Source organism: Salvia miltiorrhiza, chromosome 6 (assembly GCF_028751815.1).
Source record: "Salvia miltiorrhiza cultivar Shanhuang (shh) chromosome 6, IMPLAD_Smil_shh, whole genome shotgun sequence".
Lineage (NCBI taxonomy): Eukaryota > Viridiplantae > Streptophyta > Magnoliopsida > Lamiales > Lamiaceae > Salvia > Salvia miltiorrhiza.
The window spans coordinates 13,042,333-13,114,421 of record NC_080392.1 but is presented as its reverse complement, the minus strand read 5'-3'; the positions used below and the strand labels follow the sequence as shown (position 1 = coordinate 13,114,421).

Genomic DNA, 72,089 nt, shown 5'->3' with positions numbered 1-72,089 from the left:
CAAAATTAATAACCAAAATAAACACCAATCGATAAATCCAATAATAAATACGAAAAATAAAGGTAATTGTCTTTAGGATTAATTGCAAATTAAATCTCAATCTTTCAGCATTTTTGCAAATTAAACTCATTTTTAAAAATATCACATAAGGTTCGAACCTTTGTTGCGATTTAATTTTTGCAATAATATTAAAAAATTGGCACGTACGAAATTCAAATTTGATTTTGAGCTTGTGAAGCTCATTATTTAGATTGTTTTCGTGTGTTATCATTTTTATCGTTAGAAACTTAGAATCAATGCAAAAGTTTAGAAGGGACGAATTCGTTGGAACATAATTATTACATCATTTTAAGAGTTATGTTTAATTAGAAAAATTGTTGAAAGTTTGAGAATTAATTTGCAACTTACCCTTTATTTTATGACATTTAACCTTATTTTTCACTTCCACCTGGATTTGAAATGTTGCAAACAAGTATTTAACCTTTAAAATTTTCAATTAAAATTCAAAACTTTCGATAATTCCAACTTTCGAATTTCATCGTTGAGCACTTGCTTCAAAAAAATACATAGGTTGGGCTTTGTCAAACTTAAGGAATGAACATTTTGACATATCAATCGATGTTTATTTTATATGAAGATAGATTTCTGAAACCCCTACAAACTTCTTGGGTGAAATCTTTGATTTCTCAAATAAAGAACTTGAACGAAGTCTGATTTATGTTAAAGCTACTTTTTTTTATCACACATCGATTTGATAATGATCTTGTCTCTAATGTATAAATTTGGCATACTCTCTCCCTCTCTCTCTTCTTATGAGGCCCAAATTCTAATAATTTTTGGGTTCCTAAAAACTTAAGCTAGTGTTTAATTTAAAAAAAAACAAACAAATGAAAAGTTAGTATTAATTTGCAACATCTTAAAACTAAGTCGAATTTGCAAAATGACAAATCAAATTAGTTCACTTTCAATTCAAGTCGACTCATTGATAGAATTGTGAAGGCCCCAAATCCCAGTCGACACGAATGTGATGACAAGTACAATAAACAGCATTCAGAAATGATTTAAAAGAATAGCAGATAATCATAAATGCATGGACCACTGCATAAATGGACATCTTTTTTTAATTTATTCTTTTTCCTTTTCTTTTTCTGTTTGGGCGTACAGAGTTGGCGTGGCCAGCCATGTAGAGGTCCAATAACAACACATCCATGTCTCTAGGAAATAGTAGTATTTAAATTGTGTACACAAGTAGAATAATTATCTTTCCAGCCAAATCCATGATATATATACAGGTAACTTTTTGGTATGATAATTATGAATACAGAAATTCATAAAACTGTTTTAGTCTGTCTGCCCTCCCGATATGATTGCTTGGCGTGCCCGCCCTTCGACACATGCTAATTATGCTCTAACCCCTTTTTAAAAGCCCCACCTTTTATTTTTACTTCTCGTTTATAAAAGATTACGGCTTACTATTTTTTATTTTCAACTTAAATGTGACTGAATTTGAAGTAAAGGATTCACATAACTGGTCTGATTTGACTTTTTATTAATACAAATAGTAAAATTAATAGAGTTGATGTCATCGAAATATACATTTTTCTATTATAGAGACAATAAAAGTAGCTATAAAAATATAAAACGAATAGTTATTTTTTGACTTGAAGTACTATGTTGTTCTTAATTCATGTGAATTAGCTTTAATATGGTAAATTCACAATCAACAAGTTTTGTTGTCGTGAATTGTGGGCAACACATAGTCAATTCATAATTGAGATACTCCGTCCCAATTCACGAATACTAAAATACAATTAGTTTATAATAAAATATGAGAATGAAAATGATTTTTTTAGGGATATTTTTATCGAAAAAGTATGAGAGAGAAATGAAGATATTCTTTTTTAAATAAAAAAATACTCTCTCTGTCCCAACAAAATTGAATCGTATTCTTTTTCGAGTCGTCCCAACGAAGTTGAGTCATTTCTATTTTTAAAATAAATTAAAGCTACTAATTATACCTTATTTTTCTTAAACACATTACTCTCTCTTTCACTTTACTTTTCACTAAACATTAGCTCCTTAAATTTCATGTCCAAAAGAAACGCCTTAACTTCGCTGAGATAGAGGGAGTATAATTAATTTTCCACCTTAAAAAGTGACCTATTGAAATTGAACATCCAAATAAGAAATATGGTCTATTGGATTGGGATGGAAGGAATAATATTTTTGCCGTGAATTATAGGCAAAATATGGTCAATTAACGATTAAACAAATTTTTAATTGTGAATAATAATAATAATAATAATAATAATAATAATAATAATAATAATAATAATAATAATAATAATAATAATAATAATAATAATAATAATGCAATTATATACTCATTTTTAATCGTATTAGCTGTATTTTTCATATTTGCAATAGCATAATGGATGTTTTATTAGTTCATTTAAGCAAAATTATGTTTGAAAATCAAGAAAAATTATTCAGCAAAGACTGGGGATGGATCAAAACACAAAATCTCTTGTACATCCGGGTGTACTCGGTACACCCGGATCGTACCCGACCCAGATCTAATCCAACTGAACTATCCTACCCGAATGTTAAGTGTTAGTGTCATTTCGCTATACTGTTAGTGTCATTTTTACAGGTAGTGTTAGTGTCAGTTTTGAAATAGTGTCATTTGTAAAATAAAATAGTGTTAATGTTATTTTCGAAATAGTGTCATTTATAAAATAAAACAGTGTTTGTGTCATTCCAAGATCGTGTTAGTGTTAGTATCATTTTAAGAAAAAATGGATCAAAATAGTTCAACTGAATCAGAATGCGAAACGGGTACAACCCGAGTGTACAGGAGACCACCTCAGATCAAAAAATGGTGGCTTGACGAAGAGTTAGGCAGGCCCGCGCAAGCCGGGCCTTTTTTTGTTTTTTTCTTTGACGAATGAACAAGCCTCATTTTAGCGATTGGACTTCTGCCTACTTCTAATTGTCTTAAATAATACTACTATAATTTTTTTGTTGAATTATATTATTCACGCTAATCATAAACTATTGTATTGTGTTTACAACACTATTTCTTTAATGTTTTGTAATTAAAACAGTCCAAAAGGTTTAATCAAACTCCCAATGAACAATGTGGTTTTACTGCTGAAAATTGGTGATGCCGTCGGATTGAATTGTGATGATGCAAGTATAAAGTTTTAAGTGCTAATATATATGACTAGCCAAATATATAAATATATATTCCTTTAAAACCACAAGTATAAAAACATATCAAAAGTAGCCATTTTAATATGAAAAGACAAATTTACCCATATGATAGTGACATAAAGTAATAGAGTTTAAAAAAAATAGAAAAACATTATTTGTTCCTCCAATATGGAGTACATAATTGGGGCAATGTAGCTAAAAAAGCGTTTTACTTAATTAACTTTAATGATAATTAAAGAAGAGATTGCAAATTGTTTCCAAAATATTATGTCCCTCACCCACTATGCGTCTTATTTATTTTTTCGGTTTTCTTCACTTTTTTTTATCCAATTTCATTTGTTAATTCCATTTAGCTATTTAAATTATTTTTACATACATATATATGTTTTTTTTTAATTATTGTTATTTTTAACAAAAGAGATAATAATATAATATAGGCAAAAAAGATACATTAACTAAAATAAAGATAATTCAATTAAAATCAAAATAATAGAGCAAACAAAACTATTTAGTCCTATAACATATCACGAAAACTGAAAGTGACGCTCATATTTGTTGATGTTTAAAAGATTTTAAAAAGGGTAATTTGTTTACTAAATTTATAGTGTATAAATGAAATAAATTTAATAAATCTTGCCACTTCAAAAAATATGTAATATCGGCAAATAGTCAATAAATTATAAAATTAATAAAAAAATTAATTTTAAAAAATCAATCAGGCGATTTAAAATTAAGAGGCATTATGTATATACATATTATTAGTATGTAATTTGTTGAAATTTGACTGATAATTACTTTAGTTGGATTTATAGTTATAATAAACAAAATAATTTTTATATCAGAACGATACATTTAAATTTAATATATAAATAACTATTTTACTACTCGTTCTCATAACAAAAATGTGTAGTAATACGTTTTAACTATTCACATATATTTTAAATATATAAATACTATAATTTGTCACAATAATTGGTTATCCATCTCAATAGAGACTCGAATATTATAGAATAAACATTAATAATACTAAAATAAGAAATAAAAAAATTAGAAAAAAAATCATCTAGGCATATTTTGCTAAACGTCTGTATCCGTCAAGAATGTATATTAATCATACCCAAATAATTTAAATAATCCACGGAGGTATGTCGATAAATGTCCGTATCCGTCTAAAATGTATATACCCGTACTCGTCCTAAATTTGATTAATGACCCAACCCGTTTAATTTTATAAATATAAATTTTATATTTATATCCATTTATATTTATATACTCATATTCATCTCAAATTCAATTAAAAAGTGATTTTTCTATTCATTGATATTTCAATATCGTATAGTAATATGGTGACTTTTTTTTCTAGACGAGTACTCTTTTTCCTTTTTAAGGGTTTTCCCACTGGATTTTCCTTAAAAAGGTTTTAATGAAGCCCTTAGCCTGCTTATTTAGTTTTTTCTTTTTCTTTTATAATAGCTCTATTTAATTAATATCGTATAGTAATATCCGTTACTTAAATAATATCATTTATTATATCGTTAATTTTACAACTTATTCGCGTCTCAAACATGTATGTAATATCCGCTAATTATTGAAACTCATCTATATTATATCTAAATAGCTAAATATAAATTATTACAATGATTAGTTATATGTGCCAATAAAACCCAAATATTACATAGTAAATATTCATAATAAATATTATAAATATTCACTAATTAGTCTTTTTCATCTATCTATATAATAATACCTGCTAACTTAAATCTGACTAAATTCTATATATCATTTTATTGAGCCTCTAAATTGTTGATTGTTGTTGTTGTGAAGTAAGTTTATTTTGATTTCGTGTACTATATATCATAGTCGTGTATGATTTCGTGTACAGTTCATGTACAAATCGTGTATGATTGCATACACAGTTTCGTGTACAAACTTGTGCACGGAAGACCGCGACCCTGACCGTGGTATGGTTCGTGTACACTTCGTATAGGGTACACGAATCATTCGTGCAGTGCAGTGGTTCATGCAATGGTTCGTGCAGTGTTTCGTGTACCCTAAGGATTCGTGTACCCTAATTTCGTGCACCGTATAGGATGATTGATTTTAGATCGATTTTTGAATTGATCGATTATTATAAGTTGATGAAAAATGAACCGATTTAGTAGTTTTTATAATCTCTAATAGAATTACTTTAAAACAACAATAAGACTTATTATTCGTATGAAAGTTAAGTTACTTCATTAATATTTATGTGCATTATCTTAGAACATTGTAAGTCTTAAATGGATCATTAATTTAATAGAGAATTCAATAAAATCGTGTTAAGTACTTTTATTTTGAGATTTGAATCATAATTCTGAAGGAAAATGTAAATATTAACATTCATATCGATGCCGAATCATTTAAAAGTATGTTATTTGATTTCGTGTCTAGTACCGTGTACAAAAGATCATAGTCGTGTACGATACCGTGCACTCTTGAACATGTTCTTCAATACACGATACAATACACGAAACATGTAAATGAGAACACGAAGTAGTACACGAAACCTGTTATTATCCATTGTTATCACTATCCACCTCGAAATATTAAAGTATGCATTATAGTAAGAACAAATCAACCAAAAAATTAGGTTTGTAACCTAAAAACATATTCGTGTACAGTCACATGTATACCTTCGTGTACTCAAGAACATATATATATATATATATATATATATATATTACATACCTTAACTAAAATGAATAAGAATATTCCAAAATCAAATATATTTTGAAAAAAAAAATCTAAAACTAACAAAAATGAATGTAAACAATTGAAAAAAGAAAAAAAAACAACAAAATGAGAAAATGAAAACAATTGAAAGACTTTCGACCTAAAAAACTATGTTTGGGGTGTTAAAACTTATTTGCGTATTGTATGTTATAATGTCGTGTATTTAATAACATTGGACTTGAGACTTTCGTGTCATAATGTAACTAAAATAAATGTATGATTCATACAATATTCGGCCCGAAGTATTAAATTATGCATTCTAATAATAACAAATCAACAAAAAATAGGTTTGAGGTATAAAAACGCGTCATGTACAGTCCGTGTATAATGTCGTATATTCAAGAACATTCGGCTTAAGAATTTCGTACCATACTGTAACTGAAATAAATGTATTATCCATACAAAATTCAACTCAAAATATTAAATTACTCATTCTAGTAACAACAAATCAACCAAAGAAATAGATTTGAGACTTAAAAATGCATTCATATATAGTTTCATGTATAATTTCGTATACTAAAAAATATGCATTTAAAAAAAATATATTTACGCACTCTAACTAAAGTGAAGCCAAATCTTCCATAATCAAATATAATTTGAAACTCTAACTCACCATTTTTTATTTTTTTTTGAAAGTTTTCTTCTTTCAAAATACAATTTTTTAAAATATCAAATTATAGATGAATGTGTATAGATTTTAATTCTAGTTAATAAACTTGATTTTAATTATGCTTACCAATCAATCTTTAGAAGAATAAATTAAAAGTAACAATTTAATTCAAAAATCAGAAAATAAAAATACAAATAGCCAAAAAAAGAAGAAAAAAGCTATCCCTATTAAATGAAAAAAATGAATAAAATGAATTCAACCTTAAAAAAAGAAATTAATGCTAAAAACTGAAAAATGAATGAATGAAACAAACGAAAATGCAAATAATAATAATAATAATAATAATAATAATAATAATAATAAATAAAGAAAACAACTCATGATTAAATAACATCAACAAAAATAAATAAAAATAAATAAATAAATAAATAAATGGCTAAGTAGAATCAGCCATGTAAAAGGAACAAAAGAGATGAATTTGTTTTTTTATTTTATTTTAATATGATAGTACTCTTATTACTTTATGTCAACATCATATAGGGTAAAATAGTATTTTCATGTCAAATTGGCTACTTTTGTTATAGTTTTATATTTGTGGCTTTATATGTTATAGTATTTATTTTATAGGCTAATTGTGCATTTCCCTCAAATTTTAATTCTTATAAAATGATCGAAGCCCAAGTTGTAAGAAGGCCCAAACATTTATTCATAAAGACTACAAATGTTACTTGTTGCTCACCAATTATCTTTTCTTCGTAGCGCAACTTTTTAGCCCGTAAAGTCAAATGGAAATTCAATCACTATCTCTTAGTAGGTGTGAGGAGATTCAAGTCTTTCCATCCAAATTTCCAAGACATTTTTTAGGGTCTAATTGAGGTCGAATTAGACAGGCTTTTTTGGTACGGCTACTTAACGAGCAAAGTTACTCGTACATTATTCGAGATTTGGCTCAAAAAATTTAGAATAAATTTTACAAAAAATGAATATGATATATTTAGGTTTGGTATTATTTGAATACATGTTATGCATACTCATCTCTTTACATAATTTAGTTGGCCAGTATATATACAAACAAGTACTGAAAGACTCAGTAAGAAAATATATTTTCTTCTCTTAATTGGTATGCATTTAAGTTTATTACATTCTTCAGCAACCTCAACACTGTCAAACCATGCTTACATAAGTCTCAAATTTGTGACAACTACCACTTTTTTAATTGCTGGGCTACCACGAATACCAGTACTTTTCAATTCAAAGCTTAAGCAATTATCACCATAAGCAAAGGGTTACCCAAAAAATGTTGTATTTAACTCTGATTCAAAATATCAGAAACTTGAGCCAAAAATGGGTCATCTGTCCAAGGTTTCCCTTGAAGACAACGAGTATCCTCATAAAATTCAGTTGTAAGCCAATAATCTGTTGGAAATATAGTTTTGGAAATATGGTTTTAAAGCCATATCTGGAAAATATTATTTAATTAAATATTTATTATTTAATTAAAATAATGATTGGATGTTAATCTACATCTCGAGTAGATCAACGTGATATACTTGAAGTCTCAAAACCGATTTCCGATGAGTGAGATATTGTATGTCAAAGTTTGGATGTTGAAGAGGGAAAATAACATTTATGCTATGTTATCCCACATTGGAAAACATAGAGATGTTTTTCATGTATAAGAATAGCAAAGCACATGGAGTTGATAAATTGACTTGTGGGCTTGCTAGTGGGCTTGATCTAAGTACTAGCCTCGCGCGCACACACACACGCGCGCCGCCGACGATCGATCGGACGGACGGACGGCCGCCGGCGGACGGGCGGGTCGGGTACGGGCCGCGGCCAAGGACTTGGATCTTGGTGCTTTGGGGTGGTGTTTGGGGCCCAAACTATTTTTTGGACCAACTCCATTGGGCTTTTAATTTTTGGCCCAACAGAATTATTTTCTTGGCCCAACAGAATTAATTCCCAAGCCCAGCCCACTTCAGCAACTCCATTGGGCTTTTAATTTTTGGCCCAACAGAATTATTTTCTTGGCCCAACAGAATTAATTCCCAAGCCCAGCCCACTTCAGCAGCAGCAGAACAAGTCACAGCAGAAGCACGCCAGTACGACTTCTGCATGGCAACTTCATTTTTGCAGCTTATTTTCTTCAATGGCTGCTGCCACCGGCCACATCTTCAACCTTCCAGTCGTAGGAGTGGAATTCAATGTATTGAATTCATACTACACCAAGAAATACTGCATTCTGCCAATCCTACACACACACCCTCTGCAAACACTTCTGCTCAGTTCTTCATCCTATTAAGTTCGCCGGAGCTCGCCGGATTGTGGTGCTACATCCGACGAGACGTAGTCGTTTTACCTTTGGGGAAGATACGCCAAACCGAAGAGCACTACCGGGGCGATAATCTTCTTGCGGGAAGAGATTCATCTCGACTCGACTTTGTTTATACGTATAATTTATTTATACAGTGTATTTCAGTTGTATCGAATTATTTGAGTTGTAATTTCTCAAATTATTTACTTTGTAATATTTCAATTATTTTGAGTTGTAATATCTCAAAATATTTATTTTGTAATATCTCGATCGTGTACCCGGTTCTAACAATCGCAAGAAGATTAATTCTCTGCCGTTGATACACGTTCGAGGAATTTGTAGTAGCTGATGAGATAAAGGGGATGGGTTGAACCCGTAAAGGATTATGATTTTGGTATTAACCATCACATGGACAAGACCAATGTAGTAGATGATACAGTGAGCCGGAAGGCCTCGTCTAAGATATGATAAGATGATGATAGAAGTGATTAAACCACCCAGCTTGAGGAAAATTGTGGTAGGAGCACGAAGGAAGGATGAGAAGTTAAGAGTAAGAATAAGGATAAGAAATTTCAAGAATTACCACGAGGAATCAAATAATGCTATCTTCTTTGAAGGGAAGATATGCATCTCCATGACAATGAACTTAAGAATAAGATAAAGCCACGGCACCCTTATACTATCACCAGGAAGTACTAAGATGTATTAAGATCTAGAAAAAAAAAAAAAATTCTAGTTAGAAGGAATAAAACAAGATGTAACCTCATTTGTTGAAATATGTCTTGCGTGCTAGCAAGTGAAGGTTTTACAACATATCATATTGTTACTTTGAGTCTTCGAGCTCATAAAGTCAAGCTTAATGTCGTGTTTGGGACAAACCGAGCCCTTAACGAACCAATGAATTTCGTTGTCGAGATGGATTTTTCGAATCCATCAGACTTAAGCAAAGGTTGTCACGAAAGGGGGCAGTGAATGCCCACATGACTCGAGATTCCATCGATGAATGAATAAAAGTTTATAACGGCATTTTAAGCTAACTGCTTACATGCTCGAAATGGTGGGTCTCCTTACAAACTGTTTAAGTTGCTTTAGGAATACTTTAGAGATATTAGTCGTTATAGTTCCGCTTAAATGACATAGAAATTACTAATAAGGTATGTTAAGGACGACTGAGCTAAACCGGGGTGAAAGCTGAGAACATGTTTTTGCCACTCATTGTGAGAGATATAATACCAGTTATCAATCGACTATCGATAGGTTGGCAAATGAGGCGTTACACGTGAGAAAATATAGATCACCACTTTGTTGGGATGAAATGACTAGATGATTGAAATCATCCGTCAAAATTTGATAGTGAATAAAATAGGGGCCATGATTGACAGAGTCATATGTTGACAAATGACAAATTGACCTATGATGTGAAAGTGGAGAGATAATTTCCATAAAAGTTTCTCCATCAAGAGAAATCATTGGACTCAATGTGAAGGGTAAACCTAAACCCCGTTTTATAGGCTCATACGAGATTGTAGAAAGGATAGGCCCAATAACTTACTGTTTGGCGTTAGCGCTAAGCTTTGAGAATGTGCGTAATGTATCCCATGTGTCGCAATTAGAGAAAAATGTTTACGATTCAAAACATATGATCCATAAGAACAACATTGTTATTAGTCAATATTTGAGTCACGAAGGAAGATCCAAATCTATCTTAGATCGGGAAGTTCAGGTACTAAGGACTAAGTCGATACCGATAGTAAGGGACCTATGAATATATCATGGTCAAGAATAGACTACGGTCTAACAAGAAAGTGAAGTACTCAGAGTTGTTTTCTGCGGTACAAATTTCGGGACGAAATTTCTTTTAAGGGGGATAGTATGTAATGACCCGACTTTTTATTAAGGATTATATACTTTTAAATTACTGATTTAAGGATTGATTATGGTAATTAGGGATCAGCATCCATTAATAAAATACGAACTTATATGAATTTGATAATTTATATATGTGATGATTTATTTTTTTATTTTCAATAGATGATGCACTCAAAATATATTTTGAGTCCATTAATTTATTGTGGAGAATTTAACACTGAAGTGTTAAATATGAATCTTTTATCGATTGTTTACTTAAGCCCATGAGTAATTTAATTTATGTTAGAGGCAAGCTCAAGTGAATTTTATGCTTCAATGAGAATTAGGCTTATATATCTTAATGTGTTTATATGAGATTAAGCACATATGGTTCTCATTCATCCACATCCCTCTCATTCTTCTATTAAACCAATCACCAATACGTTCACAATTTTCTTCACCTACTACTTCACAATTTTCTTCACCAATACGTTCACAATTTTCTTCACCTACTACTTCACAATTTTCTTCACCTCTGAAGTCAATCTCCAAATAGAATTTTGCTTCTTTAAAACCTATTCCACTATCTCAACTCACCCATTCCCACCTCTGCAGCAAGTTTTATAAAGTAATAGAGTGAAGATTATTCATCTCATTCAATTCTTCTTCACAATTGGCTTCTAATCTATGCCATATATAAAATCTGCAGAGACTAATACCATACACCTATTCAAGGTATTCCCTTTTTATTCAATATCAGAGAACCACCAAGTGAATGATCCAAAAGAAAAGTTTACACGTATTAACATATGAACTGTAATTCCATAGAGTTTTATTTGCAAGAAAAGATATTTAGATCCCCTGCGTGTCGCCGGGCTGTTTCTTCGCCGACCGGCCACTAGGCTCTGAACCGAGAACGTGTACTCGTTCCTCCATCTTCAGGCTACCAAATCCAACAATCGAAAGGCCGAAGCCTTCTCTGTTTTTCCCTGACCAAAGACCGCAATATCCTTCGGCGGCCAACGTCGAATTCCCGACTTAGCCACCGGCCAACTTACGGCTTTCGTTTCTCACTATCCTTACGACGAAAAAGGATCGAGAAACCACCGTTGTGTAGCCTGATCTACCTCGCACGAGGTAGACTAAGTCGTAGACCTTCGCGGCTAAACACCATAGCGGAACGACGACCAGAAAACCCCCGACGAACAACTTCCATTAGTGCTCACTTGGACAAGGGTAAGTTGACGCCCTTATTTCGATGCATTCCCGTTTCTATTATATTATGGGAAATTTCTGGGGTATAGATGGGAGTGTGGTGAATATTTGTACAAAGTTTCATGTTATTTGAACTTCGTTTACTACCCTTTTAAAATTTGAGAAGTCTACTGCCCGTATCTGTTGAAACTGTCGTGAGGCAGATGATTAAGTTAACTATTTCAGTAACCATATGTTGATATTTAGCTCTCAAATTTTTATGGTATACATTTATATGCGTTATCTATCTGCATATAAAATTTGGGGTCATTCCGGAAACGTTTGCTATTTTTCAAAGATCTGGACTTTCAGTTGACAGAAACTGCCGAATCTGGTAGGCGATGGGAAAATCGCTATATCTCTTAAACTACTTGGAGTTTTTCAACACACTTTTTTTTCAATTAAACTAGACTCAAAGAGGTTTCTATTGAAATAAAATTCGACTCCATACGAGTTCGGAGTAAAAGCAGTTTATTAGTTGAAGTTGAATCTATACAGTTTTGTTGAGATGGAAATGATTCAAAATAATTCCTATTAAGGATTTTAAAGTTTTATTGTTGATAAAATATCACTTTTAGTTTATAAATGAGCTATTGATGTGTATGTATATATATTGGAGATTGGCATTATTAAATGGGGAAAAGGAAAACGTTTTATGTTTATAGAATTATTCTTTATTTATAATAGATAAATAAATGAATAAAATGGAATTTCCTACATCCTCAAAGGTACATGAAGTATTTTGATAAAGGAAGAACGATTGTATATGAGTTAGATATAGTCGTTTAAGGAAATATGGGTAGTTAGAGAAATGAGTGAATAGTGATTCACTGCATTTGTTGTTATCTTTTCTATTATTCACTCGAACACATGTTTTCGTGTTATCAAAGGTTCAAATAAACAAAAGCGTCTGAGTAACCTATCGCGCTAAGGAAAGAGAATCGTTGTCTTAAGTAGCAAAACACTGCAATCAGGTGGGCATTACTTTTACTATACGTATATAGAGATCCCCTGCGTGTCGTAGGCCTCTTATACGAATGAATGCATGAGATGATTTAACTGTTAATTTCAGTTTTATATATCTATCAAACGAGTTTAATGCTACCTTTGAACAAGTTATTTCGTTACAAATCTTTGAACTGGAAAATATTACAACTGTTGTCTTGCCATAAAATGTTTAAATTTTAGTATGATATCTATCTGCTTTGGCTTTGCCAATGATGCAATCGAATTCGGGTCCTGAGCAGTTGATAGCTATCCTGCCAGGGCTAGTGTACACCAGTGACCGTGAGTCATCTAGCGGGTTGGCCGGTCAAGTGACCGTGAGAGGTGGCCACCTCTCCGGCACACAGTTCCAGATATGATAGATTACAAGAGAACTTAGTCTGCAGACGAACTTTAAGAATCACAAATGAACTTAGTAAGCTTGGGCCTTTTTAGCGAAAAACTCCCTTGCTGTACTGTTTATGATGGCATGACAATTTACAGTTTTGAAGCATGTATTTTTATACCTAGGCATACGTGCCCACTGAGTGCTTTTGTACTCAGCCCTGCATATGTTTTCTAAATGTGCAGGTTGAGCTGATGTGATGATGGTGCTGCAATGAGCGGAGTCTCCAGGGTTGTTAATAAATAGTTAACCTGTCTAGAATATGTCTTCATACATATGTCTAGCTACTTTCCGCTGCAAGATGTTGTTGATGTTATAGTATGTTATGTCATACTTTGAGTCTTAAGAGAATGGTTTCATATGATGTATAACTTGATTAATGATATTAATTAAGTTTTATGTTGTCTTTCATAGACTGTTCAAAAGAGTATTAATGAGTAAATACGATGGTTTTTCTTAAGTTAAGTAAGATTTACGGTTTCAAATGATGCCCCTTTTCTTCCCCTTCTTCTTTAACCCCATCCCTAGTCGTAGATCACTCGGCTTAACTATCCTTAGTTAGGGCGGGCTGTGACAAAATATTGGCAAGAGAAGATACTATTCTACCTCACAACCGTGGGGTTTGCCGGATTCTTAATGGAGGATAAACCTCCAACCCCGAGTGAAGGGGAAGGGGAGACAAGCCAAGAAATTCGTGCCGGATATTTGAACTGGTGTCGCGGCGACTACTTGTGCCGTAACACCGTTCTCATGTCTCTGGACGAACGGCTCTACCGTGTTTTCAAGGTTCATGAAACCGCGAAACAATTGTGGGAGGCCCTTGATCTAAAGTATCAAGTGGACAAGGCAAATACTACCAAGTATATTGTCGCCAAATGGTTGGAATATAAAATGGTCGACTCCCGGCCATTGATGGACCAAGTGGAAGAGTTCCAAAATCTTTCACATGAGGTTCAAGCCGAAGGGATGCCCTTGGCGGATGCATTGCTCGTTGCAATCATCATAGAGAAATTACCTCCTAGTTGGAGGAAATTTCAAAACCTTTTGAAGCATGAGCGCTCGGAGATGTCCGTGCCGATATTAATATCCAAGCTTCAAATGGAGGATCACGTGAGAAGTCGTGATCAAAAGGGAAAAACTCCAATGGAGGCAAAGGCCAATCTCACCGAGAAAGGCGGTCCCTCCAACAAACGTGGTCGCCCTAACCCTAATAATAAGGGTAAAGGGAAGCAAGGCGGACATCAACCATCAAAGTTTGATGGTGTGTGTTTTAATTGTGACAAACAAGGTCACATGGCTAAGGATTGCCGCAAGCCAAAGCGGAAGAAGGCAAAGAGCAACGTGAACAACGTCGAGAAGGACTTCGACGATTGGAACCACGATGACTTTGCTGCTATGATCTCCGAGGTGAATCATGTGGACAACCCGAACGCTTGGTTCGTGGACACCGGCGCTACCGTCCATATATGCATAAATCGTGAGTTGTTCCACAACTACAAAGAAGTGGAAAACAAAACGATAATGGAGGCTAGCGAACGGACATCCCAAGTCCTTGGCATGGGAGATGTGATTCTTCAACTCACGTCGGGCGTGGAGATCACATTAAAAGACGTATTACATGTTCCAACTGTCCGAAAGAATTTAATTTCGGGCTTTAGGCTTACGAATAAGGATTTTGAATTGTTTTTCAAATCTGACTATGTTGTAATACGCAAGTGGGGAAAGTTCCTAGGGAAAGGCTATGCCTCCGAAGGACTTTTCAAACTTGGTGTAAGAGCTTGTAAGCCTGCCAAGGCTAAAATCAATAAAGATGCATCAACCTCTTCTGCTTACTTGATTGAGTGTTCAGATTTATGGCATTGTAGACTTGGACATGTTAATCTAAATGCTATAAAGAGATTAGTAAAAATGAATTTACTAAAAGTTGATGAATACAACTCACAAGTAAAATGTGAAGTTTGTGTTGAAGCCAAAATGGCTAAGTTACCGTTTAAATCGGTAGAAAGGAGCACTCAACCATTGGAACTTATTCACACCGATGTTTGTGATTTAAAGTTCGTGCAAACTAGAGGTGGCAAGAAGTACTTTATCACCTTTATAGACGATTGCACAAAGTATTGTTACCTTTACTTATTGAAAAGTAAAGATGAGGCTATTGAAGCTTTTAGAAACTTCAAAAATGAAGCCGAGAATCAACTTGGATGTCGAATTAAGATGGTTCAAAGTGATAGAGGTGGAGAATATGTAGCTCCGTTTGCTGAATTATGCAATGAAAGTGGTATAATCCATCAAACGACGGCTCCTTATTCACCACAATCTAACGGCGTTGCTGAACGCAAGAATCGAACTCTTAAGGAGATGATGAATGCCTTGTTGATTAGTTCAGGATTACCCCAGAACATGTGGGGGGAAGCTGTCTTGACGGCCAACTATATCTTGAACAAGATTCCACTCAAAGGGAAAGATGTAACTCCCTATGAGCTATGGAAAGGAAGGAAACCTTCGTATAAATACCTCAAAGTGTGGGGGTGTTTAGCCAAGGTAGAAGTGCCTTTACCAAAGCAAGTTACAATAGGACCTAAAACGGTGGATTGTATCTTCATTGGTCATGCACTTAATAGCAGTGCCTATCGTTTTATAGTGCACAGATCGGAGATACCTGATATACATGTTGGGACAACGATAGAATCAAGGAATGCTATATTCTTTGAAAATATCTATCCTAACAAGGAAAAAGGTACATCGAACTCTAATGATGGAGTTGATGGTGATGCTACAGGTTCTAAACCTATGGAAGTAGCTAGTAATTCTACTCAAGTAGATGATGCCACGGGTTCTAATCATGTACCACCTAATAGGAAAAGACCAAGGTCTAAACCTATGGATGTCGAACCGAGACGTGGGGAACGAGTTAGAAAAGCTAATGTCTATGGACCGGATTATGTTGTCTTGATGCTAGATGGCGAACCGGTGACGATTAAAGAAGCTATGTCTGGCTCAGATGCAGCTCTCTGGAAAGAAGCCATCGATATTGAGATTGATTCCATTATGCAGAATCATACTTGGGTGTTAGTGGATCTACCACCTGGAAGTAAAGCTTTAGGATGCAAATGGATCCTAAAGAAGAAGTACAAATCTGATGGTACTATAGATAAGTACAAAGCCCGACTTGTCGTTCAAGGTTTCAGACAGAAAGAAGGGTACGATTTCTTCGATACCTATTCACCTGTGACCAGACTAACATCTATTCGGATGCTTCTCGCTATTGCTGCCTTGCACAATCTCGAGATTCACCAAATGGATGTGAAAACTGCGTTCTTGTATGGCGAGTTGGAAGATGAAATATATATGAAGCAACCTGAAGGGTTTGTAGTACCTGGGCAAGAGCACAAAGTATGCAAACTTCAAAGGTCTTTATATGGGTTGAAGCAAGCACCGCTTCAATGGCATTTAAAATTTGACAGTGTAATGTTGTCAAATGGATTCAGAATCAATGAGTGCGATAAATGTGTCTACATTAAGAATTCTAATAACGGATATGTTATTGTTTGTCTTTATGTAGATGACATGCTCATCATGGGAAGTAATTCCCGAGTGATTCAAGAAACCAAAGGCATGCTAAGTAAAAATTTTAGCATGAAAGATATGGGCTTAGCTGATGTTATCCTTGGAATTAAAATTCTAAGAAGACCTGATGGTATTACTATAACACAATCTCACTACGTTGAGAAAGTGTTAAAGAAATTCAACGCTTTTGACAAGCCAATAGCTAAGACACCATGGGAACCTAGTGTGCATTTGAGTGTACACAAGGGAGAACCTGTTGACGCGATAGAATATGCGAAGATTATTGGGAGCTTGTTGTATCTAACAAATTGCACTCGTCCCGATATAGCATGCTCGGTCAACAAGTTGAGCAGCTTTACAGCTAACCCTAGTAATGAACATTGGAAAGCTCTTGAAAGGGTTTTGAGATATTTGAAATATACTCAAAACTATGCGATTCATTATACTAGGGAGCCCTCTGTACTTGAAGGGTACTGTGATGCAAATTGGATATCTGATGCCAAAGACTCGTTTTCAACGAGCGGTTATGTATTCACTGTGGGGGGTGGTGCTGTGTCTTGGAAATCCAAGAAGCAAACATGTATTGCTAGATCGACCATGGAATCAGAATTCATAGCTTTGGATAAAGCTGGTGAAGAAGCCGAGTGGCTTAAAAATTTCCTCGAGGATATTCCATGTTGGTCGAAACCTGTGTCGTCCGTGATAATTCATTGTGATAGTCAAGCTGCTATCGGACGAGCACAAAATCATTTGTATAACGGTAAGTCGAGACATATTCGTCGACGTCATAATACCGTGAGACATCTGATCACTAGTGGAGTTATCACAATTGATTATATAAGATCAATTGATAACATAGCGGATCCTTTGACAAAAAGTATCCATCGAGATCAGATGTATAAACTGTTAGGGGGAATGGGTTTGAAGTCCACAAATTAAGGATAATCATAGTGGCAACCCAACCATGATGACTGGAGGATCCCAAGAACTTGGTTCAATGGGACAACTAAGCTATGAAAATCCGTGTGTTGAACACTCGAATTGCCTATTCCTTGTAGAACAGTGAGTGTTCGGAAACCTGCACGTGGTGAGGTTAAGTCTTTGACTTTTAATGACTCTAGAACTCCTCGAAGAGGACAAGTATAGCAGGATACTTGAGTTAAGAGTCACCTATGTAAGTGTGAAGTGGGGCCGCTTCGATTGAAACACTTATGAATCCAAAGAGGTGTTCCAAGGCCTGTAATGGACACAAACGTGAGAACGAATAAGGATTGAAGCAATATTGTGTCAATATTGTTGACTAAGTATACACCGAGGAGGACTAGTTCAAGGAACACAATCCACTAGGCCGCCGGTATACTCGATAATATTGACTATGGCAGGTTCAAAGCCACAAGCTACCTTTCCAAATGCAATGTTGTATCTTAAGAGGACTGAGCTAAGTGTTTGCATACTTTCGCATACTGATTTCTCACTCATGTGGGGGATTGTTGGAAATATAGTTTTGGAAATATGGTTTTAAAGCCATATCTGGAAAATATTATTTAATTAAATATTTATTATTTAATTAAAATAATGATTGGATGTTAATCTACATCTCGAGTAGATCAACGTGATATACTTGAAGTCTCAAAACCGATTTCCGATGAGTGAGATATTGTATATCAAAGTTTGGATGTTGAAGAGGGAAAATAACATTTATGCTATGTTATCCCACATTGGAAAACATAGAGATGTTTTTCATGTATAAGAATAGCAAAGCACATGGAGTTGATAAATTGACTTGTGGGCTTGCTAGTGGGCTTGATCTAAGTACTAGCCTCGCGCCGCCGCCGACGATCGATCGGACGGACGGACGACGACGTCGCCGCCGGACGGGCGGGTCGGGTACGGGCCGCGGCCAAGGACTTGGATCTTGGCAATTGGTGCTTTGGGGTGGTGTTTGGGGCCCAAACTATTTTTTGGACCAACTCCATTGGGCTTTTAATTTTTGGCCCAACAGAATTATTTTCTTGGCCCAACAGAATTAATTCCCAAGCCCAGCCCACTTCAGCAGCAGCCCAGCCCACTTCAGCAGCAGCAGAACAAGTCACAGCAGCAGCAGAAGCACGCCAGTACGACTTCTGCATGGCAACTTCATTTTTGCAGCTTATTTTCTTCAATGGCTGCTGCCACCGGCCACATCTTCAACCTTCCAGCCGTAGGAGTGGAATTCAATGTATTGAATTCATACTTACCACATGTCTATAAATAGGCTTGTGGAGAGCATGCAGAAAGAACACACAGATACACCAAGAAATACTGCATTCTGCCAATCCTACACACACACCCTCTGCAAACACTTCTGCTCAGTTCTTCATCCTATTAAGTTCGCCGGAGCTCGCCGGATTGTGGTGCTACATCCGACGAGACGTAGTCGTTTTACCTTTGGGGAAGATACGCCAAACCGAAGAGCACTACCGGGGCGATAATCTTCTTGCGGGAAGAGATTCATCTCGACTCGACTTTGTTTATACGTATAATTTATTTATACAGTGTATTTCAGTTGTATCGAATTATTTGAGTTGTAATTTCTCAAATTATTTACTTTGTAATATTTCAATTATTTTGAGTTGTAATATCTCAAAATATTTATTTTGTAATATCTCGATCGTGTACCCGGTTCTAACATAATAATCAAGATCTTATACATGTTTAACCATTCATTCCCACTAAGATCATACTATTTTTCAATCATATTTTTCCATGCATGTGATCTCAAACTCTTCTTCAGAATCACACTCACTCATTCCACAACTGTTCTAACATTCCATCACAATCTAGATCCCCCAAATGTGAAGAGCCATTTTGGTTAATATGCCACTGATATAGACAATGATAAGCTTCTTGGCACACCGATTCTATCGCATTCGTAATTGTTTGACATGCATCACTAAAAATTGTTCCCACTTGTTTTCCATTCACACAATCAAGAAACCTACTCAACAACCATTCATATCAAGACTCTGTTTCATCAACCAAACATAACATTCTGCTTGTGCTGATTTATCTCTCAACAAAAGCTTCACAAACTAAATTGCACTTTTTTGTTCTATGCACAATGTCAATTGAAATAACATCCCCAGAGTACTCCTAATCAACCAAACATCTGTCATCTCTAATTGTGCGTTTACTTTGATGGATAAATTTATCATGAGAAAACGAGGGATAACAAAAAATTATGCATTTAAATGTCTCATTTTTTTCCCGCATTTTACACAAAACAGAAGTTCGCCATTTTTCCTTCCTAAATACGAAACACAATCTAAAATACTATAATAATGAAAAACAATGCCGAGTCATACCCGGGCTTGGCTCCATCTTTGGTCAGGTAAGATGGGAGCTGAATATTGTTGCGAGTGTCATCCATTTAATAATCACATACACACATACCTCATTCCACATCCATTCCATCAACCCAAAATATGCATCTCTCCACCTCTTCTTCAACACTAATGCAATGCAAACCATTGAAAATCCCACTGAATATCCCAACCATAAAAACACATAAAACCACTCAATCTCATCATCAGCTTCCTCACTCATCTCCTCTCCATCGCTGCAATTGATTGTCAACGGCGGCCCGCAAAGATGGTTGCCAGTGAAGCTCGTAGCGTTGAACCTCTGGAGTTGGGGGCCTTGCGGAATTCTTCCTGTCAAGTTATTGTACGACAAATCTAGATAACCCAACCCATACACTATTGCAAGGCTGTTGGGAATTCTACCCGACAAAGAGTTTTTTGATAGATCAAGTGATTCCAACTGCTTTATTTCTCCAATATTCGCAGGGATCAAACCTCTCAACTCATTACTCGACAGATTAAGAGATTTCAACTCTAGCAAACATGTCACCTCATTTGGGATGTCTCCACACAAAGTGTTGTTTGAAAGGTCAATAGTAGTGAGCAAAGGAAGAATGGTGTCATACTGCAGTTTACTTCTCTTTATTACTATCAATGCACTCTCTATGAAGCCTCCCACATAGATAGAGAAAGAATAGATTGATTTTGCACCACCATACAATTTGTATAGATCAGGCAAACTCCTCTTCACAACCATTGCAGTAAAATTGTGTACACACCGCGGCATCACACCCGAGAGTTTATTGTTTGAGAGATCCAATATCTGGAGAGAGTTGAGCTTGCAAATCTCTGAAGATATCTCACCACTCAAATTGTTTGAGCGCAATATGAGAATCCTTAGCTCTACTAGGCTTCTTCCTATCCACGTCGGTATATTTCCACCAAAATTGTTATCTGCAAGCCCCATCTTCAGCAGCTTCTTGCAGTTGTGCATTGAAAATGGTATGCGGCCAGAAAATGTATTGTTGTGGAGATTCAAAGATAACAGATTTGCAAGAAACCCCATAGAAGTTGGGATGCTTCCAAACATTTGATTATTTCCTATGTTGAGATATTTCAAAGAAGGCCATTTCCTCCAACAATCTGGCAATTCCCCACTTAATAGATTGTCTCCCAAATGAAGGATCTCCAACGAGTATGTTTCGTATGTCTCATCACATAGAAAGTGAGCTATGTCTCCAGAGATTGAGTTATTGGATAAATCCAGCTCTCTCAATCTGTCTCCAATTCGAGGCAACGGGCCTTCGAATTGGTTACAACTCAAGTATACATATTGATCTTTGTTAGAGCCACGGATATCCGGAATGTTTCCATGGAGATGATTGTGGGACAGATTCAAAAACTGAATCTCCCAAAACCAGCTAGGAACATTAGCTGAGAATATTCCAGTACTAGATAAATCAAGATAATCTGAAAGACTCTTCTGCCTCTCAATCCATGAAGGAATCTGGGAGGCTGCACCTAAGCTCCAAGACCCTAATCTAAGTTGCTTAAGTTGGAAAGGGGGGAGCCAATGCTGATCTAATCTCAAACTCAACTTATTTTCAGAAGCAGTTAAAATCACTAGTTTTGTAAGATTTGCAAAGAGACTTTCCCTCACTACCCCTTCCAACTTGTTGCCACCAATGTGAAGTCTTTCAAGATTGCGAAGTTGGCCCAAACTATCGGGAAGATCTCCGGTGAATTCATTACGGGAAAGTCCCAAAACTTGCAAAGATGATGACAACTTCCCCAAGCTTCTTGGAATCGTACCAGAAAAAGAATTCTTGTTAAGAAAAAGACGTTCAAGACTCTTGAATTCTCCTAGTTGATCTATCAATGTACCGGAAAGCTGATTAAACTGTAAATTTAGTTCTTCCAAAGCTTCCAAGAAGCATTCTGACATATTTCCAAATGAATCCGACAAATTTCCCTGAAATCTATTGAAGGACAAGGACAATGTTCGAATTTTGCACAAGTTAGTAAACTGTTTTGGTATGGTGCCATGTATGAAATTGAAATCCAAGTAGACGAATTCCAATTCCGTAGAAGAATACAGCCAACTAGGAACTGTGGAATTTAATAAATTCGAAGAGATATCAATATACTTGAGTTTGGTGGCATTGCTACTAGTTGGAATCGGCCCTACAAACGAGTTGTTCCTTAGATCAAGATTAAGAAGATTGTTGAGCCTCAAAATCCATGTTGGGACCTCCAATGAGTGGAAGTTGTTAGAAGAGAGGTCGAGGAGAGTTAGGGAAGTGATATTGAGATCATAAGCTAGAGGAGATATGTAATCAAGGCTGCAATTTTGAAGACTAAGGTGTAGCAAAGAAGGGAGTGTGTTGATCACCTGCAACCAATTGTTTGCTTTGCTGAGGTTCACGAAGTTCATGTTGAGATGCTCCATATTTGAAAGCCGCGGCAGCCATTCAAGGCTATCAACATGTAGCAGGTTTGGATTGTTCACAGCTGCTGCATATTCCATCTGTGGATAGCCAGCTAGATGTATGCTGTGGTAGTGCTTGAGATGATCAGCAGATACGATGTTTGGAAAGCCAGCCAGATCCAAACTGCGTAGACGTGAAAGATTCCCGATGTTATGGGGAATCTTCCCATAAAATCCAGCAAAAGAGAGATTCAAACGCTGGAGGTTTGTGAAGGATCCAATGAAGGAAGGGATAGTTTGTTGGAAGTTGTTGAGGCTCAAGTCGAGATGAGTCAAGTGCGTGAGATTGAGCAGAGATGGATTGATTGGGCCTCTCAAACTCAAACCAGGAAGATAGAGTTGATGAACGTGGCCGGTTGAATTGTTGCAGATTACGCCCTTCCATTTGCAGCAATATTGATTTCACCGTCGTCGTTCCATGAAGAGAGTTGATGGTAGGGATCTTGCAAAGAATGCTTGAAGCTTAGAAGTGAGTGTTGTTGATTAAGTGGACAGAATATGGCGTTGCTCAATCTGAGACAAGTGAGGACGAAAACAAGGACGAATGGCAGTGTTGGATTTGAGGCACTCATTGTTTGCAAATGTGTAGGGAGTGTGTCTGCGTTAATATATATAGATGATAGCTAATAATAAGTTTAAAATAATGAAAACTAATACTCCCTCCGTCCCACTCCAATAGGCCCGTTTTTCATTTTAGGTTGTCTCATTCCAATAGGCTCAGTCTTAATATGGAAATGTTTAGAGCTTTATTAATTAACAATAAGGAAGTACTATTTAGTCTTTTCGTAAGGGAGTACTCTTAAAAGGTTAATTTTTGGTGGACCACACACCATTTAACTACCAAAAAGTGAGTTTCTTAATCTTCGTGCCGAAAAGAAATGAGCCTATTGACCTGGAACGGAGGGAGTAATATATTTTGTCTGTTTTGATATTTAAATGTGAATATTATGTAACTAAATTGAGTGTCCAAATCTCTTCCACAAAATCTCATGTACACTCAGGTGTACGGTACACCCGGAATTTAGTTTCATTTCGATATAGTGATAGTGTTATTTAATGTTAGTGTCATTTCAATATAATGATAGTGTCATTTCGAAATAGTGTTATTTATATAACATGATAGTGTCATTTGTAAAAAACAAAATAGTGTTAGTGTCATTTCAAGATAGTGTTAGTGTTAGTGTTAGTGTTAGTGTCATTTACACCCGGATGTACAGGAGACCACCTCAATCTCTTCGGCTGATACTTCCACGATTTCACCGTTGCTCACTGATAAGTTGTTGGTGCCCCACCTTCCACCCTCTGCAATAACTCAATTATCGCAAATTCTCATGTGCGGTCAACCGCATACCATGCTGTGGGTTTGAAATATTACATTTCTTCACAATAATGTTTACTTTTATTCATAAGAATTTTTACTTTTAGTTATTTTCACTCGTTAATACTTTTATTCTTAACTATTTGGTCAAGTAATTATTATCGTAACAAAAAGTAATTATTTTTATAATGAAGTATAATATTTTTAAATTATTACATTTATTCACGATATATAATTATCACTTTTATTTATAAGAAATTATACTATTATATAAATATATATTTATACGAATAAATATATACCCATGGGAGAGTCTCATAATATGCTGGAATATTACTCCTAATATGCTAATGTTGAATAAGTCAGAATTTCCATTTTTCAAAGTCAATATCCAAGAAAAATAAATTAGTGGCCCCATTTTTCATGTCAAACAAAGAAATTAAACGGAATTCTACGATAGAATTAAATTTTGAGAACCCCACTTTGCATGTCATCACTAAATGCCATAAAATATATATCATGCATTAATTAGAGGGCCAGCCCTTATCTTGACACAGAACCGATCACCTACCCACCGTGGGCAAGCATAACGTGCCCATCATTGATGTGACAATTTTAATTAGAAAAGATAACTAATAAATCTTACTCTAATTAAAATTATCTTACTATAATTACAATTGACACATCATGGTGGGCACATTATGCATGCCCACGGTGGGTAGGTGATCGGTTCTGTATCTTGACATTAATTTGATTTCAGGTATGACTCTCAACGCTAGCCTACTGAATATTGAAGAGGTGGTCTTGAGACACTCGAATGTACTGTACATTTGAGTTGATATGTATTTAAATCTTAATTTGCATTTTGATTTAAATATACATCCTAACTCAAATCGTGTAAATAACACTATTTAGTTATACAAATAACATTATATGTAATTGACACTGTTCTGTTATACAAATGACACTGCGTATAAATGACACTATAACATTGTAAATAACACTGTGTATAATTGAATGTATTCAGAAATATAAATGACACTTCCTGTAATTGACATTATAAGATTGTAAATGACACTATAATATTTTAAATAACACTATAAGATTGAAAATGACATTATAATATTTTAAAATGTTACAATGCTATTTATATAACTGAATAGTGTCAATTATAAGCAGTGTCATTTGTATAACTGAATAATGTCATTTACACGATTTGAGTTAGGATGCGGATTTAGATTAGCATTCGGATCAGGATTTGAGTACGAGTCAACTCGAATGTACGGTACAAGCGGGTGTACAGGAGATTTTGTGAATATTGAATTATGTGAAAATTTGTTAATATTGAAAATGTCGCACAGAGCTATTTGAGTTATTTTATGTTGGCAACTTTGTGGAATATCATAATCCTTGTTTTGATGATACCAAAATCCATAGGTCTTTATTGTAATAGACTAGAACTGTTTGAACTTAAGTGTTAGAGTTCGTTTCTAGTTTAGCTTGCGGTTCTGAAGACTGAAGACTGAAGGACTGAAGATACCAACTGAAGTATCAGTTGAAGAATCAGTTTGGAACTGATTACTTAATGTGTGCCGCGTGGACTCAACGGACTGATATTAAAGTCAAGTATTAGTTAAACATTTTTCCTCGAACTGAACTTCCAACGTTCAAAGGAAGCCACATACTCCAAAAGTACAGCCGCATTAAATGCAGAGATCTCATGATCATCCCTCTCTGCAGAGGTCATTCCTATTTGGTGGCTACTTTATCAGAGACGTTACATCTCCTGCTCTTCAACATAGTTGTTCCCACCAAACAAGGAACCTCGAAGATTGAAGCCTCAGCCCAAATTCGAAAAGCTCTCCAACGGAAGAAATCTTGAAGGCGTTCTCCGCCAACGGATCTATTCAAGACATCTTCTATAAATAGCGCGCGAGGATCACTTCAATCTTCACCGATTCAACGACATAAGCTGAAACTCTGCCAAAATAGTTTCTCAGCCAAAAACTTAAACTCTCCAAAGCTTGAATCGAAGAAGAGAATTCCAAAGCCAAAAATCAGTCACTGCTGATTACACACATTCTCTTAGACCTTAGGCAAACCTCTGTTTACCCAGAAGCCTAGGTCAAACTTGCTCCAAAGAACTTGTTCTTTGAAGTATAGTTGGCAAGTTTTCAAACCTCCTTTCGAGAGATAGAATCGAGTGTTTGAGTGGTAAAGGAGTTCAGGAAGGTACTCTGACTCCGTGAGATCCTAGTGCAAGGTCATGCTAGAAGTGAGAAATCCAACGCGAGTGAAGTGTTGGTACTGAAGAGTGGAATCTTCAGTGGTACGGTTGTGTGCACCCGGCAAGCACACAGTTCGATTTCCAGTGCACCAGTTAAGCACTTGCGGAGTGGATTGTTGGTCTGATCAACCGACCGTGGATGTAGGAAGTGTTTTCCGAACCACGTAAAAGTCTATGTGTTATTTACAGCTTTCAGTTTTACATTCTTACTTGTGTTCTTTCATTTGATAAACTGAATTCTGATTAACTGCAAAGAGAAACCTAAGACTAACAACGTGCTCAACCGAGGCTATTACGAAACAAAGTTATTTCCGTTGCGTATGATATCAGTCTGACTGATCTATCCTCTGATAGTCAGGAAGAGTGATATCATCTCTGTTTTAGCAAACTCGACTGAAGCCTTTACGTGCATCAGTTATGTTCCAGTAACTTAACTGATAACTCCTTACTGAATAGTTTTTCAGTATCAGTCGTCAACCCTGTTTGGTCAAAACTCCTTTCTGTTAACAAGTGTCTTAGTTTGCTTGTAAAGTTTCATTTTGATCTCTATCTTAAGATCCCTCTGTTTTAGAGGAGAAAAATAGCCCATAGGTGTATTCCCCCCGCCCTCCCATACACCTATTTGAGACCCTCCGGACCTAACAATTGGTATCAGAGCAGGTTGTTCACAAGAACATTCTGTTTCTGATTAGGTTCTAACTGAACTAGATCCTACTGAGGGTAATTTTTCTTTGATCAATTTCCTCTCAAGATTTTTCTTGAGACTGCATGTTCTGTGTTTCCTTCTTGTTCCCTGTGTGTCTACTCTTTCTCTTATCATGAACAGGATCAAGAAAGACTCCTCCAGCGATTATGTTCATACATACTTTCGAGGAGTCAACGGAGTTGAGATTGAGACATTGGATTCTGACCACGACGATAGAATCATCTTTTCAGAAGAAAATCAGAGTCCAACCCACTCACAATCAGAAGGAACAAGCAGATATGATCAAATTCGACAAGAGTATCAAGACCTAAGAACGAGATTTAAAAATCTCCTTAGGAAACACAGACAGATTAGTGCTGCCACGGTTCAACCGAGACCGGCGGGCCAACCCTGAACCGGCCCGAAAGTCAACGGTCCGGGCCCGGACCGTTGACCACGGGCCGGTTTCGGGACCGGCCCGCCAAGGAGCTCGGTCCGATTACGGTTCAAGGGGAGAGCGGCCCGCGGCCCGCCGGGCCGGCCCGCCGGTTCGGCCCTGAACCGCCGGGCCTGGTCAATTTTTTATTTTTTTTATTTTATATTCAAATCCTAATAATTTTAACTAAATGTAGTTTCACTATTTATAGTGTACTACACATGGTAGAGAATCCTACATTTTTCAATGTGGGATAATGTAGCTTCACTATTTATAGTGTACTACACATGGTAGAGAATCCTACAATTTTCAATGTGGGATCATGTAGCTTCACTATTTATAGTGTACTACACATGGTAGAGAATCCTACATTTTTTAATGTGGGATAATTATCTTCACTATCTATAATGTACTACTCATTATAAAGAATCCTATATTTTTCAATGTGGGATCACTCAACCTAACTTATAAATATATAACTTATATTCATGTAATAACTTATAACTTCTAAATATTTAACTTATAAATATGTAACTTATAAGGTCGAGGGATCAATTAGTTAGTTTACTTATTCAATTTTAAAGATTATGTAATTTGTACCCTTGTAATATTTTTTTGGTACATAGAATAAATTCAATAAAGATATCTATTTTTATGAATTCATTTGAATTTTTGGTTCTCAATGTGTTAATTATTTTTCCTTTACTTTATTTCAATTCAATTGTCATTTGAAAAAAAAGATGACATAAAAAATATTATTATATTATTAAGATTTTTAAGTTGAGTAAATTTGAAAATTATTTTACTTGGTAACTTTGAGTAATTTCAAGCTTTAAAAAACAAAACATATATTTAAAAATTATATATTTATATGACAATAGTATATAAGTTATTAAGTAATTTAAGACTTTAAGTTGAGTAATTTTAACATTTTAAGTTTTTAACATCATAATTTATAAAACTATATAGTATAAGTTGAGTAATTTTAATATTTTTTTCAACATTTGTAAAGTAAAAACTATTACATGAATATAAGTTATAAGTTACAAGTTATATTTTTATAAGTTATAAGTTATATATTACATGAATATAAATTATATATTTGTAAGTTAGGTTGAGTGATCCCACATTGAAAAATATTGTATTCTTTACAATGTGTAGTACACTATAGATAGTGAAGCTACATTAAGTTAAAATTATCCAACATTGAAAAATGTAGGATTCTCTACCATGTGTAGTACACTATAAATAGTGAAGCTACATTATCCCACATTGAAAAATGTAGGATTCTCTACCATGTGTAGTACACTATAAATAGTGAAGCTATAAGTTAGGTTGAGTGATCCCACATTGAAAAATGTTAAAATTATCCCACATTGAAAAATGTAGGATTCTCTACCATGTGTACTACACTATAAATAGGATTCTCTACCATGTGTAGTACACTATAAATAGTGAAGCTACATTATCCCACATTGAAAAATGTAGGATTCTCTACCATGTGTAGTACACTATAAATAGTGAAGCTACATTTAGTTGAAATTAACACAAATCATTTAATTTCATTAAAAAAAAGTGAAAAATTGTGAAAAACCGGGAACCGCCGGTTTTCGGCCCTGAACCGCCGGTTTTCGGCCCGGCCCGGAACCGCCGGTTCAGGGTCCGAAAACCGGCCCTTTATATTTCATTCGGGCTGGTTCCGGTTCGCCGGATTCTCGACCCTGAACCGTCGGTTCGGGCCCGGAACCGGCGGTTCCTGAACCGGCGGCAACACTAAGACAGATCATCAGAGAGATCAATCATGTGCAAGATGCTCGAAGGATTATCATGCGCTATATATCAGACGAAGACGAAGCTGATAGAAGAAATGTTCAAGAGCGCAGACTTATTAATAGACTGAAACTGCTTCAGTCTCAGAAACAAGAACTTCTGCCACGTCTTGAGGAAATAGAGATAGACTTCAAAAGGACGTCAGAAGTATTTGAAGAAGTGATTCATGAAGAAACACTTCAGTTCAGAAGAATGATGAAACAAGAGAAGAACGTGCAGCAACAGTCGACAAATTAGTAGCTGAAGGAGAACCGGTCATCCATTTAAGGGGGAACTTCCACTACAGTTAACGACTAATCTAGTGCTAGTCACTGTGTAAGATTCTCTCAACAAATTCATTTGTTTTAATGACTGAGTTCCTTTACTTATTTCGACTGAAAATTGCTCTTAGCTGATGTGTCATTAAAATTTACTGTCTCATTTTCTTGTTAAATGACACGTAGAAATTCCGTTTAATTATGGATGACACACGATCACACGATCTCGCCCTTTTTACTAACAAGCGAATTGATCCACGTGCCACGTCTCTATTTGCACGGATTTCAAAAGTTTATTGAAACCGCCTTGTGCACGATCTTCCATATTCTCTTTAAAATCGTTTTATCTTCTGAAAAAGATTTACTCAATCTCAGAGAAATCTTTTGTGCCAAAATTTTCGAAGTGTGCTTTCTCTCCAAGACTAACAGTGAATTCCACAGTTCAATCTTTGTGAGAACAGTTTACAGATTTTTGCAGAAATCATTCCTTTCAAAATCCACATGGCAAAATCCATCTCTCAACAGGCAGTACGTTACGAGTCCATCGTTACATCTGAGGCGCTTCAGAGTCTCACTGAATATGACAGGATTAATAAAATCTTGGAACGCCATGGATGGACGAGGTTTCTTCGAAGCTCGCCGGAATTTCTTCTCGACAAGCAGACCATCAGAGAATTCTATGACAACATCAAGACTGATGAGTCAACTGGTGACTTCACAACGAAAATCCATGTCTTCACCAACGAAGATTTCTCAGAATTAACGAAGTTCACCATCAACGTCTCTCGAGCAGCAAGAGAACTGTTCAATCCTCCAACAGAAGGACCATCTCCATTCTTCACTGATGAAGAAGCCACCAATCTCATGAGAGATACACTGATGAATGATGCATCTTCCAATTCCAACATCACAAATGTTTTGAGCATGTCAAGATTGCATCCCCATCTCAGACCAATCACCAAAATGATCAAGAGATGCTATTTTGGCATTCTTGGATCGCATGGTCATCTCCAATACCACACAAATTGGTGTTGATCGCTTTGCTTTAAAAAGGCTCATTTAACTGGGAGAGGGCTTATCTTCAAATACTGGCTGAAGAAAAGAAGGAATCTCATTCCACTCGACATCTTCGTCAAGGAACAAGAGTTTCATCATTGATTCTTCACATCGTGAAAGGAATTCAATGTTTCTGGAAGAACACCGCTCAAGTGTTTTCCACCATCTGTCTTTTTGAAGGACAGAAGAGCTCATCCAAAGGAATCACCAGCCTGGTTAGTGAAACTCTTGGTTCTACTGCTGAAGCACACTATAGAACTCGAGGTTCAATCAAAAGGAACCCTGACAGCTCCTCATCACCAGTCAAGATCTTGCTTGACTCTCCTAAAAAATCACTCAATGAGGATTTTGAAGAAGATGCACGAAAGGCTACAGAGGAAGTACAAGGTCCAGACACCGAAACTTCTCATCAACAACCGCCATCCACTGTTCCTCCACAACGTCAAGAAGAACGACAGCCGAAGGAGTCACCAGCAGCTGATAAAGAAAGAGTTAATGCAGAAGAAACCGCCCATCCTCCTCTCAAAGGATTCTTTCACTACTGCATTGACGGATTCAACAAGAAGGTCAAGTTTGCAGAGCCTGCTGATATCAATGTTGCATCCTCATCCTCGGTGACTCCCATCGCTCTTCTAAAAAATTATAGGACACTTCTGGCTCAACACTGTGTCACAACCACCTTTCCCTTACTCATGGCAACCAAGCATGCTGAAGAGTTTCAAGATCTCGTCAACTACTTCTTCTTCATCTTTGTCAAGACAATGCCCAAGTCTCAATTTCGGGAGATTGATGAAGTTCTTACTGATGCTGAAATGGATGCTCTAGAGAGCAGTGTCTTTGAAAAATTCAAAGTCTCTAATCTCTGGGATGCAATCCACGACTGGTCGCCCAATTTCAAACAATACCTAATCTCCAAAGGTCTTATCAAAGAAGATGACATCGAGGGTACTGAAGTTCACCCTGAGTCTCCACTGCGTCAGACTGCTCCCTCTGACGCAAGAAATGAAGACTCAGCTGATGAAGATCAAAGATCAGCAAGGCCTCTCACTGATGAAGAAATCCAAATGCTAGATGAAAGGTTGATCATTCAAGAGGAAGCAACTTATGAGCTCAAAGTCAAACTGGCTTTTCTTGAATCCACAGTTATGTATCTTCAGCAGCAATTGGGAATTCAGACCAAATCCAGCACTGCTCCTGAGTCTCTCCACAAAGACAAGCAAGAAGAAGACAGGAAGGAAAAAGGGAAGAAAGATGAAGAGTCAACTGAAAGTCCTCCGAAGAGACAAAGCAAGAAGCTTCGCATCAACTAAGGACAAAGGAAGGTCAAGGAATGTCAACTGAGTTAAATTTTCTTATCTGTAAATGATGTTCTTGGTTCGTTTTGTCAACTTCCATTTGTTCTGTATCTCTTTGCTGTTCACAAATGTTGATGAATTCAAAACTGCATTATTATTGCTTACTCTCAATTCTCTTCATTGTGATGATAAAGGATTATCAAATCTAGGGGGAACTCTGTTTAGTTGTTATCAGTTATTGATTGCTTTCCTAACTGATTGTTGGGAACTTGCTCTATTTAGCGATAACCTTGACTGATAAGAGAAAAAGGTCATTGTGCCATACTGATTGACTGGTGAATGTGTTTTACTTTTGGACTTATAACTCTGAATACCTCTTTTTGGACTTATCTTTTCAAATCATTGCATGCATTGTACGCCGCCTATTTTCAATAAGTAAGAGATTGCGTCAAATATTCCTCATCATTTTGAATCTCTTATTTTAAGGTATTCCTCTGACGGGCATTAATTACGGACTTCAAAATTCATTAAATACGACTTGGCACGCAGATTTCAAACCACTCATGTCTTTTCATTTGTCCTAGTAACAGTCCATCTTCCACGATCACACTTCATCACCACGTCCCGCACACTGTCACCAATACTCACGTCTATTACTCTCTCCTATCATCACTTTCACCATATCTTTTGCATCACTACTAACCCTTTTTCCACAGCCGTCAACTGTGAGAAATCTCTCGTTTCCAAAAACTCCCCTGTTTGCATATTTTCAGAATGTCTCAATCCGACAAAGAGAAGTCTGAAGAACAGAAGGAAGAATGCCTCATCAAATGAGTAAGATATGATTAGTCACTGGACTATCCATCTCTCGAGAAGAAATCAGAATGTTCTAAAGTAGAAGAGATTCTGATTAAACATCACTGGAAGACTTCGTGACCAAGGAAGCAAGTTATCTTCTCATCGACGTTGTTCGACAATTTTATCAGAAGCTAAAGTACAATGATTCCGGTGAACTCTTCTCCGAAATCACGGTATTCACGACCACGGACTTCTCAGATGGACAAGTTGAAACGCTCAACGTTACAGAAATTGTCAGAGATCTGTTCAAGCTTCCGAACAGTGGTTCATCACCATCATCTTTCTCAGACGAAGAAGTTAATGCCACTCTCAAAAAGGCATTGAAGGATCCAAACCAAACAACTGAAGGGACGCTTGTACTATCCCATCTCAAGCCTGAATACAACCTTTTAGGGAAAATTGTTCAAAAATGCTGGATAGGCGCAACAGGAACGCTGGACAAGGCATCTCAGCCTCAGAAGAACATTTTGACTGCTCTACTGAAGGATGGACCCTTCAATTGGGAAGAGGCGTATCTCAATCACCTCTTCAGCGAACGTCAGAACACAAGGCCGACAAATCTACTTCGACAGGGAAACAGAGTTTCCCAGATTATCATTTACGGGACGAAGGATCATCCCAATGTCTACTGGCCGGAGATGCTGCCATTTTCAGACAAATTCCGACTTCTCAAAGTTTCAAAAGGTGGACCCAAATCTTCTCCTAAAACGAAGGTAATCATTGTCTCCTCCCCTGAGTCATCTGCATCAGAAGTCCCTGAACCCCCTGCTTCAAATCCTTCCATCCTCACAAATGTGCCCCGTCGATCTCGTTCCACCCTTCCAAAAACGACATCCAAGAAAATCTCCAAATCAAAGCCAAAAATTGCCTCCAAAAAGCCTATTTCTCCTAAATCCAAAGGCAAAGCTGTTTTGAAAATTATCCCTGAACCAACTCCTACTGGTTTATCTGATAAAAGTCAAGCAGTCGTTGAACTTCAGTCTGAAGCTCAACGAGATGCAACAAATCACCTCCGACGTCTTTTTGGTGATTTCGATGCATCTCTAGAAGTCTATCAGAACCTTCATAGACTTCTTACCTACACTTTCCTGAAGACGGTACCCTGCCCTCAGGTCAACAGTCTTCAAAACACTAAAACTGAAGACTCGTTTGAAATTGAAGATGCATCCTTGCTCAGCCTCTTTCAAATCACAAGAGTATGGGATATAATCTATGGATTTGATAGATTTGCCATGGATTATCTGGATTCCATCGGTTTTTCCAGGCACCCAACTCCATTCAACAACGATGCTGGCACATCCAAAGTCTCTGAAGAGCCTACAGTCCCAGAACATGTAGATGATTTACTCATTACATCGCCACATCGCCAGGATCCAATTTCTGAGATCCATCTCCGAGAAGCACATGTATCTGAGACTGCTCCTCAAGCGGACTCTGCAGTTGTCATCACTTCTCCAGAACAACTGATGACTGATCCGATCAGTCAGTTGCAGTTTGAGACTTCAACTATTCTGTCATCCTCAGTTGAAGATGATCAACCCGGTGACGTTGATATGGCTGCACCTCCCTGCTCATCGCCCGCAGCAGAAATGAAATCAGCTGACAACGCTGATCCCTCGTCTCCTGAAGGTCAAATTGAGGATATCACAGAGACTCCTCGACCATCTTCACCACCCCTCTTCAACACTGATGAGCCCACTCCTTCCGAGGGCCTCAACGTCAGTCAAGAGCGGATGAATGCTCCATTGCCTGCTGAAGAAGAAGCTATGTGTTCTGCTCCTCCCGCTGATACTGTAACCACAGATGATGTTTCCTCAGCCACTAATGAGGCTTCTAACTCCCAAGGACCAGTACAGGAACCTTCTGCTCCCTTTGAACAACCATAAGAAATTGTCGATGCTCTGCCTGAGCAACTTGAGAAAATCATCGAAATCTCTCGCCGACCCCAGTGTCATCCGATATGACTCGGATATTGACACTGATGGTTTTCTAACTGAGTGGAAAAGAACAGAACCAGTCAGGACTCAGCTCCAGATTCTGGAAGGAACTGACAATCCGATTGATGCCTTGTTGAATGTCATCTCCGATCAACAATTTGAGATCGAGACACTCAAGCATGAAAGGGAACGACAGGATATCTATGGCGCAAAGTTCCTTAAGCATCTCAGAGTTGTTGAAGCTCAAGCCAAAGATGACATGATCCATCATGATGCTCTCATCAAGGATCTCCAAGCAAGAATTCAACGAGCTGAAATCAGTAGTCTCACCTTCCAGAGAGACCTGCTTCGAGACAACTTACCGTTTATTAAGAACGAGCTCAAGGAGCTTCGTCAACTCATCCTGGAAGCTGAAATCAGATCCAAGCAGAAACTTCTTGATATTCAAGAACACCTCAGAAAAATGCGCGCTGAGTTCATGACTGAATTCATGACCTTTGCTGATGTTAAACTGATGATCGCGCAAGAACTGAGACCGATTCTCATTCGCTTAGCTCAAGTTGAAAGTTAGCTAAAATGTGTTCAAGATTCCTCCAACTCTTCAATCGTGCAATCAATGCTGAGTGATATCAAGGATCTGCAAACGAAGGTTAGATCTCTCCCTCGTGATGATGCCAAAAAGGGGAAAGAGTATTTGGAACCTTCCTTACCCAAATAACTGGCACAAGATTTTGCCAGAGCTCAAGCCATCTTCTCCGGTGCTTCACAAGCTCCCTCTGTCTCAAGAGACTTCAACAGAAAGAGATCAAGAAAAGAAAGCTCATCCACAGAGCCGAAGGCCAAGAAAGCTCTCTCCATGGACGAAGAAATCAAACAACCTTTTCCAGAGAGGCTGCAAGATCAACAAAGGATTGCTCAATACATCAGCGAAGGCCTCTTGGCATCTCACCTGGATAGATGTGAACGACAAGATCGTTGGATGCCTATCGAGATGAATGAATGGTGGGAAGAGCTTAAAGAATGCTACACCAAATGGGTTGTCTTCGCAAACCTCAACAGGAGCAGAGAATTTCAAATTGAAGCCTGGAAATATTTCCTTGTAAATTGGCCTGAAAGAGCAATGGTTGAGAGAATGCAGGATGCTCAGAGAATTGCTAAGATTTCGACTGCAAATACACTGTTGAAGACTGTCTGCCCTCCAAGAACCAAAAACGGCGTGAACATAGATTGCAGCAAAAGAGAAGTCGAAAGCATCTGTAAAATATGGAAGGTATCTACCAATGTCCAGTCAGAGCCTCTCAAAGATATCAAGAATGTTGTTTTCAACCTGTATGGACAGAGATCGTAGTTGTCTGTTTTCTTAAGAAGTTTCTTTTTACTTGCTATGTAATTCAAACTGATGTCTTATCAGTTCTTACTTTTAATGAAAAGAACTTCTTTTGATCTCAACCTAAAGACAATGACTCTTTGTCCAGGCTCTGATTAATATTTTACTATCTTCTTCTTGTTCTGTGTTAGAACTGTTGCGTTCTTGACTCTAAGTACAAGTTTTTAGGTTCTATTGTTAACGGGAAATAGTATTCACCCTGTTTTAGAACTTGTGCTCTGAGTTCAGTCTTTTTGTTTGTCTAAAACTGTTGTGTGGTTTTGGCATCATCAAAAAGGGGAAAATTGTTGGGAACTTTGTGGAATATCCTATCTTGTTTTGATGATACCAAAATCTATAGGTCTTTATTGTAATAGACTAGAACTGTTTGAACTTAAGTGTTACAGTTCGTTTCTAGTTGAGCTTGCGGTTCTGAACACTGAAGACTGAAGGACGAAGGACTGAAGACTGAAGAATGAAGATACCAACTGAAGTATCAGTTGAAGAATCAGTTTGGAACTGATTACTTAATGTGTGCCGCGTGGACTCAGCGGACTGATATTAAAGTCAAGTATCAGTTAAACATTTTTTCTCGGACTGAACTTCCAACGTTCAAAGGAAGCCACATACTCCAAAAGTACAGCCGCATTAAATGCAGAGATCTCATGATCATCCCTCTCTGCAGAGGTCATTCCTATTTGGTGGCTACTTTATCAGAGACGTTACATCTCCTGCTCTTCAACATAGTTGTTCCCACCAAACAAGGAACCTCGAAGATTAAAGCCTCAGCCCAAATTCGAAAAGCTCTCCAACGGAATAAATCTTGAAGGCGTTCTCCGCCAATGGATCTATTCAAGACCTCTTCTATAAATAGCGCGCGAGGATCACTTCAATCTTCACCGATTCAACGACATAAGCTGAAACTCTGCCAAAATAGTTTCTCAGCCAAAAACTTAAACTCTCCAAAGCTTGAATCGAAGAAGAGAATTCCAAAGCCAAAAATCAGTCACTGCTGATTACACACATTCTCTTAGACCTTAGGCAAACCTCTGTTTACCCAGAAGCCTAGGTCAAACTTGCTCCAAAGAACTTGTTCTTTGAAGTATAGTTGGCAAGTTTTCAAACCTCCTTTCGAGAGATAGAATCGAGTGTTTGAGTGGTAAAGGAGTTCAGGAAGGTACTCTGACTCTGTGAGATCCTAGTGCAAGGTCGTGCTAGGAGTGAGAAATTCAACGCGAGTGAAGTGTTGGTACTGAAGAGTGGAATCTTCAGTGGTACGGTTGTGTGCACCCGGCAAACACACAGTTCGATTTGCAGTGCACCAGTTAAGCACTTGCGGAGTGGATTGTTGGTCTGATCAACCGACCGTGGATGTAGGAAGTGCTTTCCGAACCACGTAAAAGTCTATGTGTTATTTACAGCTTTCAGTTTTACATTCTTACTTGTGTTCTTTCATTTGATAAACTGAATTCTGATTAACTGCAAAGAGAAACCTAAGACTAACAACGTGCTCAACCGAGGCTATTACGAAACAAAATTATTTCCGATGCGTATGATATCAGTCTGACTGCTCTATCCTCTGATAGTCAGGAAGAGTGATATCATCTCTGTTTTAGCAAACTCGACTGAAGCCTTTACGTGCATCAGTTATGTTCCAGTAACTTAACTAATAACTCCTTACTGAAGAGTTTTTCAGTATCAGTCGTCAACCCTGTTTGGTCAAAACTCCTTTCTGTTAACAGGTGTCTTAGTTTGCTTGTAAAGTTTCGTTTTGATCTCTATCTTGAGATCCCTCTGTTTTAGAGGAGAAAAATAGCCCATAGGTGTATTCCCCCCCCTCCCCATACACCTATTCGAGACCCTCCGGACCTAACATTTTACTATACTAGCAGAGAAAACGCCAGATGCATATCTTTTGCTTGATTTAATAATATTTGCTAAAAATTATTTTTATAAAAAAATTTGTAATCATTATATTTAATGTAATACTCAATATATCATTTAGAAAATTATTATACACAAAGTTTGAAATGCCTATTGAATTTACAAAAAGACAAATATTGCTAGTAAATAGTAAAAGATTAAAAACTAAAAGTAAGTATGTCAACTACTCCCCCCGTCCCGCGAAGCTTGACCAATTTCTTTTCGACACAAAGTTTTAAGGAATTAGTATTTTTGTATCTTAAGTATAGTAAATGAAAAAGTGAAAAGGTGAATAAAGGGAAAAACTTTTGCCATATAAGAAAATTGCTCAAGCTTCACGGGACAACCCCAAAGCAAATACTATTCAAACTTCATGGGACGGAGAGAGTATTAATTAATCTAGACTGTTAAATGTGAATCTATATTCACATTAAATTTTCTTTAGCTTGACTTTGATGGGTGGAGAAATTCTTTTTCTTTTATGTTCGCTTTCAGCGATAAAAATTTTGTGGGGTCATCATCATTGCTTATAATGTTAATATATCTTTTAGGAATTTTTCTTGTGATTTTTTCGTTTTTCTCTTCCTTCCACTTTATGAGGCTACGCTTTTAACTTTTTTTAATTTTTTATTTTGTCTACTACTCCAGTTTGCTTGGTCTTTTTAGTTGATCTTTTGTTTTATCTCACTTCATTTGACTTGGTCTTCTGGCGTATTCTTTTTTTTTATTTTTTTTTATGTGTCTCGGGTGCCTTCTTAACTGTTTTTTCCTTTCATTCTTCTTAATTTATCTTTGATTCTTCAATTGGCGGTATCATCGATTTCATTACAACATTTATCAGTCACATTATATCTTTTGGATTGCACTAGTTGTAAGAGTTAGCTTTCCCTATCATCAATTTGTGCGTTCTTTATATTTCCTCCTTCCACAAAAATTGTGTGTTTATTACTATTTTTGTTCGTCCACAAAGATTTTGTGTTTTTCTTTTTTGGAAACTTCATTTATACTTTAAACTTCATTAACACTCAATATTTTCAAAATATCCACCATTTACTTTTACAATTTGGTGGGCCCAATACTACCCTTTAACACTAAAATCATATCTTCCAAATTTTTTTATTAAAACTCGTGCCCTCCACTCCACCACACACTCTTTGTGGATGGAGGGAGTATTAGTCATAAACCATATTTTGTTGAAGTTTGTACGATTGAGTCTCTATAGTATGCAAAATCGTTTTCATCCTGAGGAAATTAGATGTTTAAATTATCATCATGCAAAATTTTCATTAAGAAATTACCGTTATTATTTTGACAAATGGCTATTATTGGGAAAATTCTATGTTTTGATGGAATGCCAAAACCCAACGATGGAACCTTGTTGATGACCAAAACATAGCTTATGAATATCACAAGTATTCTAACCTTGCTAAAGAATCAGCAATGCAACTGAGTTGTTCGGAGTTTGTGCTCATGCCACATAGCACGAGGACTTTGCTGCACTCAATGCTAAGCTGATGGAAGCATCAATTTAACCTAGCAGACTGACTAAAGGACAACATGTTAATCTGTGCTCAGATTCACTCATGTTAAGTCACCTTTTGGTCAATAGGCTTAAAGCAAAGTTAGCCCCTAAAGCGTATATATTCTTCCGAACATTAAATCCCTCTGAATAAGCATTAAATGTGAATCCCACTTTTCAGAAGAAAGTACAAGGATGACTATTGGACGCCAACATCAAAGTACGAATGTGCAGATCTTTCAACTCAATCATTCATTGCCACAATAGGAAGAGTTCAAAGGGAACAACGAATCAAAATTTGAAGAAGGCTCTATCGGACGACTAGATTCATTCTTCGGTCTATATATACATCGAAAGAACCAAACTCATGGTGTCGGTGGTGGTAACCATGAAGTTTCTGCGTATTGTTAGCATACATCCTTAGAAATCAACAAATTATCATGAATGGAAACTTGATCTTCATTGTAATTAAATTCCTAGTGCATAACTTGTAAACACATTTGTAGTTCCTAGACGCGCGTTTTGAATGTAAACATTCTAAGCCTAACACTGAACACACTGATCTTTAGAAACTGTTCTTCATTATAACAATGTGTTCACTTAGTTGGACCAACCCCCCTCCCCCATCCCCATCTCTATAACCTCTCACCAAGTTGTTAAGACGAAGTGAAAAAGTAAGGAGAATTTGACATAAGCTTCGAGTGAGAAGTGAAGGCGAAGAAAGGGATCGCAACCGCGAAAATTGCCATGAACGGAATTGCAATAATGTAAATTTCCAACGGGGTTACAATCGTGAAAATTGCTAAGTACAAGATTACAATCGTGTAAATTGCTAAGTAATAAAATTGCAACCGCATAAATTGCTAAGTTAAGGTTAATGGATTACTCTGAGGATCAGGGTCATGGATGTAGGAGGAGTTGCTCTGAACCACGTAAAATTGTCTGTGTGTGTACTTAAGTTTTGTTTGATTGTCTTGATTCTTGCATGCTTACTTTGCTAGACTTACTATGGTCAAGCCAACAAGGCTTTTGTTTACCAAAAAAAAAAGTTGTGTTTTTACAATCTATACTTAGTTTCAGTGTTGCCTTATCTGTCAAGCCATTCAGCAAGCTTACCTCATTCATCACAAACTGCACTTGCACAAACTGTTTATCAAAATCACATCAGTCTGACTCAAGTTATATGATGTGTGAATCAAGAAAAATAATTTTGTTTAGCCTTATTTTGTGATGAATTTTATGGGTGTTTAGATGTGATACTGGTTTATATATTGGCCTCGTTAACTCAAGAGTTGATTGATTTGAGCTTTTGTGCTAATTTTATTGTCTTTGGATTTTATGCTCGAAATTATTAATCCGTGGACACAAGCGGAGTCAGAATTGAGTTGAATGGTCTGAAGAATAATTGAAGTTCGTCTCAATACGAGCTCGTTGGTAAAATCGGATCTAAAATCAAATATAAAACGAGAGAGAACAAGTAAAAACAAAATCATTGCGCAAGATCAGTTGATCTGTGAGCGCGCCCTACCCCGCGCCGTCTGCCCTTCTTTTCGGCCCAGCCTTTAAAGGCTGCGTTTTTTACCCCAAAAATACATCCCCTATCTATGGAGTTGACCTAGCCGCACATGAGAAGTGGAGGGGGAAGGATTCTGATACCAAACAAATAGTTGTATCAATTTTCTTTATAAATTTAGAGATCAGATGGCAGACTGGAAGGAATTTTTTGTAAATGTAAGAATCGAATTCTATGCTTGTTTTTCTTGTAGTAATTTAGATTAATATTTCATTTAGCCAACAAAAGGCCTGCAGTTCAATTATCATGTTTTTATATATTTTTGTCTTTTACATGTTACAAAGAATTGATTAGTTAGAAGAATTATTTTATCATTGCTTTAAGGATTGTCAGTTAACTTATTTATTGAAGAAATGTGCTTTTCGATTTCCATGATTTCAATTGTTTGTTAAATTGTGCAAGCTTATCAATTTTAATTAATTCCTATTAGGATTGTTTATTCGTGTTTGAATTTGTTATCGTAGATTTACCTAGTTGATTGTAGTTTGTAATTGAGTATTTTTCTTAATAACCCTACTTCTCGTAAACCCTAGCCGCCATGCCTATTGATGATCATTTCCTGGCGCCAACATCAGCGGGATGAACGTCGACTCTCTTCGCATGCCTAGAATCTCAAACAACTTCGTTTCTCTGACGCATGATAATCAGGAGAAGGTCTCTTCTTCGATCACACAGGAGAAACTCAAGGATGTTACTTCTGCTATTGTCTCTGATCTGATCTCAGCAATGTGGAAAAACAATCAACGCCACCGGCGGGTAAGGTCTCTTACGCTTCTCTCATGTAACCAACAAAACGTCTGCCTGATGTGCCTGCTCACAAATTCTCGGCTTTACGGGCTGAGAAAATTGGTGATGGATATGCCCTTACTCTTCCTAAGACGTTGCATCATAGGAAAGTGGCTGAGTTTAAATTCTCGGTCATTGGATGTCTTTCTTAGGAAAGGAGAGAAGCCGCAGCCGATACACCAATTAAAGATGGAATTAACTACCCTTTGGCGTATCCAATCTGAGTGAAAACTCCTCATCATGGGCAAAGGATTTTTTACTCACTACGTTTGAAGATAAACAATTGGCAAAAGCAAAACCTTTATGGGATTTGGCGGTTGGTTCAATCCGTATTAGGGAATGGGTTCCTTACTTCAATCCCTATAAAGAGATTTCTTCCATTTGTCAGGTATGGATTCGGATCTACTATCTCCCGGTTGACTGTTGGGATCCGGAAGTCATTATTGCTATTGTGAGTGTCATTGGATTTCCTATTAAGATTGATGGGGCTTCTGCACACGGTGAAGTAGGTCATTTTCTTAGAGTTTTGGTGGAAGTGGACCTTGCTCATCCGTTACAAGAATCTATGCTTATAGATTGCGAGAGTCCTTTTATGTTGAGTTCGGATATGAGCAGCTGTCGTTTTATTGTTCACATTGCAAGATTATTGGACATCCTGTGGACAAATGTAGAAAGATTAAAAAGAATCAAGAGCAGTAGGAAAAGATTGTTAGCACGAGTAAGGATGAAAGGAAAAAAGGGGCGGCTGAAACTGTTGACAAAGGCAAAGAAAATGATGGTTTCATACAAGCTAAGAAAGTTAATCGTTGGCAACCGAAGGAATCGGATGGGATCACAGTAATCGCATTGCAGGCAGAACCATCACTATCCACATAAAAGTAAAAAAATTATCTACACAAAAATGAAAAAATTACCCGCACGCATTTGAAATTGAACCCAAGACCTCTAACAAAAGAGAGTTTTTGAATGTCTCAATTTTGCAAGCTGAGCCTCATTGACTAAATCAATTGAAAGTTATTTAAGTTAAATTTTACATACCCCATTATTGAGGGTTCATGTGTCAATTTCTAGATTATTAAACATTATCCTAGTTGTTTAGACAGACTAGCAATCGAGCACTATTCATATCAATAATTAGATGATAACACCAACTCTAAAACTTATGGTCTATTCATATCAATAGTGAGATGATAACGCCACCAACTTTAAAACTTAAATACTAAACAAAGAGTAAAGCACGCCGACACTGGTAGAGAAGAACTTTAATGAAAAATAGGGAAATAGTTTAACACAAACAACAGCAGAAATTTCAAGACATACAAACCAAACAGACGCAGTGTAAACACACTTAAAAACCAACAGGGGAGTTCATATGATAGATGCTTCTTCAGTACTCCTCATTCTCATCATCATCTCCTTCAGCCGACTCCGCCCCGACTTCCTCGTAATCTTTCTCAAGAGCAGCAAGATCCTCCCTCGCCTCGGAGAACTCACCTTCTTCCATACCCTCACCAACATACCAGTGCACAAAAGCACGCTTGGCATACATCAAGTCGAACTTATGATCAATCCTTGAGAAGACCTCAGCAACACTAGTTGAGTTGGAAATCATGCACACGGCCCTCTGCACCTTGGCCAGGTCTCCACCGGGGACGACAGTTGGTGGCTGGTAGTTGATACCACACTTGAAACCAGTTGGGCACCAGTCAACAAACTGGATGGTCCTCTTGGTCTTGATTGTGGCAACAGCTGCATTCACATCCTTGGGGACAACATCACCCCTGTACATTAGGCAGCAGGCCATGTACTTCCCGTGGCGAGGATCACACTTCACCATCATGGATGAAGGCTCGAATGCAGTGTTGGTGATTTCAGCAACGGAGAGCTGCTCGTGGTAGGCTTTCTCAGCAGAGATCACAGGGGCATACGATGAAAGCATGAAGTGGATCCTTGGGTATGGAACCAAGTTGGTCTGGAATTCATTCACATCCACGTTCAAGGCACCATCGAACCTCAGAGACGCAGTCAAGGAAGAAATCACCTGAAATTGAATGAGATAAAAATGTTCACCGCTATGCATTTAAGTATCAAACACTTAACCACCAAATATCTAAGACTTATTATACCTGAGAAATGAGCCTATTGAGATTGGTGTAAGTGGGCCTCTCAATATCAAGTGATTTACGGCAGATATCATAGATTGCTTCGTTGTCAAGCAGCACAGCAACATCAGTGTGCTCAAGAAGAGAATGAGTGGAGAGCACAGAGTTGTAGGGCTCAACGACAGCAGTAGAAACCTGAGGGGAAGGATAAATGGTGAAACCCAGCTTCGACTTTTTACCATAGTCAACCGAGAGCCTCTCAAGTAGAAGAGATCCGAGCCCAGATCCAGTACCACCACCGACAGCATGGAAAACCAAGAACCCCTGCAGCCCAGTGCAGTTATCTGCAAGCTTGCGGATCCTATCAAGGCAGAGATCAACAATTTCTTTGCCAATGGTGTAATGGCCTCTGGCAAAGTTGTTGGCAGCATCTTCCTTGCCACTGATAAGTTGCTCCGGGTGAAACAGCTGACGGTATGTGCCAGTGCGCACCTCATCGATCACAGTTGGCTCAAGATCCACAAAGACAGCACGAGGCACATGTTTCCCAGCGCCGGTCTCGCTGAAGAACGTGTTGAAGGCATCATCACCACCGCCAACGGTCACATCACCAGGCATTTGCCCATCAGGCTGAAATTCAAGTAAATCAACAGTTAGATCTCACAGAACACCGAATCCCACATCAAAAACCACACTATCTAAAAAAGTTTGAGGACATTAGAAATTTCTACTTTGCAACTTTCATTAGATCTGATAAAATTATAGAGAAGTAACAATAGTTCCCCGACTCACTTCCGATTTTCAGTAACTTCCAGCAAAGAACATATAAGAAAATACCTAGATCTAATGAGATTTAAGAAAAACTATCACAGTATTACATAACTACGTCGCATACCAAGGATGAAATGGATTGTGTAGAGATCTGATGAGATTACACATAGACAATGTAGACAAATCTTAGAAAACAGTCACATATGCGAGCACAAAACCAGATCGGATCTGACTACACAAAGAGGCATTTTCGACAAACAGCACCAAAATCCTCAAAGATGAGAGCAAGTGAATAAAACATCAGATCTAGTAGATGAAGACGAACCTGAATCCCGTGCTCTAGGCAGTAGAGCTCCCAGCAGGCGTTTCCGACCTGAATACCGGCCTGACCGATGTGGATTGAAATGCACTCTCTCATTTTCGAAGGTTTTGGGAAGAAGAACTAGAAATTGAAGGAAATTTGAAAATGGGAAGAGAAGAGGGAGAAAAACCAGAGGCGTATACGAAGACGTCTCTGGATGAAGAAATTTGAAACTGAAGAACAGGGTTCGCAGTTTTATAGCTGAGTTTCTTAATGGTGATAATTCAGAAATGCACTAACGGCCGGTTGGTGTCCGTTGCCGCTCCGTTTTCTAGGGATGGAGATTTTTCTTGGATTTAAATCTATATCTATATAAATCTAAAAACACAAGAGCGAATGCACCAAAAAAACGTACTAAAACACTCATTCCCGCTTTAAAAATTAGATTATTTTTTTTTTGAAAAAAAAAAGATTTATTATAATTATATTTAAATTACACAAGTAAATAAAAAAAATTTAAAAACAACATGACGATGAATTCAAATCCAAAACTTCAATTCTTAGACCATCTTTATTGGTAGAAATAAGAAGACCAGGTCTCCTGCCACATCATCAAAGGAAAATTAAAAAAAAAAAGACAATGGAAAGTTGGTTGATTGGAGTGGTCGACCACTCCAAAAATGGTCGCTCTCTCTCCTAAGACTACTACCATCGGTGACACTCATGTGAGTGTCACTGCATACGACAAACAAATGGAATTACTAATTTAAATGGAAATTGGAGCAAATTTGGTGACTTTGGGCGGTTCACCGCCTTTGTGGCGTGAGAAAGTCATGCTTATGTGGCACCCTTTCATTGGGTGCCACTTAATTAAATATATAATTTTAAATACTATTTTTTAATAGTTTATTGTAATATAAAAAAATTAAAAATTAGGAAAAAAAATTATATATAGACTTCAAATTTTTTTTATCAACACCACTTCAATATCCTTATTTTCTCAGCAATCTTTCAATAGCCTTATTTTCTATCTTCATTTTTTCTTCATTTTGAAGCCATGGATCCAAATGACCCCATTATTATTCAACTTTTGGATCTTTTTTTCACCATAAAAAATTTTCAAATTCAGAAGATGTTCAAAATTCTCAATACTACGAGAATTCTCAATTTTCTCCACACCTCAACCAAATTTCTACCCCTCACGAACGTCCCATTTCACAAAATATCTCTCGGAATTTATTTCAAGATGTCGAACACCCAAAGAAAAATCAGAAAGCTGCAAAAAATGTAGCTTGGTGCGTGAAAGAAGATGTAGCGCTTATGTCTTCTCGGATCTGCGTTAGCGAAGATAAGCAAAAAGAAAAAAATCAAAGAGGGGCGACGATGTGGGAACGTGTGCAGAATATGTATCATGAAGCTCAAAAAGAAAATCAAGATGAGATCGGCCCAAGGAATATCGAATCAATGAAAGGTCGTTTTAAACGACTTAATGAAAATGCAAACAAGTGGATTGCTGCTTGCAAAGAAGCAAATGCTAGAAAAAGAAGTGGAATGAGCCAGAAAGATATAGAGATGGAAGCTCACTCAATTTATGAAGCAGGTGGCAGTAAATTCCAAGACTTGGTTGTTTTCAATGATGTTATGAGTAAACATCCGAAGTGGAACTTAGCAATCAATGAAGTGGGTGATGATCAAGAAAGTGGTGGCAGCACAAAAAGGTCTAAGACTTCTGAAGATGGTGATTACTTTATCCCGTCCAATCCAGAAACTCCAACTACTGGTGGATCTACTATGTCTCGTCCTACAGGTAGAGATAAAGCTAAAAGGAAAGGAAAATGTAAGGCAATGACATCTGAATCAAATGAAATGTATGAAGAAATCCGTGCATTGAGACTTAGTAGAGATCATAAAAATGAGTTAATGACTGCTAAAATTGAATTGGAACATGAAAAGCTTAAAATGAATTCTCTGAAGATGGAAAAGAAAATGTTGGTCGCATTGTTGGCGAATGACCATTTGTCTGCAGAAGAGGAAGAGATGAAAAGCCACCTCATTGCCATTTTATTTCCGAAGTAGTTTTGCAATAATGTAATTTTAATTTATGTTTCAATGGTGTAATTTTAATTTATGTTATTTCAATTCTGCATTGCTCTATGTAATTTGTTTGATTTTTCAATCCAACTGTTGAACATGCAAGTGTCTCTGACACTCTTCACGTGATCATAATTTTCTATCACACATTTTCTGACATTTCACATGCACACTTTAATCTCTGCCATTCACATGCACACTTTAATCTCTATCATTCACATGCACACTTAATAATTGTCCTGCCATTTCACATGCATCCAAATCTCTATCATTCACATGCACACTTAATAATTTTATCACTGCTTTTATTTTTCTATTTAACATACCTCATATCCAGTACCTAACTCATTCTAAAGCCAAAATGTCTTCTTCATCTTCATCTTCATCTTCATCTTCAGATGAATGGGAAGAACGACGTTATCAACAAAATCGTCAAATTGATCGCATTATTGACGATATGCTCATAAACAATCACAATCTTATTTTAGGAACTTCTTCTTCCACCACTAAAAAAAGGTATTGTGATAGGGAACGTGAAGTTGGTGAGCAACGTTTGATGAGTGATTATTTTGTCCCTAATCCAACGTATAGTTCGGAGCTCTTCCGGCGTAGATTTCGCATGCAAAAATCATTGTTCCTTCGTATAGTAGATGCTGTTACTGCTAACGACGAATATTTTCAACAGAGACCCGATTGCACTGGTAGGCAAGGCCTTTCACCACTACAAAAATGCACTGGAGCTATGAGGGTGTTGGCTTATGGAACCGCAACCGATGCCGTTGATGAATAGTTCAACAGTCACGAGGGATGCTGTCATTCATTTCGTAGAAGGTATCATTTCTTGCTTTGGTGACACATACCTTAGAAGGCCCAATCAACAAGATTTGCAAAGACTACTCTATGTTGGAGAACAACGTGGTTTCCCCGGCATGATTGGAAGTATTGATTGCATGCATTGGGAATGGAAGAACTGTCCTACTGCCTTGGCTGGTCAATATGCAGGAAGAAGTTGAAAACCAACAATCATTTTGGAAGCCGTTGCATCATATGATTTATGAATATGGCATGCGTTCTTTGGAACTCCAGGTTTGTGCAATGATATCAATGTACTTCATCGATCTCCCGTTTTTAGTGATATTTTAGCAGGTAGAGCACCTAATATAAGTTATGTGGTCAATGGTCGTCAAAATGATAGAGCTTATTATCTCACTGATGGCATATATCCCTCTTGGGCTGCATTTGTCAAGACAATTTCAAGTCCAGTGCTCCGAAAGCACAAGTTGTTCGCTCAACACCAAGAGGCTGTAAGAAAAGATGTCGAGAGAGCCTTCGGAGTTCTACAAGCTCGATTTGCATTTATTCGACGTCCTTGTCTCATTTGGGATAGGATTTTGATGGGAAAAATTATGATGGCTTGTATCATCATGTACAACATGATAGTGGAAGATGAACGAGACACATACCAAAACTATTATGATCCCACATAATTTTTGATGGATTTACCTGCAAATGAAGATGTATCTATTCACTACTCAACTGACAGAATTGCAAGTTTGTCTAATTACATGATCAACAGGGATCGACTTCGCAATCGCGAAGCTCACAAAGCTCTTCAGAAGGACTTAATTGAGCATATATGGGCAAAATTCGGCACGACTAATTAAATATGTAATTTGCATCTATTGTACTTGTAATTTTAATTTCCTATATGTATTTGTAATTTATTTTATGTATTTTTAATTTTTCATTTTACTCGTGTAATTTTTGTTGTATGATCAAGTAAATTTTATTTTTTTTTATTTTTTTTCTCTATTATTTTAATTTTTAAAATATATTTAAAAATTATTGTGACTAATATAATAATAAAAATAAAACAAAATAAAAAAGATATTTAGGTCATGTGAGTGTCACTAATGGGAGTATATTTAAGATAAAGGTTGGGTTGTGTATGTGGAAGAGATATAAATGAATATTTTAATTAGTGGCAGATCCAGGGGGGCTAGGGGGGGCTTCAGCCCCCTCCCATTTTTTGAGTTTTTTTTTAATAATATAGATATATATTTTATTTTATATCTATATATATGTGTATATAAATAAGAAATACAAGGAAAAATATAGTAATACATTGTTTATAGTATTCAACTATCCATATTGATTGCTTAACACATTGAGTTGTTACATTTATATTATTTTTATCATTTTTTCTTTCTTAGTTAATTTTTAATGTTGAATTTGAGTCAATTCTAGAGGTAAAAGTAAAATTACTAATTATTAACTATGAAAATTAGTTTATTTGTTTAGAAGATGAAACATTTTCTTAAGAAAAATGCATAAAAGTATGTCTTTATATGCTTTCAATCTACTTGATGTTGAATTAATTGAATTGCGAACAATTATCTATTATATTAAGTGATTGTTAAAAAAATGCATGGCCATAAAGTGTACGGAATGCTCAAAAAAATTTGCTTCGGGGGCTCCCGCCCCCGAACCCCCGTGTAAATATTTTCAGACGCCGTAGTCCAATAGATTCAACCCCCCCTAAGGTTGAATCCTGGATCCGCCCCTGATTTTAATTGAAGGTTGGGTTGAGGAAAAGTCACTGATGGAGATAGTCTAAGCTATCATCCATTGATGTGGTGACATTTGTCAATATGTAATTGGTTGAGTAGATTTTATTTAGATAATTGATAAAAATCATTATATCTTTTATATAAAATATACCAAATTTATATTTTTTTTCATTCTCTATAAATAGATACCACTCTTGCTATATTTCAATACACCTTCAAATTTTCCCATTTATCCTCTCTACATATAACTTCTATTATTTGTTTCTCTATTTTTCAATGGATCGAGACAATAATTATTTCTTCAACTCTCAAAATTTCAATCCCTCTCAATACTATTATCCAAATCTTGCTGATATTCCAAGCTCCAATGAATTCCCAGAGTTTGATTATGCTATGAATTCAGAATTCTCGCATAATCCAACTGATTCTCCTATTTCTGAACATCACCAAACCTCTGAAAATTTTTCTGCAAACCCTTCCAACAATGCACAAAGTTGGACTGATATAGAAGATATATATCACTGATGTCTACTTGGTGCTTTGTCAGTAACAATCCAATTGTTGGCACTAACCGAAATAGTAAGTCGTTTTGGAAAACTGTTGCAGATATGTATGAGCAAAGTCGAGCAGATAATCCAAAATTGGAGGTCGAAGGACCTTGGAATTAGGGATGTCAATCGGGCCAGCCCACCGGGTTTTCGGGCTAGCCCTATCGGGTTCCGGGATAGTCGGGTGCGGGCTAATCGGGTTGGAGATTTTTTCGGGTTGTAAATCTTCAACCCTAACCCTAAACTTTCGGGTTTCGGGCTAGCCCATCGAGCTAATCAGGTTAAAGGCGTAAAAATAAAATTATCATTTGTATTTTATTATTTCTAATGATCTAATGTATAATGTATAAAATATACATAGATATTAAAGATACAAATTATATAGCAAAGCATGAAATGCAAAAATATAAGATATTCAAGATTACATAAACAAAATTATATTAAAATGAGATAATAAAATTTAACATGGATCAATGCACTAGAATCAATCTGGATTATTACTGAATAATTAGTGGATTTGTCATGCACGTCTCATTGACAGAAAAAAAAAATTGGTATCACTTTAAAATGAGATACTAATAATTAATTTCTAACTAATGAGATACTAATAATCAATTTCTACATAAAATTCGTAATTAATTTCACTTTTTTTAATGAGATTGCACACACACACACACACATATATTCTAACTAATTAATTTCACTTTTTTTAATGAGGCTACATATATATATTTAAGCAAATACCATAGATCTAAACATAGCAGAAGTTGTAATTGGATGCATCAGTCACAATTCCGTCAGCCCACCGGGCCAGCCCATCGAGTTTTCGCGCTAGCCCTATCGGGTTCCGGGTTAGTCGGGTGCGGGCTAATCGGGCTGGAGGTTTTTTCGGGTTGCGATTTTTCAACCCTAACCCTCAAATTTTGTCGGGTTATTCGGGTCGGCCCACGGGTTTCGGACTGCATTGACATCCCTACTTGGAATCATTAAGGAACCGTTACAAACGCCTCAACAAAAATGTAACTATGTGGGTTGCTGCATACAAGAAAGCATATGAACGCGACGAACGAGCGGTCAGTCCAAAGAGGATATCGAGAAAGCAGCTCAAACAATTTATGGCAAACCTAAGTTTACTTACCATGAGGTGTTTGAAAAAGTTATGAGCAGCTATCCGAACTGGGAACTAAAATTGGAAAGTACTGGTTACGACGTTCTCACCCAAACGACGAAGACGGTGTTAACGAAAGTCGCAACAGCTCAAAAAAATAGACGACATATGAAGATGTGGATCCTCCAACCGACTCCACTCCAGAAACTTCAGGTAGTGATGCTTCAAAATTTCATCGTCCTATTGGTAGGGATGTTAGGTCCCGGGGGTCTCGAATAGGTGTATAGGGGGGGGAAATACACCTATGGGTTATTTTTCTTTTCCTCAAAGTGAGGGATCTCAAGATAGAGATCTAAACGAAACTTTACACGCAAACAGTGACGCCTGTTGACTGAAAATAGTTTTGACCAAACAGGGTTGACGACTGATACTGAAAGCTCTTCAGTAAGGAGTTATCAGTTAAGTTGCTGGAACTTAACTGATGCACTTATGGGCTTCAGTCGAGTTTGCTAAAACAGAGATGATAACACTCTTCCTGACTATCAAAAGATAGATCAGTCAGACTGATATCATACGCAGCGGAAATTAAACTTAGTTTTGCAATAGCCTCGGTTGAGCACGTTGTTGGTCTTAGATTTCTCTTTGCAGTTATTCAGTATTCAGTTTATCAATTGAAACAACACAAGTAGGAAAGTAAAACTAAAAGCTGTAAACAACACAGAGACTTTTACGTGGTTCGAAAAAACCCTTTCCTACATCCACGGTCGGTTGATCAGACCAACAATCCACTCCGCAAGTGCTTAACAGGTGCACTGCAAACCAAATTGTGTGCTTGCCGGGTGCACACAACCGTACCACTGAAGAAAACCCTTCTTCAGTACCCACACTTCACTCGTGTCGGATTTCTCTTGCTTAGCACAACCCGCGCTAAGACTCTCAGAGTCAGAGTACCTTTCTGAATTTCGAATCACTCAAACACTCAAATCTTTCTTTCGAAAAGGAGGTTTGAACGGCTGCCAACTATACTGCAAAGAACAAGTTCTTTGTCGCAAGTTTGACCTTGGCTTCTGGGTAAACAGAGGTTTGCCTAAGGTCTAAGAGAATGTGTGTAATCAGTAGTGACTGATTTTGGCTTTGGAATTCTCTTCTTCGATTCAAGCTTTGGGGAGGTTAAGCTTTAGGCTGAGTAGCGATTTTGGCAGAGCTTCAGCTTATGTCGTTGAATCGGTGAAGATTGAAGTGATCCTCGAGCGCTATTTGTAGGAGAACTCTTGAATTGATCCGTTGGCGTAGAACGTCCTCAAGATTTCTTCCGTTGGAGAGCAATTCGAATTTGGGCTGAGGTTTCAATCTTCGAGGTTCCTTGTCTGATGGAAACGGCTCTCTTGAGGGACAGGAGATGTGACGTCTCTGATAAAGTAGCCACCAAATAGGAATGACCTCTGCAGAGATAAGATCCTGAGATCTCTGCATTTAATGCGGCTGTACTTTTGTGAGTACGTGGGTTCCTTTAAACGTTGGAAGATCAGTCCGAGGAAGAATGTTTAACTGATACTTGACTTTAGTATCAGTCCGCTGAGTCCACGTGGCACGCATTAAGTAATCAGTTCCGAACTGATTCTTCAACTGATACTTCAGTTGGTATCTTCAGTCTTCAGTCCTTCGTCCTTCAGTCTTCAGTCTTCAGAACCGCAAGCTAAACTAGAAACGAACTCTAACACTTGAGTTCAAAATAGTTCTAGTCTATTACAATTACGACCTATGAATTTTGGTATCATCAAAACAAGGATTAGGATATTCCACAAGGTTCCCAACAAGAGATAAAGCTAAAGCTAAGGCTAAAAGAAAAGGAAAACAAACAGAATCATAATCTTCGATAGTTTCAGATGCTTTCACTGCTGGACTACGTGAAATGAGAATCACACGTGAAAAACAAATGAAAACATCTACGTTCAATAGGTTGATGAAAAAAAACCTGTAGTGCCCCAAAATATTTTAACTACAAAAAAATTTCTCTTCTTTATTTCTTTTCAATAATTAAATTTTAAGTCTTATAAGTCGCGCCTAGTTATTGTATTGAGCATGAGCATTTAATCATAATAAATTCTAAGCATTTTATTATTATTATTATTATTATTATTATTATTATTATTATTATTATTATTATTATTATTATTATTTCATTTCTTACAAGATACTAATTACCTCTTTTAATAAAGCCCAAATTCTTTTATTGAAGCCCATTGCTTGAGCCCATAGTAATTTGTTGTGCAGCCACGTAAATTGTTTGAGGAAGATCAGAAAACCCTAATTCACCTTCCTTCTTGATGATCATGAAAATTATGGAAAGATTTGTTTGATTGATGCTCCTTCCCAAAAATAAAGCCCTAATTCGCAGTATAAATAGCTGCTCTTGACCCCTTCTTCCATACACTCAAAGAAATACAATTACAGCGTTCCTTCTTCGGGGTGAGGTATTCCTCTACCTTCGCATTTTCTCTTCTTCTTCGCTTGTAGCTCGTCTGTGTCTTTTTCCTTCCCTCTGTATTCACTTTAATTCTTTGAGAACTGTAAGTCTCATTTTGTACTGAAGCCATCATTTCCTTTCGTCTTGTCAGTATATCATTTATGTTTCCTATGAATATATATCACTACTAACAATGTTAGTTTGTCCTTTTGTGCTTTATATATATTATGTATTATGTATAGGGGTATAGGTGATAGCTACGAAGACTTTTTAAAAAGCATGTTTAAAGTCATGTTTTAAATTTATTTATGTCCAAACATATAATACATATACGTGTGTATATATATATATATATCATGTTGGAGTGCAGATGTTTACTTTAGTGATTTAATAGTTAGTCATTTATGTTTTTACAAAAATAAGTGTATATATAGATATTTGTTTTATGATGCAGACGTGTATGTATATATACTTATGGGTTGGAATAATGTTCTTATTTTAGAAATCGTTTTCATATATATATTTAAAATATTGATACATGTTTTTTTTGACAGAATAGTTATATATATATATATATTTATATATATTTATGTGGGCGGAACTCCTGGCCGTGATTTATGCTATTAACATTGCGCATCAAAGAGGTTGGCGAATGTTGTGGATTGAAGGGGACTCTGCTTATATTGTTCGTCTTTTGGAGTCTAGGTCACTCGATGTTCCCTGGCGTTTCATGGCTACTTGGAAGAAGGCCCTTCGGCTTTTGGAGGATTTCTCGGTGCAAGTGTCGCATATTTTTCGCGAAGGAAATTGTGCAGCTGATCTGATGGCTAATCAGGTTATACCGGAAGGTTGGTGGCCTTATGCTCGGGACGAGATTAAAATTGCCGTGGCCAAAGACATGGCGACCCACAGTCATGTCCGAATCAAGCATTGATTGGCTCTTTTGGGCAGCTCTTTGCGCTGTTGTTTCAGCGGTTGATCTGCCGTTGCGCCTTTTCATCGAACAGTTGGTGTCTTGCGGGCTGAGCTGCTGTGCTGTTGCGGGTTGGAGCTTGCAGGCAGAGGCTAATCCTGCGTGTGGTCGCAGATCGTGGTCTGAGTTGAGAGTCGAGCTGGTTTTGCCCGTGGTCTGTGCTGGGTTTGGACGCGTTTTAGGCCTCTCTTTGAGGATTTTTCTCATACATCTGGTGGTCGTTTTTTGTTAAGGAGCTTGGTTGGGTGTTTCTTTCGTTTCCGTTTTCTTTTTTTTCTTGTGTTCTTTTTTCTCGTGTTCTTTTCTCGTGTGGTGAAGCCGAGATTTCTAGGAACGATGGTGCGGCCGGAGTTTCTGAGATTTTCTCACTTCCGCTTCTCACACCTTTTTCTTAGACGAGTACTCTTTTTCCTCTCCCTGAGGTTTTAACGAGGCTCGGCCCTTTGTTTGCGTTTCTGTGCATTCAAGGGTTTAGGTTTGGTTTGTACGCTTTTCTTTTTTCCTTTTTTAATAAAATTCTATTTTAATAATATATTTATGTGGATGTATAACCATTGTTTGATCGTATTTTAATTATGACTTTATTATTTTAGGCGAGGCACACAAGACTTAATCTTTAATTACTTTACACGTGTCAAAGAGAAGTAAAGGTGGGGTTATAACGTTGCATTTAACATTTATCCTTATTATACGTTTTACTCAATTTATATGTGTGAGAAGCAGGCAGAGCCTCCGGGCTATGAGACAGAAAGTTATAACCTACGGGTTATATGAGACAGAAAGTTATAGCCTACGGGTTATATGAGACAGAAAGTTATAGCCTACGGGCTATATGAGACAGAAAGTTATATAGCCTTCGGGCTAAGAGACAGAAAGTTATTGCTTTCGGGCAATATGAAAGAGCAGACAGATTTCATCGCACTTATATTTTTGTTGTAATTCTTATAATATGGATAAATGCACCCCACTGAGTTTATTGTACTCACCCCAAAACAATATCTTTTTCAGGAGATGACTCGGGCGATGGAAGGCGGGGCGAATGATGGTCAAAGATGAAAGAAGAATAATATTTTCAATTGGAATAAAGACTCTTTTAGTTTATGATGTTTATTTTATTGTTCCCAGTTGGATTTGGGATTTTTAGTTATTTTAAATATTGGAATTTTGTTATTTTAATCAAAGTACTTCTTTTTATTTAATACGAAAATTGGGGCGTCACAAAACCAGTTATCTCCGGATGTGGAAGCTCTCAAACATCGGCTAATGGCAGAACTTTATGGAATGTAATCAAACTTATGATGCTTGTTTTTAATTATTGTGTTATTTAAATTATTGTTGTATGGTTTATTTATGTAATTTCAATTTATGCAATTTCAATGTAATTTCATTTTGTGTAATTTCAATGTAATTTCACTTTGTGTAATTTCAATGTAATTTCATTTTGTGTAATTTCAATATAATTTCATTTTGTCACGACATTTCCAAAAGCTTTTACTTTTGGTGGCACCACCCATGTGACTTTTGAATTATTGTCACGATAGTTCCAAAAGCCTTTACTTTCGGTGGCACCACCAATGTGATTTCTGAATTATTGTTACGATATTTCCAAAAGCCTTTACTTTCGATGGCACCACCCATGTGATTTCTGAATTATTGTCACGATAGTTCAAAAAACCTGTACTTTCGGTGGCACCACCCATGTGATTTCTAAATTATTGTCACGATAGTTTGTGTAAGATAGCATGTGACACTTATCATCATGCTCTTGCTTATATATTTATCCATGTACTCTCTCAAAATGACAGAACAATTATCTCTTCTATACTCTACATAGAAAAAACTCCTCTTCAAAAAATGGCCTCTAGTTCTAATATTGATGCTTCAAATTCTAGCGATGATGAAGTATAGGAACAAAGTGTTGCCAAACATAATCGCCAACTTGATCACATCATTGAGGATGTGGTCATCCATGCCGCAAGTCTATCTGTACAACCTACCAATCATGCTATTAGAGGACGAATGCGGTATGTTGAAAGAAGACGTAAAATAGGTCATGAAGGTGTGTTCGAGCAGTACTTTTCAGAAGATCCAATCTATCCCCCAGAATATTTTTGAACAAGGTTTCACATGCGAAAGCCTTTGTTCGAACGTATAATGAACAAACTCGTCGCCACCGATAAATTTTTTCAACAACACCCTGATGCAGCTGGCCGTCTTGGTATGTCTCCAATTCAAAAATGTACTGCAGCTATGAGGGTGTTAGCATATGGCACCTCAGCCGATTTACATGACGAATACTTATGAATGAGTGCCCAAGTCATTCATAAATCAGTCATCAAATTTGTTGAAGGTGTCATTTCTAATTTCGGAGATGAGTACCTCAAAAAGCCAACTGAAGAAGATATGGCAGCTCTTCTTCATATCGAAGAACGGCGAGGGTTCCCAGACATGATGGACAGTATTGACTGTATACATTGGGAATGGAAAAATTGCCCTACTGCATGGGCAGGGCAATATGCAGGACGAAGCGGTACGCCAATAATTATTCTGGAAGCAGTTGCATCACAAGATCTATGGATCTGGCATGCATTTTTTGGAACCCCAGATTCAAGAAATGATATCAATTTACTTGATCAATCGCCTGTTTTGATGATATCTTGGAAGGTCGAGCACCTAAGGTCAATTATATCGTTAATGGTCGCGAAAGGAATGTGGGATATTATCTCACTGATGGTATATATCCTCAATGGGCGACATTTATCAAATCTATTCATGCTCCACAACTTCGAAATCACCAGTTGTTTGCTCAACATCAAGAGGCTGCCCGAAAAGATGTTGAGCAAGCATTTGAAGTTTTACAAGCGCGTTTTGCTTTTATCAAGCGGCCATGTCTTATTTGGGATCGTGATATTATGGAAAAAATAATGATTGCTTGCATCATCATGCATAATATGATAGTGGAAGATGAAAGAAACACTTACCTTAACTACTACAAGAAATTAAGGGTTTTAGCCACACATAGATGTGTGGCTAAAAGTATATTTATGTGTCATTGTTTCTTTTTACCCACACATAAGTCAAATGTCAACATGTGTGAGTAAAACTTTGTAAAGAAAGGGTATTATCCACACATATGTATATGTGTGGGTAAATCACCAAACATTTACCTACACATATATATGCCACGAACAATACATTTTATGTGTGGGAAAAGATATTTATGATATACTGCAGCGATGATGTGGAAATGACATAGCATTTACACGTGGCAAATTTTATGTGTGGGTAAATCATCAAATATTTGCCTACATATATATGTCACTAAAGGTATATTTATATGTGTGGAGAAAAATATTTTTTTAGTAATTGAATTTTAGAAAAAATATTACTATTTTCAAATATTATAACCTTTTATTAGTCAATTATAACCATAATTATAATTATAATAAAAAAAATCAAAAATCAAATACTCAACACATTAAATATAACAAGAATATCATACAGAACATTTACATAAAAAAATATTTAACAAAATCAAAGTACAAATCTGAAATTACTAACTACATATAATTTTAAATGTCTAAATTACTAAGCACTTAATCTACAACTCGCAATTAATCTAGGACTCATAATTTTTCTTCAAGCTCTTGATCAAAAAGCAACTCCATTGTACATTGGAAGAGTTGAACATTGGTTAACCATCGTGACAACTTTTTCAATGACTCATGCCAAGATAAGAGAAACAAGATATTAGCCATCATACACAATTTAACATATTTTAAGGTACAAATAACAAAGGTAAAATAACTTAAAAATTATAATTGATCCAATTATTAGTTTAATCAATTGATTTCAGTTATTGAAAGAATCAATTCTCAAGCTAGAAGAAACAAGAGTGAGTATAAGTGGAAGGGCATGTCAGAATAAATAAACAAACTACATAATCTCGTGAAAATTAGGGGTTCGGCTGTGTCCTCTTGACTCAAGGCCAGATTGCCCCGGTTCACGATCGGTAACTGAGGGACGTGCTGGATTAGGCTTTCGCGTCTTTGGCTATTCTTTTTTCTCTCCAATGTAGAAATGGAAACACCTCATTGCCTCCTATAGTGTATTGCTACAGTAATGTGGAAACAAAATAATAAAATCTCATCGAAAGTGAAGAGAAAATTCAAAGTTCTGAAATTGATCAAGATAATGTACAAAACCAACTATTTCTAATTTCTGAAGTGACCTAGATCTAGGGTAGGAGCCTCCTATGGTGAACTTGAAGGAAGTAATGGGGAAACTTGAAGGAAATAAACGGAAAGCTAAAACCTTTTCACCATTCCCGAATTCCCCCTCGGTCGCAGTCAGCGATGGTGATGCCGTGAACCAATTTCCCCAATTCATCGTCGTTCCGTACTGTCAGCTGCACAGGCCTTGGCACAATCCTACTCTTCTTGTTGTCCCTCGCGGCGTTTCCGGCCAATTCCAGCACCTTAGCGGCAAGGTACTCGAGCACAGAAGCCATATAGATGGGCGCTCCGGTGCCCATACGCTGGGGCTGGGCGTAGCGCCCCTTCTTCAGAAAATGGGCGAAGCGCACAACCCCGAAATTGGAGCGCGCGTGAATATAAAATGAAACGAAAATTTTTAAGATAGTGGGAATTGAGATTAAGTAACTGTCGATTTGTGGAGGGATTTTAGCACATGGCGGTGAAATGAAAATTTTTTGTGGAGCGCCCTAAGGAAACACGCGCGAAGATAATGAAATTAGGTGGGCATAGCAGAGAAGGCGTGAATACTAGTATAAAATGCCACGCGTATATTAACTACACATATATTAACTATGAAGTAATCTTTATTAATTGTCACGTCAGCATAAAATGCTTTAAGAGTCAAACAAACAAACAAAAAATGTAACTAAATATATGTCGGTAAACATTTGTTTTAGTTTTAAAGGAATTTTATATAATCACATTTTTAAACTATTTAAAATCGTATACTGAATTTACCTACACATATTCAATTATGTGTAGGTATTTTACCACACATAATTATGTGTGACAAATTATGTGTGGCTAAAACTTCCACGTCAGCATTAAATATATTAAGAGTTAAACGGAAAATAAAAAATAAAAAAATAAATGTGACTAAATATTTTTACCTACACATAATTAAATGTCATTAACTATTTAGGGGGCCGCTCCAATGAGACCCTCTAATTTTAGTGAGATTTAGGGCACGATCTGGTGCGTTTATTTTATCAATCCTATGGCTGATATTGTATCTGGAGGGTGATTTTTTTTCCAGGGTTCGAATCCTGGAGGGAGCAGAATATTTTAAATTTTGTTATTAATCAGTATATACTACATTGTTCATCAGTATATACGGCTCTGTTCATCAGTATATATGTCTTATTCATTACGAATTTTTTAAATTTTATTTTTCATCAGTATATACATCTTGTTCATTAGATATGCGTTTTGTTCATTAGTATTATATGTCTTATTCATTGTACTCATGTTACACGAAAAATAGAGGGTCTCACTGGAGCGCGCCCCTAACTATTTAAAACTGTCTAATGAATTTACCAACACATATTTAATTATGTATGGGTATATTGCCGCACATAATTATGTGTCACAAATTATATGTGGCTAAAACCCTTATATTCTTGTAGTATCATGATCCTACAGAATTCATCGAAGATCGACTAAGACAGAATAGAATACTTGTCGAAGTGAAGATGGAGAAGAAACTAATGATTTCGTATACTCTACGAATAGGATTGCAAGCCTAGCGAGCTATATGAGAACTAGGTCCCAACTTCGCAATAGAGAAGATCACAACTCTCTATTACATGACTTGATCGAGCATATATGGCAAAAGTTTGGAGATAATTAAATGCGTAGTATGTATTGTTTTTTTTCTATTTTGAGTTTGGATTGTTGTAATTTATAGTTTTAGTTTGCCGTACTTTAAATTTTTATTAGTTTGTTATTTTTATTTTATTTTATTTTTTATAATATTTTAATTTATATTTAATATTATTAAAATTATTACGATTAAAAAATAATTATAAAATTATGTTGTGGTTGGGGTGGTCATTGATAAATGAACAAAAATAGAGGTGATTGGATTGGGATGAATATTAGTGATGTGGAAGAGAGAGAAACTAATTAAATATTAAAAATGATTGGATGGTTGCTGACAAAGATGGTCTTAGACTATATTTATCAATAACCCTCAACAACCCAATCTTTTAATAAAATATTATTTCTCTCTCTTTTCACAACTTTAATCCAAATTTTATACTTTATCAACAACCCACTACAACCTACACATTTTTTTATTTTTCTATTACATATCATTATATTTTTTAATAACCACTTGCCAAATGGCACCTTTTCATTTGATTAAAAAGGTTGATGTATAGGTTGGTCAAAGACTTGTAGCAACAATCGGTTGTGAAAGTTACAATATTTTATTATTTTTTTCTGTTAAGATATTTTGTCTTATATACATGATCGGTTGTTGAAGTTGTGAATAAAGGTGGTCTTAGGTATTAACCACCTATCAATAGATCAACACACGCACACAAAATATATATGTACTATTTACAAACGCATTAATTATTAATACAATATTAATGGGAGAGATAAAATTGTATTTATATATGTGTATATATTTGTATCTATATATCAGAGGCGGATCCAGCATGGGACGGTGAGGGTACAACTGTACCCCCAAAATAAAAAAAATTTAGCTAGTAATATTGATGAGGAGTAATATATGTAGAGCAGAGGAATCTCTTTACCAGTGGTATTACGGAGAGCAGCGAGGTAGCTTTCATCAGAGGAAGCACACCCGCCAGAGGAACCGTCCTCGCCAGAGGAGCCACCCTCGCCAGAGAAACCACACTCGCCAAAGGAACTACCTTCGCCAGAGGAGCCACTTTCGTCAGAGAAGCCGCCTTTGCCAGATGAACCACTTTCTCCAGAGAAGCCGCCTTTGCCATAAGAATCATCAGAAGCGTAGGGAAATCTCCCGCGTAAAGACGAATTTACCATCATACCCTCGACCACGCAAGGCGCATGCTCGGACGCTGATTTTACTATTTTGCCATCCTATGTAATCTATAAATAAGCCCTGAGCTCGTGCTTTGTAACCTACGTTATCTCTAATTCTCAATACAGCAACAGTTTTCTCTTGTGTTCTAGCATTCCAATTACGTCTTTGTTCTTCTTCGATCGATCAAACTAGGTATAATCCGCGTCGTTTACTGTTGTCTAGTTTAGGTGTTGATTCCTTGTTTCACCAACTGGCGCCGTCTGTGGGAAGTAACTGAGCTAGGATGTGAGTCTCCGTTCACCGGCGCATGCAGATCCGAAATTATGTTCAGATTTGCGTGCGCAGGCACCGATCGGGCCGATAATTCGGTCACCCAAATGAATTCGAGTCGATTATCATGTTTTTCGGGTTGATTTGCCTTTAAGTTTATGCGATCTATGTTTATTTATGATTTTCGGGTGCATGGGGAAAGGTGGTAAAAGTCGTAAATCGTGAATTGGGAGGATTTGTGTTTATTTACCGATTGATCGGTTTAATTGTATGCGAACGAAGGGTTTCTTCGTAGAACTGGGGTTTTCCTTACAGATCTGATGTTTATATCGGTGGATTGTGGGATAGTACTCTGTTTTTGGTTGTGTTGAGTTTTTGCTGTTGATTTACGGGTTTTGCACCGATGATATGTTGATTAATACATTGTTTCTGTTATCCTGGGTTTTTGCTGTTGATTTACGGGTTTTGCATCGGTAATATGTTGATTAACACTCTGTTTTTGTTATGCTGGGTTTGTGCTGATTGATTTACAGCTATTTCTCGTTTAAGGGTGATAATTATCGGTGTTTTCCATATTTTTACGGCTAAATCTTCGTTTTATACCTTGTTTAACACGTTCTGTTAATAATCCGGCTGATTGCTGTGATGATTTTGCTGTTTTTGGGTGTTGTGGTTATTTTACTGCACGATCGTGATAATTTTGGGCCGTGATGTTCTTTTTTCCTGCATAATTCTCTTTCTCTATCATTTCTGACGCACTTCGCTAACGAATTTCGTGGTTGATGTTTTGTTTATATCCGTCTTGGGGTTTTCTTACGAGTTCAAAGGGGAATTTCCTGGTTGTTGCTCTGCCATTCGTGCTCTGTTATTTCAATCAATGCACTGGGTTTATTTCCCAGTGCACAGGGATATCTTGAGGGGGAATTTTTAACGGCCTCCGCGCCGGTGTTCGGGATTTCCTATTTCGGCAATTTCAATCAGTAAAGGAGGATCTACTCATTTGTAGTCTGGATTTCTTCACACTTTGTTTATGTGCAGGTACTATGGGTTCCTCTGAAACTCGCCGTATTCTGGAGAAGGAGTTCGACAACGTGGGGTCTGGCTCTGCTGCCCACACTACTGAAGTGCCCACCTCGCTGTTTAATGGGCTGCCCACCAGCACCATCTTCACTTCACCGCCGGGTTTTCACACTGTCTCAGCCACTCCGCCGACAGGGCAAAATGTTGGTGTCTAGAGATTCGCTCTGGTGACTCCGGGTTCCGAGATGCCAGGCTTGGCCCCTACATCTGATGGGGGACCGCTCAACTTTGGGCTGGCAGAGCAAATGATGGCTCTACTCAACTACGCTACTATGCGTCAGGCGCTGGGGACTCCTCTGTTGTCCACTATCCCCGCTGCAACTCCTCTGGCAGGAGCGCTCATTCCACAGGGGACTGAAGCCCCGCCTCCCACGGTTCAGGAGATGAACAACCAACTCACTGAAGCACAGGCCCCGCTGCTGAGGGAGATACAAAGGGTTCCTGCTGACAAGGAAGTGGAGAAAAGGCCGGAGGGGAGTCGAGTCAGGCTTAATAGTGTTGTTAGACGGGAGGGGGTTGATGAGTCTGATAGTCAATCCGTCTCGCTCGTGTTCGAGGAGGAGAGGCCGAAGGAGAATGCACGACTGAAAAACCAAGTGTCGCAACTAAAACACCAGCTTGAGGACCTGGAGAATTCACTGAGGGAGAAGTCCCAGAGGGACGGCCGAGCCCAGAGGTCAGAAAAGTCTCATAGGGCAGAGAAATCGCATCGATCAGAGAGATCCCATCGTTTAGAGAAATCACGTTATATAGAGAGGTCAGAGGAACGGGAGCTGGAGTATTCCTCTGGCAGGCCAGGGCGCAAGGGTCACAAGCGCCCCCACGCTCACGACTCCCCGAGGGACAGACGGGAACATGGGAGAGATAGGGAGGACAAGAGGGCTAAAACGTCAAGGTTCCATCCCATCAACAATCGCAGTCCGTTCTCCGATGACATCCTAGCGGATACCCTGCCGCAAAGCTATAAACTCATTTCTCTGGACTACGACGGTACCACTGACCCGGAAGTACATCTCAACCGGTTTGAGGGATTGGTTACCTTGCACATGTACACTGAGGGCATCAAATGCCGTATTTTCTCCACTACGCTGACTGGCCCAGCCCAGTTGTGGTTTGGGACGCTGGCCCCAAATTCCATCCACTCTTTTGAGGAGTTACAAACACGTTTTCTGAGGCAGTTCGCGAGCTCGCGAAGAGTAGGGAAGTCAGCCCTTTCTCTGATGGATATCAAACAGGACCAGAATGAAACACTGAGGGAATATACTGCCAGATTCAACTTAGCCGCTCTGGAGGTGCCAGAGGCGGAATCTCAAATTAAGAATTGCGCTTATGTCAGAGGACTAAAGCCAGGCCTATTCTTCGAAGAACTACAAATTAGGCCGGCTAAGGACTTCGACGACATCATGTCTCGACTACCGGGGTACTTACAGTTGGAGGATGTCAGGATGGCTCGGAAAGCGGAAAATGATAAGCACAAAGCCAAAAGGGCCGAGGAAGCACCAGAGAGACAGCGGCATCAGGATAGGGCACCGTTTAGAGGGTTGCCTCCAAGGGTACTGCCACCCCAGGGAGAGATGCCACCCCGACAACAGTGTACGGTGAATGAAGTCACACGATTCACTGAGTACACGCCCCTGAACAGACCACAGGAGGAGATTTTTCACTTGATAAAAGGCCAACCATTTTTTAGGGCACCAGGAACTTACCGGGATGGGCCGCCACAGGAGGGGCCCAACAACAAGCTATGCGAGTATCATAACGCTTACGAACATCACACCAAATTCTGTGGACATCTTAAGCATCAATTGGAACTACTAGTGCGTCAGGGTAACCTCGTCAATTCATCGCCAGAGGAAACGAGGGCCAGAGGCGGAACCAGGGAAATGATCAGAGGGATCACAGGGATAAGAGGGATCATCGAGATCAGAGGGATCAAAGAAATAATCGGGACCAACGGCAGAAAGGTAACCGTGACAACAGAAGGGAGCCAGCGCAGGGACGGAAACCTCCTTTCCTGCACCCGAGGGAGGTACACATGATCTTCGGGGAGAATGGGATGCCAACATCCAATAGAGCCAAAAAGCAAGTTGTGCGCGCTTTGAAAGCAGGGTACTACCCTAACCAAGTAATGGGAATTACAAGTGCGGCGAAGGAGCCAACAATCAGTTTCGGGGCCGAGGATCTTAGAACCCTCATGTATCCGCATGACGACGCACTGGTCTTTACGACGAATATAGCGATGTGCAGGGTCCATCGCGTGTTCGTGGATTCGGGAAGTGCAGTGAACATCTTGTATCTCGAATGCCTCCAGAAAATGGGAATCGAAGCTAATATCGAGCCAACGAATTCTCCTCTGTTTGGATTTGGTGGGGAGATTGTCATGCCTTTGGGCTTTGTGGAGTTGCCAGTCACACTGGGCAGAGCGGACGCTTGCAAGAACATGATGACACGATTCCTGGTAGTGGATATGCCCAGCCCTTCCTACAATGTAATACTGGGACGTCCTGCTCTGACGGCCTTCAGAGCGGTTATATCCATGTTTCACCTCAAAATGAAATTCCCCCTCGGGGACGGGAGAGTGGGAGAAGTATGGGGAGATCAGAGGGTGTCAAAGGAATGCCATGTCAAAATGTTATCGCACTCGTCTGGGCAGAAGAGAGAAAGAGTAACAGAGGGACCGGATACGCGGAAGAAGGGGAAAGTGGGCGAAGTACATGCCCCAGCAGAGGAACGACAGGAGTTGGCGGGCCTATTGAAAGACAGGGATAGCATAGAGAATATCGCTCTGGTTTCCACCAGCGATGTTTGCAACATGATTGAGTTATTTCCAGGGAAGGAGGGCTTCCAGACCAAAATTGGGTCTTCTATGAGCGATCAGGTCAGAGAAGAGCTCATTAGCTGCCTGCGGAGAAACGCGGATGTGTTTGCATTTAGAACCGCTGATTTAAAGGGAATAGACAGAGGGCTGAGAGAGCATTGCCTTAACGTGGATCCTAGAGTTAAGCCAGTGAAACAACGAATGAGGAATTTTGGGGCCGAGAAGGACGCTGCAATCAGAGAGCAGGTCCAAGGGCTGTTGGAAGCAGGGCACATTGAGGAGGTGCAATATCCAGAATGGATTTCGAATGTTGTGATGGTACCAAAGAAAACAAATACTTGGAGGATGTGTGTGGACTTCAGAGACTTGAACGCTGCTTGCCCAAAGGACCACTATCCTCTGCCGAGGATTGACCAGCTGGTGGATTCCACTTCGGGATGCGCCTTACTATCTATGATGGATGCGTATCAGAGATACCATCAAGTTAAAATGAACAGAGGGGATATTGCCAAAACGGCCTTCGCCGTCTGCTGTGGGGTTTATGGCTGGAGGAGTATGCCATTTGGCTTGAAGAATGCGGGGGCCACATATCAGCGAATGATGGAAAAAATCTTCAAGGAACAGCTCTCTAAGAATATCTCGGTTTATGTGGATGACATGCTCGTGCGGAATGTCAGGGTGGAGGACCATGTCTCCGATCTGGAGGAGATCTTCACAGTGATCAGAAAACACCGGCTCATGTTGAATCCAGCGAAATGCACCTTTGGAGTCACCACAGGGAAATTCTTGGGCTACAAAGTTACTCCCGCAGGGATTGAGGTCAACACGGAAAAAGTCAAGGCTATTATGGACATGACACCACCCAGAGGGATCAAAGAAGTGCAGACTCTGAATGGGCGTATCACTGCCCTGAGCAGGTTTATCTCACGGTCGGCAGAGCGCAGCATGCCGTTCTTCAAAATCTTGAGGAAGGGAACTAAATTCTTGTGGACAGCGGAATGTCGAGCGGCATTTGAGGATCTCAAAGTGTATCTAGCAAAGCTCCCGACTCTGACCAAGCCGGTCCCGGGAGAAACATTGTATCTGTACATAGCAGTGGGGGAGGACGCAATCAGCTCTGTGCTTATCAGAGAGGAGGGAAGTCACCAGAAACCCATCTACTTCGTCAGCCGAATCATCCAGGGTCCTGAGTTGAATTACACAGAAATCGAGAAGGCTGCTCTGGCGGTCATGGTCACGGGAAGAAAATTGAGACCCTATTTTTTATCACATCGGGTAGTGGTGCGCTTTGCTCTACCTTTTAGACAAGGGTTGGGGCGACCGGATTTGTCGGGAAGAATGGTCAAGTGGGCCGTGGAGTTGGGGGAGTATGACGTGGAGTATGAGCCGAGAACGGCAATCAAAGCACAAGCTTTAGCGGATTTCATACAAGAAACAACTCGTCGTCCTATGCCAGAGTTTTGGGTTGCTTTCGTGGATGGGTCAGTAACAAATGAGGGATGTGGAATCGGGGTGTACATCGTCTCACCAGGTTATGGGATATATCAATTCGCTATTAAATTCACCTGCCGAATGTCGAACAATGAGGCTAAGTATGAGGCTGTGGTCAGAGGGGCGCATATCCTGTCGGAACTCAAGGCTGACTGTGTTATCATCAAGACAAACTCCCAGTTAGTAGCTCAACAATTGTCAGGGGCTTATAATGTCAAGGATCAGCGGATGAAGGCGTACCATTGCAAAATCAGCGAGATGAGAGACAAGTTCATGGAGTTTAAAATCGAACAGATTTCTCGAGACGAGAACACAAAAGCGGATTTATTGGCGCGCATGGCCAGCGCGGTGGAACAAACGTGGAATGATGAGATCATTTTACTCTGTGATACCAGAGAAATGGGGACTTCACAGGTTTTCTCAGTGGAAATCGGGGACGACTGGTGGGCTCCAATTATGCACTTTCTTAAGACAGGGGAGCGGCTGAACAGAGAATCCAATCAGAGGGCTCGCTACGAGAATTACTGTTTAATCAACGATCAACTCTACAAACGATCTTTCACCCAACCTTTGTTAAAATGCTTATCTCCAGAGGAGGCTAACTTTGCTTTGAAAGAAATTCATGCAGGTTGCTGTGGTGGTCACACGGGATTCCGAGATCTCGTACGCAAAATCATTCGGGCAGGGTTTTATTGGCCTAACATCAACAAAGAGGCCAGGGAATTCGTCCGCAAGTGTGAGGCTTGCCAGAGACATGCCGGGAGAATCAACATTCCAGGGGAAACTATGGGCGTTATGTACGCTGCATGCCCATTCGACAAGTGGGGCATCGACATAGTCGGGAAACTGCCCACAGCACCAGGGGGCAAATGTTTTCTCCTTGTAGCGGTGGACTACTTCTCTAAGTGGGTCGAGGCTGAGGCCATGGGGAAAATCGATGAGGTGACTGTGGAGCGCTTCATTTGGCGGAATATATGTTGCAGATTTGGAGTCCCAAGGATCATCATTGTGTCGGACAATGGAACCCAGTTTATAGGGCAGCGAATTGCGGATTTCTGTGACCGGATGGACATCACCCAACGATTCGTCTCGGTGGCTCATCCACAAGCGAACGGTCAAGTGGAGCTGGCTAACAGGACAATATGCGATGGGATTAAGAAGAGGCTGAATCAAAGCAGAGGTAAGTGGGTCGAGGAGTTGGACACTGTACTTTGGGCTTACCGCACTAGCCCAAAGACAACCACTGGCGAAGCACCATTCACTCTGGTGTATGGATCTAATGCGGTGATACCAGCGGAGGCAAGGTTGGAGTCATATCGGATTACAACCTACAACACTGAGCACAATGCTGAACTCCGCCGAGCAGAGCTGGATTTGGTGGAAGCACAGAGGGATGAGGCCCGGGTCAGAGCAGCAAAATACAAGAGCATCATCAAGGCAGGATATGACAAGAGGGTCAGAGCGAGGAAATTATCCAAAGGCGTCCTGGTCCTTAAACGAGCTGATGCATTAAAGGCAGTGGGCAAGTTCGAAGCCAATTGGGAAGGCCCGTTCATCATCACAGAGGTCTTGGGTGGTGGAGCGTACACATTGTCGGATCCAGACGGCAGAGCTCTCCCCAGGCCATGGAATATCAACACTCTCAAAAAGTTCTATGTATAACTGCTACTCAGCAGGAATGATGAAATTGTAGACCGAATACTCTTTTTCCCCACAGGGGTTTTAACGAGGTTCGGGGCCATGATATCAATAAAATTGGATACGTGGTTCTAGGGAATTTCCCGGTGTTGTCTCGTGTATTTTTCATTATCGTTTTTTCACATTGCATATTTTACTTAACATGTTCATGCAGAGGCATTGCACATGTCACCAGAGGGGGGAGTAGGGTGTATACCCGTAGTCCCCAATTTAAAAATTCAAAATTTCATCTCAGCAAGTCAAGGGAAAAGCAGAGGGATCATTGCTATCGTAAGCCGCGAAAGTTGGTGGCACCCCCCGGGTCCTCCATGCTCCGCGCAGAGGGATCATTGCTATCGTAAGCCGCGAAAGTTGGTTGCACCCCCAGGGTCCTCCATGCTCCGCGCAGAGGGATCATTGCTATCGTAAGCCGCGAAAGTTGGTTGCACCCCCAGGGTCTTCCATGCTCCGCGCAGAGGGATTATTGCTATCGTAAGCTGCGAAAGTTGGTTGCACCCCCAGGGTCTTCCATGCTCCGCGCAGAGGGATTATTGCTACCGTAAGCCACGAAAGTTGGTTGCACCCCCAGGGTCTTCCATGCTCCGTACATGGTGTTCTCTTAATCGTAAGCCGCGAAAGTTGGTTGCGCCACTCGGGCCCTCCATGCTCCGCGCAGAGGTTGCACTTAATCATAAGCCGCGAAAGTTGGTTGCACCCCCCGGGTCCTCCATGCTCCGCGCAGAGGTTGCACTTAACCGTAAGTCACGAAAGTTGGTTGCACCCCCCGGGTTTTCCATGTTCCGTGCAGGGTGTTCTCTTAATCGTAAGCCGCGAAAGTTGGTTGCACCCCCCGGGTCCTCCATGCTCCGCGCAGAGGTTGCACTTAACCGTAAGCCACGAAAGTTGGTTGCGCCCCCCGGGTTTTCCATGCTCCGTGCAGGGTGTTCTTTTAATCGTAAGCCGCGAAAGTTGGTTGCACCCCCCGGGTCCTCCATGCTCCGCGAAGAGGGTTACTATTTAATCGTAAGCCGCGAAAGTTGGTTGCACCCCCCGGGTCCTCCATGCTCCGCGCAGAGGGTTACTATTTAATCGTAAGCCGCAAAAGTTGGTTGCATCCCCCGGGTCCTCCATGCTCCGCGCAGAGGGTTACTATTCAATCGTAAGCCGTGAAAGTTGGTTGCACCCTCCGGGTCCTCCATGCTCCGCACAGAGTGCTCGAGCTTGGATGGGAAGCAGCAAAGGAATGCTCGGATGGGAAGCAACAAAGGAATGCTTGGATGGGAAGCAGCAGCAAAATCCTCGCCAGAGGAATCAGCGAAATCCTCGCCAGAGGAGTCAGCGAAATCCTCGAAATAGGAATCATAAAAATCCCAGAGAGGAAGATCAGAGAAACGCTTGGAACAAGCACAACGGGCCAAACCAAGGACGTTCCCAGCAGAGGAGTCACTCAGACTTCAACAAAAATAGAAATCATACCCTACCTTACAAAAATATACACCACAGTTGGAGATCTGGGAATGCAAGCTCAACATCAACAAGCAACAAAAATAACACAAAGCACGAAGGAAAGCAGGAGCAGCACAAAAATCCAAAGGCGAGTCAAATGGTGAAGAAGTTTCATTCAGAAATGCCAAAGAGGCAAGCTATACATCAAACGCCAGAGATAAGTATTAAGTTTTTACAAATTAAAAAGTTACAAGAATGTTCGTCAAGTCAAAAAAGGGAGATTAGGGCCATCAGGGAGGAGGAACGGAGGAGTCTGGAGCAGTATCAGAGGGCTTAGAGGCAGCAGCAGCAGAGGGATCCGGGACAAGGGCAGGGACAGCAGAAGACTTGGGAGCGGTGGAAGCTCCACCAGAGGAACCACCTACTTCAAGCACCGGCAATGTCTCAGAGAATTGCACCGGGGGCAGACGTTGCTCCATGTTCAACAACTTTATTGCCTCAGAAATATACGCATCCTTGTTTTGGTACAAGGCATAAAGTTGTCCCACGGCGTCTGCTGAGGAGGCAGTATCCTCGAAGGCGGAGGTCTTCAAGCCAGAGGGCAGCGGGGGCTCCATGCGGAACTGAGCAAGGCTGTGGGGGCCAGCACCAGATCCACCTCTCAGTTTTTCCACAAATTTGGCCAGAGTTGCGCAAAATGAGGGCTGGTACTTCGGGGAGGAAAACGCCGGACCAGGATAAACCCCAAAGGCGAATTGGGGGATGGCTTTATTCAAGACCGGGTACCACCACGCGGGCTTTGCTGGGGCCTTAGCATCAATCCCCAATATCCTGTTGAGGTCCTCGTCCTTGATATGATCCATCAAGGCCCTCATGTCCAGAGTCGCGATCTGTTCCTTTGACGCTCCTACCATCTCCGCCGCTTTCGTGGATATCTCTCGTATAATGTGGGCGAAAATGGGTGCAAACCCCTCCAGGTAGTCGGGATGCTTCTGGAAAGCTGTAGAGTGCCCTCCAACATGAAATCCAGGAACCGCTGGCCCTGGGGAGAGACAAAGAATTCCAGGCGTTGGTCCCTGGCCCCCAATGCATAACCCCGCACCTGGGCATCTTCACACGCCTTTTTCCACTGGCGGCAAGTGTCCTTATGCTCCCGCTGGTACGTTTCCCGGAATCGGTAAGGTTGTCATAACCCTCCTTTTTAGTCGTGGCCAGCTCAGAGACCAGGGACACCTTTTCCACTTCTAGCTCAGCGACGCGAGCCAGAGAAGCCGCAGCCTCCGCCTCAGCCTTGCTAAGACGCTCCACTACGCTGGCAACATCGTCGTCACGCTTGGCTACGGCCTCTTGCTCCTTTTCTCTCTCCTTTTCCAATGCATCATAATCTTGGATGT

At 38.5% G+C, this 72,089-nt stretch overlaps 4 protein-coding genes, 2 long non-coding RNA genes and 1 pseudogene across 6 annotated transcripts; 4 read left to right on the top strand and 3 right to left on the bottom strand.

Moving 5' to 3' along the window:
• Nucleotides 1–9,940: 9,940 nt before the first annotated feature.
• On the top strand, nucleotides 9,941–13,795 carry LOC130988830 (uncharacterized). Its single transcript, XR_009090211.1, has 3 exons — nucleotides 9,941–11,498; nucleotides 12,908–12,991; nucleotides 13,593–13,795. It is a non-coding gene; the product is annotated as an uncharacterized LOC130988830 (long non-coding RNA).
• A 6,147-nt stretch (nucleotides 13,796–19,942) lies between these two features.
• On the bottom strand, nucleotides 19,943–23,375 carry LOC130990515 (receptor-like protein EIX1). Its single transcript, XM_057914743.1, has 3 exons — nucleotides 23,179–23,375; nucleotides 20,407–23,122; nucleotides 19,943–19,951 (listed from the first exon to the last, which is right to left on the bottom strand). Exons 1-3 carry the CDS (start codon nucleotides 23,373–23,375, stop codon nucleotides 19,943–19,945), a joined length of 2,922 nt encoding a protein of 973 aa, XP_057770726.1.
• A 19,801-nt stretch (nucleotides 23,376–43,176) lies between these two features.
• Nucleotides 43,177–45,507, bottom strand: LOC130988772 (tubulin alpha chain-like). Its single transcript, XM_057912729.1, has 3 exons — nucleotides 45,128–45,507; nucleotides 44,056–44,661; nucleotides 43,177–43,970 (listed from the first exon to the last, which is right to left on the bottom strand). Exons 1-3 carry the CDS (start codon nucleotides 45,218–45,220, stop codon nucleotides 43,317–43,319), a joined length of 1,353 nt encoding a protein of 450 aa, XP_057768712.1. The 5' UTR covers nucleotides 45,221–45,507; the 3' UTR covers nucleotides 43,177–43,316.
• Nucleotides 45,508–46,486: 979 nt separating this feature from the next.
• On the top strand, nucleotides 46,487–47,179 carry LOC130990514 (uncharacterized). Its single transcript, XM_057914742.1, has one exon. It carries the CDS (start codon nucleotides 46,487–46,489, stop codon nucleotides 47,177–47,179), a length of 693 nt encoding a protein of 230 aa, XP_057770725.1.
• Nucleotides 47,180–47,555: 376 nt separating this feature from the next.
• Nucleotides 47,556–48,681, top strand: LOC130990512 (uncharacterized; annotated as a pseudogene).
• A 9,637-nt stretch (nucleotides 48,682–58,318) lies between these two features.
• On the bottom strand, nucleotides 58,319–59,629 carry LOC130988821 (uncharacterized). Its single transcript, XR_009090203.1, has 2 exons — nucleotides 59,175–59,629; nucleotides 58,319–58,974 (listed from the first exon to the last, which is right to left on the bottom strand). It is a non-coding gene; the product is annotated as an uncharacterized LOC130988821 (long non-coding RNA).
• Nucleotides 59,630–65,298: 5,669 nt separating this feature from the next.
• LOC130990511 (uncharacterized) lies at nucleotides 65,299–69,265 on the top strand. Its single transcript, XM_057914741.1, has 3 exons — nucleotides 65,299–66,821; nucleotides 66,999–69,094; nucleotides 69,249–69,265. The coding sequence occupies exons 1-3, from the start codon at nucleotides 65,299–65,301 to the stop codon at nucleotides 69,263–69,265; spliced, it is 3,636 nt and encodes a 1,211-aa protein (XP_057770724.1).
• Nucleotides 69,266–72,089: the final 2,824 nt, after the last annotated feature.

Excerpts from the sequence above, each read along its gene's own strand:
- LOC130990515 (XM_057914743.1), bottom strand. The coding sequence starts at position 23,375 with ATGAGTGCCTCAAATCCAACACTGCCATTCGTCCTTGTTTTCGTCCTC. Across the intron at positions 23,123-23,178 it reads ATTGCTGCAAATGGAAGGGC|TTTGAGAGGCCCAATCAATC; the intron begins GTAATCTGCAAC and ends TCCTGGTTTGAG.
- LOC130988772 (XM_057912729.1), bottom strand. The coding sequence starts at position 45,220 with ATGAGAGAGTGCATTTCAATCCACATCGGTCAGGCCGGTATTCAGGTC. Across the intron at positions 44,662-45,127 it reads GCCTAGAGCACGGGATTCAG|CCTGATGGGCAAATGCCTGG; the intron begins GTTCGTCTTCAT and ends CTTGAATTTCAG. Across the intron at positions 43,971-44,055 it reads TCAATAGGCTCATTTCTCAG|GTGATTTCTTCCTTGACTGC; the intron begins GTATAATAAGTC and ends ATTCAATTTCAG.
- LOC130990514 (XM_057914742.1), top strand. The coding sequence starts at position 46,487 with ATGTGGGAACGTGTGCAGAATATGTATCATGAAGCTCAAAAAGAAAAT.
- LOC130990511 (XM_057914741.1), top strand. The coding sequence starts at position 65,299 with ATGATCTTCGGGGAGAATGGGATGCCAACATCCAATAGAGCCAAAAAG. Across the intron at positions 66,822-66,998 it reads ATCAGAAAACACCGGCTCAT|GTTTATCTCACGGTCGGCAG; the intron begins GTTGAATCCAGC and ends TGCCCTGAGCAG.